This window comes from Microtus oregoni, unplaced genomic scaffold, assembly GCF_018167655.1.
Source record: "Microtus oregoni isolate MIOR12 unplaced genomic scaffold, Mior012 000060F_002, whole genome shotgun sequence".
Taxonomy (NCBI): domain Eukaryota; kingdom Metazoa; phylum Chordata; class Mammalia; order Rodentia; family Cricetidae; genus Microtus; species Microtus oregoni.
The window spans coordinates 1-60,000 of NW_024543837.1; the positions used below are offsets into that span (position 1 = coordinate 1).

At 50.8% G+C, this 60,000-nt stretch overlaps 6 protein-coding genes and 1 pseudogene across 7 annotated transcripts; 1 reads left to right on the forward strand and 6 right to left on the reverse strand.

The window, feature by feature from the left end:
- Window positions 1–6,646: 6,646 nt before the first annotated feature.
- LOC121439094 lies at window positions 6,647–7,886 on the reverse strand (annotated as a pseudogene).
- A 5,328-nt stretch (window positions 7,887–13,214) lies between these two features.
- On the reverse strand, window positions 13,215–15,790 carry LOC121439099 (homeobox protein Hox-D9). 2 transcript variants are annotated; one of them, XM_041639601.1, is made up of 3 exons: window positions 15,751–15,790; window positions 14,536–15,477; window positions 13,215–14,191 (listed from the first exon to the last, which is right to left on the reverse strand). In XM_041639601.1, exons 2-3 carry the CDS (start codon window positions 15,299–15,301, stop codon window positions 13,950–13,952), a joined length of 1,008 nt encoding a protein of 335 aa, XP_041495535.1. In that variant the 5' UTR covers window positions 15,302–15,477; window positions 15,751–15,790; the 3' UTR covers window positions 13,215–13,949. The 2 variants fall into 2 exon arrangements, with proteins under 2 accessions (XP_041495535.1, XP_041495536.1); XM_041639602.1 differs by lacking the exon at window positions 15,751–15,790 and having other exon boundaries at window positions 14,536–15,717.
- Window positions 15,791–18,232: 2,442 nt separating this feature from the next.
- Window positions 18,233–21,344, reverse strand: LOC121439097 (homeobox protein Hox-D10). The gene is made up of 2 exons (XM_041639599.1): window positions 20,584–21,344; window positions 18,233–19,208 (listed from the first exon to the last, which is right to left on the reverse strand). The coding sequence occupies exons 1-2, from the start codon at window positions 21,326–21,328 to the stop codon at window positions 18,931–18,933; spliced, it is 1,023 nt and encodes a 340-aa protein (XP_041495533.1). The 5' UTR covers window positions 21,329–21,344; the 3' UTR covers window positions 18,233–18,930.
- LOC121439098 (homeobox protein Hox-D11) lies at window positions 19,101–30,976 on the reverse strand. The gene is made up of 3 exons (XM_041639600.1): window positions 30,085–30,976; window positions 28,810–29,264; window positions 19,101–19,208 (listed from the first exon to the last, which is right to left on the reverse strand). The coding sequence occupies exons 1-2, from the start codon at window positions 30,857–30,859 to the stop codon at window positions 29,029–29,031; spliced, it is 1,011 nt and encodes a 336-aa protein (XP_041495534.1). The 5' UTR covers window positions 30,860–30,976; the 3' UTR covers window positions 19,101–19,208; window positions 28,810–29,028.
- A 6,242-nt stretch (window positions 30,977–37,218) lies between these two features.
- LOC121439091 (homeobox protein Hox-D12) lies at window positions 37,219–38,183 on the reverse strand. The gene is made up of 2 exons (XM_041639590.1): window positions 37,616–38,183; window positions 37,219–37,457 (listed from the first exon to the last, which is right to left on the reverse strand). Exons 1-2 carry the CDS (start codon window positions 38,181–38,183, stop codon window positions 37,219–37,221), a joined length of 807 nt encoding a protein of 268 aa, XP_041495524.1.
- Window positions 38,184–43,324: 5,141 nt separating this feature from the next.
- LOC121439089 (homeobox protein Hox-D13) lies at window positions 43,325–45,188 on the reverse strand. Its single transcript, XM_041639588.1, has 2 exons — window positions 44,420–45,188; window positions 43,325–43,575 (listed from the first exon to the last, which is right to left on the reverse strand). Exons 1-2 carry the CDS (start codon window positions 45,186–45,188, stop codon window positions 43,325–43,327), a joined length of 1,020 nt encoding a protein of 339 aa, XP_041495522.1.
- Window positions 45,189–53,737: 8,549 nt separating this feature from the next.
- LOC121439090 (homeobox even-skipped homolog protein 2) lies at window positions 53,738–57,372 on the forward strand. Its single transcript, XM_041639589.1, has 3 exons — window positions 53,738–54,164; window positions 55,061–55,338; window positions 56,653–57,372. Exons 1-3 carry the CDS (start codon window positions 53,738–53,740, stop codon window positions 57,370–57,372), a joined length of 1,425 nt encoding a protein of 474 aa, XP_041495523.1.
- Window positions 57,373–60,000: the final 2,628 nt, after the last annotated feature.

Here is a 60,000-nt window from a genome sequence, read left to right on the forward strand (position 1 = left end):
CCATTTTGAAAGGGTGATTCCATTTCTAAACTATTAAAAACATGTTCCTATAGGTATACCACCTATTGTTCACAAATACTTGCACAGCCAACACTGTTATACTGGAATATCTGGGGCAAACGATAAGGATTTATTCATAGGCACTTTGGGGACTGGAGCCCACGACCACGTGCGGTCTCATGCGCAATGCGGCAATGCGGCAGATCTAATCGCCTGAGCTCTCCCTAAGTGTTCATGAGGGAATAGGAAAACAGGAGACGCAAAATGCATGGTCAAACACCAACCAAATTTGTTGGGGGAAAGCAGCATTAGGTTCTGCAAAGATTGTGTGTGTGTGTGTGTGTGTGTGTGTGTGTGTGTGTTGGTTCAGTCGTGTTTCAAAGTAAGAAATGTTGCTGTGTAGCATTCATTGGTAAGTGAAAAAAATACCATAATGCATTTAGAAAGCAAGAAAACAAATCTACTCTTTCACGACTCTGATAAATGAGAAACATACGCGGTGTTTGAACTGAGAAATACCTCGCATTGCTCTAATATCTACTGGAATATCCTAAAACCTGCACCAGATTTTCTGATCTTACATCCCAAAACAAACATCCATTTTGTGACATAAAATAGTTCAAATTCACCGGATACATTATCGGATACAGGAGAAACCTTGCTTGAGTTATTACCAGTCACCCCCCGCCCCGCCCTGAGGATTAGAGAATGTTTTAAAATGACTAAAACGTCATTTCATACACAAGGCCCAATAAACTATAAACCCTAAAATTGGCCTCACTCAAGAAACACATCCTGAGTACACAGAATCCACCCCCACCCCCACTCCACCCAGCCCCAACCCTCGAAAAACACCTGTTAACCTATCGTAGTATTCTGTACTATAGGAAACCTTTATTGACCCCCACCCCCAGCCAAGCTGAGGTTTCCTGAAGCCATCTGCACACTCTTCTTCCCAGGGTGGATTCCGGGGTGGGGGTGGGGGCCTCCGGATCTGAGGGTTTTCAAGCCAAGGGATGGGGGGGGGGTGATATGAACGCGTCCCCTATGCACTTTTGAGCACAGCAGGGCCCCACCTTGAGCCCCAAGGGACATGCATTAGGGAGAGAGACGCAAAGTGCGACCCCCGGGTTCTTGGGTACTATCGGGCGCCAGCAAGAGTGGCACCCCACTGCCCGAGGAGGTGGCGCGGGCAGCTAGGGCGCCTGGAGGGCGGCTCTTACCCGGAGGCTGCCGAGGCTGTAGGCGGTCGGCCCCGGCGGCGACTGGAATCCATCGGGCGCTGCCGGGCTGCGCGCACCCTCGGCGGCAGGTTCGGGCTCATGTTGCTAGAGGGACCGGGTGGGAAGCACGCGGCCGAGAGCGCCCGGGTAGGCAGGCAAGCGACTCCCCGCAGGAGTGTGAGCCGCGACGGGGGGCTCGGCGCCCTGGGCTCCTTCTGGGCTCCCCGCCGGCTCCGTAGGCAGCCACGATCTGCACCCGGGGCGAGCTGCGGTGGAATCGCGGCGGGAGCCCAGGCCGCTGCGGACCCCGCGATCCCGCAGTCGGCGACTGGAGCCCACCTCTGCAGAGACAAAGGTTAGAAAAAAGAGGGGGTGAGGCTCTGGGAAAGCAGAATGCGGGGGCAAATTCGCCTGGGGAAATCAGGAAAAAGGCCGTGAAGGCGAGCGGCGCCTGCACATGACCAGCCGCAGCCAATGACGACCGCAAATAGGTCATAAAAAGGTCTATTACCAAGTTGTAAATTTTCTTCAAACAAAAAGGAATTTACTGCAATTCCTTGCGGATTTTGCACATACAGCTCGCGAGCGCCATGTTTTTCCTCTCCTTTCTCCTCTCTTTCTCTCTCTCTCTCTCTCTCTCTCCTTACTACCCCCTCCTCTTTCCTCTTTATCTTTCTTTCCTTTCTCTTCGAATCCCTCTTCTGTTTCTTTCTCTCCTTGTGTGTCTTTCTCTTTCTTGCTTTCTGTCTCTCTCCCCCTCTCTCTCTATTCTCTCCTCTCTCTCTCTCTCTCTCTCTCTCTCTCTCTCTCTCACACACACACACACACACACACACACACACCTTTTCTAGGAATTATTGGGCATTTTTGTTTTTGTTTGGCTCAAAACCTCCGTGCAATTGGCCGCCATGTGGGAGGAAAATGAGTGTTGGCAGCGCTCAGGCTCAGGGGATATCATCCCCACAGCGCCTCCCCCCAGTATCACGTCTCCCCTACGTTGGTCACTTGGCTTCTCTCCTCCACTCCCTCACAAAAACACTTGTCCAGAAGGAATGCCAGGCGCTCTCCGTTTTTACCCGCTCATCTCAGGCAAGCCACATCCCAAATCTTGCCCAGAAAATTGGGCTGCATAGGCCAAGAAAGCACAAGCTCTTGTCGCACTTGACTCCAACCTAAACTGGGACCCCTCGGGCCTCCTGGGGGTTTCTGCAGTGAGAGAGCGGTCACCATCCCAAAGGCTGGTAATTATTTCGAGATACTGTCTGCCTCTCCGAAATACCATTTTGAGCACCCATGACTGAGTCTTTATCTGTCGCCACGGAAGGAAGACCCCCCCCCCCCAATATCCTCACTTTAGGTCCTAAGATGTAAGGACTTTTGGGAATTTAATTCCAGTCCTCTGTGCTCTTACTTCCGCCACCGCCCCCCCCCCCCCCCGTGTTTGACCATTGAAAACTTAATGCCTTCCTGAAGAGGAGAGGGGCTTTATCTTGTTCGTGATAAAAAACAATCTAGAAAAAAAAACTTCTCCTCAAAGGTTGGAACCATATCTCCCTTTGCCTTGTCAGTGGCCACCTCTCTGGTGAACTCCACCTGAAAGTCAGTGTCCTTGACTGACCTCCAACATTGCCCTCATGGCACTGCCAGCCAGCTGTCAAAGCCTGCCTGAAAGGGGTCACTACCCTGTTTGGTCTTTCCAGAATATTCTAACAAGACGTTTCTAACTATAAGCTCTTTGCCAGAAATATCTTCACACCCAGTAAGTAACTATTGGGTAATGAACTCATTTAAGAAGGAAATGCACAGCATCCTTTTGTGCAGGCCATTTGTATCCCAAGAGAAAGTTCTGATGACCTTGAATAATTTTAGTTAAAGGGCTTCTGCCACCATCTGTCAGCAAAAGTCTTATTTCTGGAAAAGGCCAATGGACCCCTAATTTCCTGGCCCATTAAAATGTTTTCTCTCTTTCCCTTTCCACCCCTAGCCATCCGAGGATTCAGCAAGCACCAAAGTCCATGGAGGGCAAATGCCGGATGTGAAATCTTGTGCACTGTATTAAACACCACATTATTACACACGTGAATGGGCAAGCTGGTGTTCCTTCCCTGGTCAGGAACAGTTTACATCGCCCTGTATGCAGAGATTGGTCAGTTCTAAAACATTCTAGAAAACTAATCTCAATTTGTCTCTGCATCATCTCCCCTCCACCCGAATAAAAGCAGACTTTATCACCTGCCTTTGTGGTTTGGAGAAGGAGGGAAGGGACTGGATAGAAAGGCAGCCTTGCGCACTGTTTGTCCGCTCTGCGGAGGCAAGCAGTGTTTCGTGGGACTTCCAACAGGGTACCCTTGAACTGACTTTCCTCTAGAAAGAAGTAAGAACCACACCCTCGTTTTATGTTTCTGGCTCTTACACAGCCTAGTCACTCAGACGGCTTTTCTCTTTGAGTCAATGTTAACATGGAGGGGGGGGGTCTTAATTTTTCCCTAATCACTTTATAGACTTCTCTTAAGTCTCCTTTCTGGGCAGAAAAGCTCCCCGGTTTGCAAAGGGGTCTCCAAAGGTTTCTGTAAATTTATGCCGCAAAAAGACGTTTATTTCTTGCTGCAGTGCTTCACTGTTTACAGATCTGAGCCAATGTCATGCTGTGCTCCCAACCACTAATCCTCTACTGAGACACCATCATGGGGTGGGGCGGTCTCTCTGCTCCTGGGGAGAGGAAGAGAGGGGGTGGGGGAGGGGATTCTCAAGGTCTTTACTTGGAGACAGACCTGTGCTCTTTTTTAGGAAGCATTCATTTCTATATTACCAACACTTCTTTGTGAAAATGTATATGAACAAATGCATAAGCTCCTCACATTGGTTACTGCAATGGTCTTAACATGAGCTGGGATTTTACCATGGTGTAGCAGGCCAAAGGTGCATTTCCAGAGCAGTGTAGATTGCCAGAATGTCAAAAGTGGCATTTTTTTACCTTACTTTCCATCCTTGACTTCCACTCCCACTCATCCACTTAGTATGTCCTTTTCCTCATTGAATCTTGTCAAATTCCAGTTTGAAGAGTGATATTTGGAGGAGCATTCTTGAGTTGGCAATTTAAAATTTTTTTATTCTATGTGTATAAACATTTTGCCAGCATGTATATATGTACACCAACCACAATGGATTCCCTGGACCTGGGGTTATAGATGGCTGTGAGCCACCACATGAATGCTGAGACTCAGACCCTATTCTTCTGCAAGAGCAAGTGCTCATCACTGCAGAGCCATCTCTCCAGCCCAGAGACAGCAACTTTTAAAGAGTTTCCTAAATCAAAACTGTTGGAATTTAGCCAGCACTGGTTTTCAGGTAGTTTATGCCTAAGGCTGTTTCCCAGCCAGGCTCTCAGCCTGAGGCACCCCTTGCTCTGTTCCAGCCAGCACTGATTCAAGCAGTATGCAAGAGCAAAAATGTCCCCAAATCCAGCTCTGGCCTTTGCAGCTGTCAGCTCTGTGCAAATGGTTAAGCCTTGGACACTCCTGACTTAAACTGTCTTTCTGGGCTTAGGTTAGCAAATGTTACAGCCACAGCCTCTTCCCTGGCTAGAGCAGGGGATTTGCCTCTAACCCAGCCAGTACCGATCCTGAGATCCACCAGCACCTGGCAGTGAACCTGGCCCAGACTAAAGAATCTTCTTTTCTTACCCATGTAATAGAAACCACTCTGAAAATTAACAATAAAACAAAAACCACATCTTTAAAAGTAAACGTGGCTAACAAAAAGCAGCCAGCTCTCAATGTCTACTTTGAGGCGGTTTCCATTTTTTCAAGAAGAAATGAGACTTTACTTGAATTTCTCCTTTCCTTCCCCTCTTCTCTCCCTCCTCCCCCCACCCTGTATAAAAAGGCAGCTGCACTAGCAGCCCTAAATGGGAAATGGATATCTTGTTAATAATAGATGCCAAACGCCAGCTTCAGCTAGGATTCTACGGAATTAAGCTGTGGTGTAACCTGGACTCTAGGTCACCAGGCCTACGACTTGACTGGAATCATTTTGAAGTTCAAAAGCTGGCACAGTATCATACCAGTATTATTTAACGCAAGAAGACACATGGATAGTCCAGCCCACTCTGCAAGGAAGCCCCAGACCACCAATTATTATTATTATTATTATTATTATTATTATTACTATTCAGCTTGGAGAGTATATAACCCACATCCGCTTATCAAATAGAAGGCTTGAGCAAATCACTGCCTTCGTGTGTGTGAGCCCTGGCCATTGTTTGTGCCGCGCACGCTCAAAGACATCAGCTCTGCTCTGTAGGGAGGTCCGTTTCTTTATTGCGGAGCTATGCTCTGAAGCGGTTGTTTACACTCGGAGTTTCCTGCGTTTACAACACCAGGGCTTGTTTCAAATAGGTAAGACCATGGCTTTTCTGAAGGACAGCAGAGGACAGACGTACCAACCGACATCAAAGATGAACGCAGCAAGCTGGCTTGGAAGGTGCATGTGAGCAGCGCAAAGAGAACACGAATAAATATGGCACCTACTTGAAAAGGCAGAGACACAGAGCACAGAGACCTAGAAATCCCGGGCGCCCACAAGCAGGGTTCAAAATGAAAGCAAGGCCACTTGCCAGGGTGAAAAGTTAATGAAAAATGTTGCAATTAGTTTTCAAGTATTAATTCTCTAGATCATTCCTTCAGTTGCCATAATTTCGCATGGACTACAGGAGCACGGCCAAACGTTACCCTCCTGTCACTGTCACTCGCCTAGGTCTCAGGAGCCGCGAGCCTGACGATAAGGTACATTGCACTCTTCCGATAATGTGCTTTTCCAATGTTTGGCCCAGACTCTTCCCTGACAGACATTTACAAAATGCTCAAAGAAACCTGGAAGTAAACCACAAGACACCTGAACCACTGTTACAAAAGCAGAGAGAAAAATATAAATAATACATTAAATCAAATAATATAAAGTAAATATTCTGCAGGCATAATTTTTAAAAAAAAATTATCAATAGACTTCTTTTAATTTACTCATTTACTCACCATAAAGATTTAAAATGTTCAAGTGCACTTGTTTGATTAATAAAGCATTTTATATTCGATCATTTAGTGCTGATCATTAGGAAGTTTACGTTGTTGAGGCAAATCACCAGCTAAACATTAAAAACTACCATTATAAAAATATAGCTACAAGGTCGGTATCAAATTACCCTTCTATGGGGCATCTCAAGGACTGCTTCTATGCAATGCTACAAACTAATTTTTAAAAAAAACGCCCAAATCCCTTTCAAAGCGCAGAAACCTCAAGAGCAGTGACATTAAGGTAGCTTGAAACACAGGTAAAGTCCTTTCCAAAGAAGAAGGGGTGGGGGGAGGTGGCGTCCACCAGCATCGGCTGATCATTAGTCTTAAGAGTCTGCGGTATAATTTTCACGTTTAGACGTTAATTTGTGGGCCTTCGGCTCCATCTTCTTCCAGCTCATGGCCTTCCTTTTTGGGCTCCCCCTCCTTTGCCTCCGGCCGGGACACAGGGAATTTGTCTTTGTTGTTCTCCTTTTTCCACTTCATCCTCCTGTTCTGGAACCAGATTTTTACCTGTCTCTCCGTGAGGGCCAGGCTATGGGAGACCTCGATTCTTCTCTTCCTGTCAGATAAGGATTAAAAAGGAATTCCTTTTCCAGCTCTAGGGTTTGGAAGCGGCTGTAGGTTTGCCTTCCTCTCCGTCTACCAGGAGCTGCTGATGAAAACAAACGACAAAAAGAGGAGGAAAATCAACGTGTTTTGTTTGGTTTTTAGTGGTTGACGTCTCTGAAAGCTGATGGAAGTTTCTGGACCGGACTTAAGAGATGAAATACACAGTGGTCCTTTAATTCTGATACAGATAAAGGCTGTGCAGCAAGAGAAGCAGAGACAAGGTCTTCGCAATTATTCTGTCCCTATCATCTTTACATACTTAAAAAAGTCCGTATTTAGTTTATGTACAAGAGTCACAGCGGCTACACAAGAAGGCAGAGGGGGAGAGGGAAAGGACAGGGGAGTTTTAAAGCTTGAACGTGAGATGAAAGCAGATTTCTCCCCTTCGCCCTCCTTTAAAAAAAAAAAAAAAGCGCATCCCAACCTTGTGGTCTCATCAGGGAAACATTTGAGAAGGAGACGAGCTCTGATTTAAGTGGTCTGGGTCCTCGCCAATATTACCACGGGACGATTTACAGTCAGGATATTGTACCAGCTCGGCCTCTTGCTGGGTCGTAAAAATCGGCTGTCTCTGTAAGTTATCGTATCCGTAAAACTTCGCGGGTTCCCCGTGACAGGCAATCCCGCCGCAGGGGGGAGGCGGAGGGTGCGGAGGAGGAAGGTGGGGGCGGCCTGGTAGGCAGCGGCCGGGCTGCCCGCGCCGGCGTGGAAGTAGTCCTGACCCGGGCCCGGGCCGCCCCCTCCGCCGCAGCCGGGCGGCGGGGGACGGGTGCGGGTGCGCGTGCGCCTGCGGGGGCGCGTGCGGGAAGCCGGCGGCGCTGTTGCCATAGAGCTGCAGGGCGGCGGCGTGGCGGCCGCTGACCTCGGGCGCGAAATGACAGTCGTAGTAAGTGGGATTGATGGCCTCGCCCGCCGCCGCGGCCGCCGCGGCCGCCGCCGCCTTGTACTTGGAGTACAGCGGGTTCACGAAGTACGAGCTCATCGGGCGGCGGCCGCGGGCGGGCCGGGCGGGAGGGCGAGCGCAGCCGGTGAGGGGCGCGCCGGGGCTCGGCCGCGCCGCCGCGGGGGCCTCTGGGGCGGCTGCTGCAGCCGCGGGGGCCGCCGGGCCTCGTCGCCGCCCGCCCGCCCGGCGCGCGCTTCCCCTCAGGCCCGACCGTCCGGCCGCCGGGCGCTCATGTCGGGCTCTCCCGCCGCCGCCGCCGCTGCCTGGGCCTCGCGCCGCCTCCCTCGCGGGCCGCGCGGCCTCTCCCGCTCGCCCCCGCGCGCCGCCGCCGCCCTGCGGGCCTCTCCCCCGGCGCGCGCCCCGCCCTCCCCGCCCGCGGGGCCGCGGTCTACTCGCCGACGCCCCCGGTGACCTGCCCCGCGGCCTCCAGGTCCCTCCCCGGGCACCGGGCGGCCCGAGCGCAGCCCCGGGACGGGGGGAAGGGGGGTGGGAAAAAGAGTGCGGCGAGCGGAGCCGCGGGGAGGACGCTTAGGCTCGGGCTCTCACGAGCCCCCGCTCTGCAGGGAAACGAAAAGAAAACACACCCTCTGCCCGGTGCCACCTCTCACCTCCACCCCCCACCCCCCGCTGCCCCCCTCCCGGCGCTGTCGCCGTCGCCGTCGCCCCCGCCGCCGCCGAGGCTGCCGCCCCGGTGCGCGCCGGCGAGGCATTTTCGCACCCGCCGCTGCCAGGAGAGGGAGCGAGATGGGGGGCGAGATAACCGCGCGGAGGGATCCGGCCGGCGGCGAAGCGGCCCCTGCGCCGGCCGGGACGCCTCACGCCGGCCCCCGGGATGCCTCCGCCAGCCTTAAAGGGGGGCCCATAAAGCCGCACTGCCAAGGGCTCCTGCCCTCCCACCCCCCGGGCCGGCCGAGAGGGGGGGCGCGGCCGAACCTTAGCCTTGGGGCAGCCGGGGAGGTCACTCCCAGGAGGCAGCATAGGGAACGCAGTCGCCCCGCAGCTCCGGGAAGTGCCCAGCAGGGACTGGCCGGGGCCTTTTTTTTTTTTTTTCCCATTTCTGGACGTGGACTGGCGGGGTGGCCGGCCTGGTCCTCGCATTTGTTTGGGGCCTATCTCCACGGTTCTGATGAAAAGCCCCAATCCGGCCCCCAAATCCTGGTCTTATCAAAGCGAATCAAAGTTGTGCTTTTTTCAGCCCAGCAGGCCTTGTACATTTGCCCTTGACGCACGCACTGCGGGCCCGGCTCAGGCTCCCAGGTTAATTGATATTTAATGGAAATCATGCCCATGAATATAGTTTCCGTCATTTCACCCTTGATAGACGTCAGGGTTGGGCACGGGGCGGGGGTGGGGAGGCCGGAGGATGTGGGAAGGGTACATTAGCTGAGGGGGTGAAGAGAAGAGCGGCAGGAACGTTCCCAGTGGGCAGGAGGCCTCACGCCGGGGTGGGTGGCATTTCCGAGGGTCCCAACCCAGGTGCCCAGCGGACGTGGGCTGGCTGTGGCCCCGGGTGGAGCGTGGGGGGCAGGCCCGCGGGTCCCCTGGCCGGCATTCGGATGGCGCCGGTTCCAGGCAGCTGCAGGCAGGCCCTGCCCTCTGCTAACGACTTTAGCTCACACACCAAATCCGTACAATAACTGCCGAGACTGGGTGCAGGCCTGAGTTTAAACTTGATTTTTTTCCCCAGAGAGGAAATCAGGAGAAGGCTCCCGAGCGGCTACTTTGGGAGGAAGGGAAGTAGAGCCTGCTGGGGAAATCCAGGGCTCGCGTGTTTGGGGATGGGCAAAAGTCAGGATTGCGGCAGCTGTGAAAAGCTGTGCGGCTAGACACTACCAACCGCTTCCCTTCACGCCTTCATCTCTTTTCTCTTATTTGAATGTCCAATAAATATATTTATTCTCTCCCTCCCCTCCCCCCTTTCCGTCCCTCCCTCCTTTCTCCCTTCCTTCCTCCAGCTTTAGGTGCTGAACCCTTTATCCTTTGGGATAATCGGTGTCTGGCGGGCACCTATGATCTGGAGAACAGACCTTGAAGATACACCCCAGCTCGCCAAAGACTCTGGCTTACGCTAAATCACACCGCGCTGACTTTCCATGGCCAAATACAAATGCCAAAAACCCCAGGTGGACTCAGGGATGCAGCAGGCCAGAGATTCCCTTCCATTCCCTGTGGGTTTGCTCAGCGCATGTGGACGGGATCCCGTGGTCAGTCCGAATGGATTGAACGTCGTTTTTATAAATAAGGTCGACACAGAAAGGCATATTTGGTAGTTACGTCTGACTCAATTCTTTCTACCAGGAAGGCTGAAAGTGGGGAAGGTAAACAAATGAATCTGGAGAGCTAAAGGCACGCGTTATTAAAACTGGTGGTAGAGAGTATGGGCAACTTGTTATTGGGGTGGTTAAGGGCAAGGGTGTTTTATCATTTTCTTTTTGTTTTCCTTCCAAGTATCCTTCAACTGCGAAGTGTAACAGCTAATTCTGACTATTAAGGATTTGAACTTCAATCCTGCAATACCCAATTAAAAGATCTTTTTCAATAAAACCTTGGAGCTAAACTTGGTAATTGTGCCCTTTTATTCCACCGTTTGGCATGGACTTCATGGGAAATGGGTATATTTGAACACTGAATAAATTCACGGATTTGGGAATGGAATGGGGAAAAAAGCCAAAATTGAGGACCTACATCTCAGTAATACCGGCACTTTAAAAACTCTATATATTTGGGAGCTTGTCCATGAACACAGGATTATTTCTACATATTCTGGCCTAATTAAAACAACAACAACACTGCAGCACATTTCCTCTGATGACGAAATAATGTGGGTTTTTTCAATTTTATTTAAGCATTCCGTTTGTTATTCGAAAGGAGGAAGAGCGCAGTTAACTTCGTAAATATCTGTGCTTTTCCTCATTTCTGTTTTGATGGAATGCATTAACTTAACGTTTTATAGTTTCTACACAGCCGTCCAGATTTTCTGAAATGCTGAGTGAGCCAAAATTTTATGTATGACAAGCAGGCCTTGAGAATTTAATAGTTCACGTTGTTTATTTTTGTTAAATTTATTCTAATTTAAGATTAAAAGTAAGATTGTAAATATTTTTAATCAAAACCTTCCGCCACCGCAACGCTAGCTTTACGAGATCAGAAAGTGGAGCAATAGCGCCCTCTAGTGGCCAAATGCCGTCGCGAGCTAACCGAGTTTGATTTCCCTTTCCTGCCCCTCAAACCAATTCTAATCTTAATTCTTCAGTTTGACTTGGGCTTGGACCGCTGACACTAATAATGCTTCATCTCCTCGACTGTCAACAAGTCAATTGCAGCAAAACGGGGCTCCTGAATGTAGAGGAAGTTCTCATTTGGGCTCACAAGAGCTTGCAAGTAGTGTGTTTGCCAAAGCTTCCAGTAGGTCGGTTGCCAGACACCGCAAGTGCCCTATTCTGTAATCTCCCAGCTGTGCTTTTTAGACACAATTGTACAACAGGCGAGGTTTAACACAAATCAACTTTAAAAATATTAATTGATGAGACTTTTGTTTTTCAAGAAACTGGCCACTTTGACAGCTAAAAAATTTTCTAGAAGTCAAATATTGTTGGTTTTTTTTCTTAAAGTTGTTAGTCTCAACATTAAATGATGTATATTTGCTAATTAAACTTCTAATCTTAACGTTTTGGGCCCATTAAGCTGGATAATTTGGGGCGGATTAAAGTCAAAAGCTTTTTCTGCATCCCACGTTCCTGTCTGGAAAGTCCCTATTGGGCTTATGTTTATTCAAATTTCTCCAGATAATAAATGAGATTTTTTAAGTTGTGTAAATGACTGAACCGAATTGGATAAGTGGTGTATGTGTCCTTTTTTTTAAAAGCAAGTATTACCAAATTGGTGTGTGTGTGTGTGTTTGCTAAATTAGTCTCTCTCTCATTTTCAGAAATATTTTCTGCTAATCTAGCTGTAATGACTGTATCTATGAAAAGTGAACAAGTCTCCATATTTTTGCTGGGAATTTGGAGTGGCGGGCCAGTAAAGAGCCGTGTAATGTTCCCTTTCCCCATAAGACATCATTCCAGGAGATACTTGCTTGAGTTAATGGCTCAAGATCACTGGCTTCCCCAGCTCAAGTAATGGAGGGGTATCATTGTCTTATTTTTCTTTTTAAAAGGACCAGATAGATCATGGCCACAGTCAAAATATTGAAGACCCACCGGCTATAGGCTGTCTCTAACGTTCGCCCCGTTTAAAAAGAAATTCAGAAATATATCACCTCTCACTTTTCTTTTCTGGGTGCTCACACCTCACTGGGGGGCTTCCTGGCCCCTGCCTTCTTGGTCCAAGTCTTGTTTATATTTTATTGTCCAGATTTTAAGACCCAGTTTTGTCTGCATTTTTCCTTTCCTCCCACAAACATCAAAATGAGATGGTTTCAAAGCGAAGCGCCTGGCCTGTCGTAAACTCATTACCTCCAGACGTCTCGCCGACTCGATGGCTTTATGACACCTTGGCTCTTCCTGTTTTCAAAGAGCTGTAGGTATCCGCATGGTCTAAGGGGTGGGCGATGCAGCACCTTCAGCCGGATCTGAGCCTTGGCTTTCCTTCCCAGCCCCCATCTGCTTTTTCTTGGAGTCCCCCTCTTTCATCAGGATCCCCAAGATCTCTGCCATCGCCCCCGCCTTCCGCCCATCCCAGGCTACCCGGCGCCGTGGCCTCCTCTAGGGCCTGCAACTCCAGTGATCCGACTGAACCCTCACAATGACCTTCATTTTAGCCTCTCAATGAGTCCTCAGAGGGCCAAGCTGGGGGCTAAACATACACAGAAGCAGGGTGGAGGGAGGGGGCGGCAGGAGGAGGGTATGGGGGGGGAGTGTCTTGACCATTTGGATCCTCTAAGGTCACTTTGGGGCTGTGGTGGGGAGGGGCTGATGCTCACTGCCTAAGGGACCCGACGTCAGCCAGCTTCACGGGCCTGGGGGAGTTACTCCACAGCGTAGAGTTGCCCATTCCCTTGTTTGGAGATGGGGACTGGCGGCTGGGTCTCGAGAATAGAAGTAGGCCTGGGGCGTTGTGTCAAAGCCTTAGCTTAAGGTTCCCGGTTCCTGGCTCTCTGCAGAAAGGCTCACTCAGGGCCTAGGGTTTGGAATTTACTGTGGCCCTGGCAGCACTGAGGGGGAAGCACCCAGACTCCTTCCAAAATTGTTCTCTTCGGCCAGGTATGCGCACACAAAAGGAAGTTCCAAAACACCTTAGAGACCCTCCAGGTGCTAGGGCCTCCAACTTTTAGCAATGTGTCCCTTCCTAGGGATGGGGCAGTCTGATGGTTATGTTATCTTCCAAAGACACAGAGAGCAGTCACACAACGTTCAGGGCCAGCGGCTGGGCTCCGTTTGCTCAGATCAGCATTTATTTGTTGGAAGCGGTAACATTTTACAACTGGTCCTCAAGCAAAAACATGGAGTGCCAGCACCCGGGGCCTTTCAAGGGAGTACAGCCCTCCTGGGGAAAGAGTAGCTCCTCCTGGGCTCAGGGGACTAAGCCTTCCCCGCACCCCAGCGATGCCCCAGGGCCCAGGACTTCTCGGTAGGCCTCACTGGAAGTCAGCCCATGGGCCCTCTGAGGAAAGGGGCTTTCCTGCGGTGAGCAGCTGGGTTGCGTTTAGGCTGGGATCTCAGCGGGGGTGTTCATAATCTCCCTCTGCCTTCAGATTCTGGGAATTGGATAGTTGGCCCTGTTTGGGAGGCTGGATGGGGTGAGTCTAAACTACAGAGCTTTTCAGAAACATGAGGGACAGTTACACAGAAGGGGGCTTCATCAAGCTTGCGTGCACCCACAAAATAGAGCATTTCCTAAGGAACCAATGGAGCAGGAAAGGGAAGGAGGGGGATAGGACAAAACCCCAAAGCCACTTGGTTTCTCCAACACATATGCGAGCAAATACAGTATCCCCAAATAACTCACAGAGACCAACCACACAGTCACTTCTACCTAAAAAAGAAGAAAACAGTCCGAGTTGCTGAAGAGTTTCTGAATCAAGCACCCACAAAGGAAAAAAACAAAAACCAAAACCAAAATCCGCTGCCTTTGACCGCTGCGGGCCAGGACCGCACTAGGTCAGTCTCCTTTGGGGCATTTCTCCTTGCTCATCTTCTTCATTTTCATCCTACGGTTCTGGAACCAGATTTTGACCTGTCTCTCTGTAAGGTTCAGAATCCTGGCCACCTCGTAGCGCCGGTCCCGGGTGAGGTACATGTTGAAGAGGAATTCCTTCTCCAGCTCCAGCGTCTGGTATTTGGTGTAAGGACAGCGCTTTTTCCGGGTGGAGCGAGCGTGGATCCAGTTCGCTGCGGGGTTGTCTAGGAAGAGGGGGATTTGTAGACAGGGAGCGAGGGGCGGAGGGGAGGCAGGGAGAGACACAGGGTGGGGAAGAGAGGTCGTTAAATTAATTTCACCAAGGATGGACGCTTTTCACAACTGGGGGAATTATCATAAAAAGCCCTAATGCCCGCGCTCTGTTTACCGTACAAACCGCGCGCCCAAGGTAGGTGGTTATGGGAAGCTTTTTTATGGATGCATGTTGCTCGCCTAGGCTTGGGTAGGCGTCTAGACGTTTTTATAGGTTAGTAAAACTATCAGTTTTGCACATTCGAGCCTTACAGGTTTCAGCAATAAATCAGGGGGCAATTTCTTTTGCACTTACTTGGGTCAAGTTGCTGCTGCGGCGGCTGCTGCTTCTCCTCCTCCTTCAGCGGGCAGCCCGGGCTCGGGTGATCGCTGCAAGCTGAGGGCTCAGACGAGCCTCCCGCCCCAGGCCCGGCCCCGATTCCCACCCCGGGCCCGTTCCCTCCCGCCGCCGCAGCCGCCTTGTCCCGCAGGAACGAGTTGCACGGGAATTCTGGGCCGCCGCTCCCCTGGGACTCGCGGACCGCGGAGCACTCAGTCCGTTTGGAGGAGGAGGACGAGGAGGTGGAGGAGGAGGTGGAGGCTACGGCGGGGGCCGGGGCCGCTCCGGTTTCAGGCTTAATCCCGTAGTGGCGCCCGTTGGCTGGGCCGCCAGGACTGGGAACGGAACCCGGGCCTCCGCCACCGCCGCCACCACTGCCACCGCCACCACCCGCGCCTCCAGGGAAGCTGGGCAGAGGCTCCATCCAGGAGCGCACGTAGCGACCCGGCTCGGCGGTGGCCAGGGGTGGCGGGGACACGTACGGGTGGTACAGGCCGCTCATCGTCGCCGCCGCCGGGGGCTGGGCGGCCACCGCGGACCACGAGGCGGAGAACACGGTCGATTTGGGGGCAAAACTACACGAGGCGAACTCGGCGGCGGCGGTCGGGCCATCGGCCACACCTGAGGGCCGGCCCTGTGTCCCCGGCCCTGGTGGCCCGAAGCGCGTGGCGAACACCTCGTCGCCCTCATGGCCTATGAGCGAGTCCACGTAGTAGTTGCTGAGGGTGCCACTGGACGACATTGTTGAGGCGCCGCGCGCTCCCACCCAAGGTTACACTGCCCGCCGCCGAGCCGCTCTTCGCCGGCGCCCGAGCCGCCGACTAGTTCGCAGGCTGCAGCCACCACCATTGGTCGCGCGGCCCACGTGATCATATTTACCAATACCCGGAGTAAATCAGTCCGCTAAACTGGGGGCTGCTGTGATTTAAAAAAAAAAATCATCAACAACAGGAGCTCTGCAATTAGAGCCGCCGGGCCCAGGTCCACGCGCCAGCCCGGCCTGGCCCGGCTCAGCCCGCCCGGGTGGCGGCGGCGACCACAGGCCTCACTGCGGCCGCAGGAGGCGCTGGGGACTATTTGTTCGTCTCTTCTTGCTGCTCTGGGTCTTGCAGTCTCCACCCCGGCTCTGGCTCCCTGACTCCTGGGCTCTGAGCCCTGGGTCAGACTTCCATGGCACACCTAGGCACTTACCCAAAGGCTGGAGCAGCCGGAGACTCTCGGCCGGGTGCTGCCCCAGACAGGCAGGCCTTTGAGGGCGGCCCCCTGGCGCCCAAGGGAAGTTGTTCTCCCTTCGCCTCTTTTCTTACCTAAACCCACCCCTCCCCACCCGTACCCACACACGCTCTCACAGCTTGTCGTGTTGTTTAAAACAGGTGGAAGACCTCTGTAATGATATTATGCCTTTCAATAAAAATTTTATGAGGTGTATTTGATTATAGATTAATGTGTCCCTAATAAAACGGACGGATGGAGCAGCTCGAAGGGCCCCTCCCTCTACCACACTCACACACTCCCTGTGCAGCCTCACAGACATCCTCGACGTGAGGCTAGGCACACGCCTAAGGCCCAAGGAGGGAGCTGGGGGCAACCGGACTCCCTGGCCTGGTCCAGCTCAGTGCGGTCTCTGTAGGAGCAGCCTCCGAGAGGCTTCTCTCTGCCCTCGGATGGGCGGTGAGCACTGGTGTCCCAAGGAGTCCCAATGATGGTCGTGGTGTCACATCTTTTTCTGGCCTTCTGGAATGGCCTGGAAGAAAAACATGCCACAGAGGGAAAATCCCGAACCCCAGCAAGGCCAGCTCTCACTGGCCAAATAAGCCTTGCCTCAGTGAGGCCGGCGGGAATCGTATCTCCGTGGGCAGGGCCGCTGAGAGTCTTTCACACGGAGGGGCCTGCAAACGGATTCTGAAGATGTCTTCAAAATCCAGAGGAAAGGACAGGTCTTTGAGCCACTCCCTTCTCAATTTTCCCTCCTTGCCTTCAGAGGTAAGGCCGGGCAGCCTTGAATCTGAGAGAAATGCCCATTGTCACTCCCAAATCCATGGTACAAAGCCCGGCTGGGAGCCGAGACAAAAGCCGCACGCCAGCGATTGGGAAGGGCATATTCCTCGCTCTACAAGTTGCCCAGTGCACCCTTGGAGGGCTCCCAGCCCACCTCCAGCCCCGGAAAGAAAGGGGTAAATGGCTACTTAGGGCCTGATTGATTGCCTTTACGAATGGCTCTCTGATTTTGTTTCAGGAGGCCTGCCCTTTTTCTGTAGCACAGGTTTCTCCCTATCAGAAACTAATGGCACTCCCCACATCGCTGGGAGAAACACAGATGTTAATATTGCTCTTCTTCTTCTTTGCCTATCCAAGGTAAATCAGGGGCAAATTTATCCCAGTCTTCTCAAGCTAGTATTGAGTCAGACACCTCTCTCTACCAGCCCCAGGAAATAAGCCCCAAAGGGGATCTGTCTTGGAACTTAGGAGGATTGGGGGTTTGGGGAAGAAAGTTTAAAACAGTAGGTACTGAGACTGTTTGAATGGGGGCTCCGAAGTTCCGAGAGACTACAGAGATTGTTTTTGGGGAGGAATGGGCCTGTGTTTAAAAAACGAAAAAGAAAAAAAGAAAGGAAGGAAAGAAATAGAAAGAAAAAACAAACCTGTTTTATGATGGGTCTTTGAGGATGGGATGAAACCACAGGCCGGACCTAGGGCAACGAATTCGGTCACCTCTTCCCACAAGGACCTCGTCCCCTTTCCCTGGCAGGACCAGATGAATCTGGCTCAATGGTGCGCATTCCACAGAAGCTGGCTTGAATTTTCCAATCTATGTGTAAAAGGACCATTGGACTTGTTGGGAAGTCACATTTACCTGCAAATTCTCTTTCAGTCGCCTCCCTGCTCAGCTACAGTGAGCACTTTGTTATAATAGTGGGAGATTTGACTGGGGAGAATTATTTCCATTTTCTCCTTAAAAAAAATCCATGTGGGCCCCTGAAAGGTAATGGCGGAACATAAATCCCTTTCAGAAATGAACCAAGGTAAAGTAAGATGAGAGAACTCACCCAACCTTGGTGTCACTGGGCCTGGTTGTCTTGAGCTTGGGATGGGTAGGAATGAGAAAAGGGGGAAGGGATTGGATCCGGTGCCATGCTAGGCTGTTGTTTGTTCTTGTTATGGAGGCAGGTTCCAGGTGGGCATTACTAGTTCCAACCCAGCCCTTGATGGCGGATTCCCCAGCCAGAAGTCATCAAGAGCTCACTGGAAGCATTAAAAATAACATAACCAAAAACCAAAGAGAAGAAAACACAGAGATGGGGAACTGAAAGTAAAAACCAGCACAGGGCACAGGCTTACTTACCAGGCTCAGGTTAGGGGGAAGCTCGTCCCATTGAGAACGCCAATATATGAACAGAATTGGAGGGTGGGAGAAGATGGGACACTCTTCCCAGTTAGGAAGAGTCTCAGGACGAATTCTCACCGCCATTGCCCAGTCTAGCACCCTTAGGTCCCCTCCAGCTTTCCCCCTCCTATCTCCTTTCTCCTGCCCATCCCCACTTCCCTACCCCAACTGCCCCAAGCTGGCAGCTTAGTCAGAAAAGACCCTTCCCAAAGGCTTTCATCTCCACCATGACCATGACGTATGTATTTCCATTTCAGAAAGCAGAGGGAACAAACTCATTTCCAGAGTTTATTGCATTATACATGCGACCAGAACATGCACAGAAAGCACAGGTTGCTCTTGTACTGCTACCAAACCACAGATGCACCACAAGGGAAAGGCTACAAGGCATAAGTCATCAATACTCCATTTCACCAAGGACAATTGCTAAGTTCATTTGTGAAAAGATACATTGTAATGTGCTTTTTAAAGTCCCCCTCCCCCCAAAGCTTGTGGGTTTTCTTATTCGTTTGAAATATATATAATATGTATTTTTTTTAAAGTACTAGATGTTTTCAAAATGACATGGATTCATGGGCTAACCACACACAGAGAAGTTTTATGTGAGGGAAAACGTGGAAAAGTCACATTTGCTGGCTGGCTAGATGGGAGGATGAGTGGATGATTGGATGGTGTCCTATAGTTCCAATAAGTTAAGACCCAAATGAAAATGCGCAGTAATAGGTACCCTGCATTACGATGAAAAAAAATAAATTACACGTGCTAAGTTTTTAATATATATATATATATACTCATAGGGATTACAGATCACTTGCAGCACGCACAGAATGACCCCAAAGTCACATTCTAGCAGGAAAACAGAACAGAACAGAACAAAACAAAACAAAGAGCAATGAAGGTTTTGTTTCCGCCTTCCTAGTCCTCCAGCACTCGGGCCTGGAACACGGTGCCCCCTCTCGGATCCTGGCCTCACATGGGCCTCAGACCTAAGAAAAGGTGAGGTTGGCGGTCAGTTCTCGGATTCGATTCTCTCGGCTCATCTTCTTGAGTTTCATTCGGCGGTTTTGAAACCAAATCTTGACCTGCCTGTCGGTGAGGTTAACGCTCTTACTGATCTCTAGGCGGCGCTCGCGGGTGAGGTACATATTGAACAAGAACTCTTTTTCTAATTCCAGCGTTTGGTGCTTAGTGTAAGGGCACCTCTTCTTTCTGCCACTCTTTGCAGTGAGCCAATTGCTGGTTGGAGTATCAGACTTGATTTCCTCTAACAAAATTAAAGGGAGAAGAAAAAAAATCAAGAATTTTTTTTTTCTCTCAGTCCATTCAGATATATACCCTTGGCCATGACCCTGCTGGCAGACAGGCCGCTTTGGACAATGCTGGTATTAAACATTACCCACAAAGGTGGGGCACGAAGGGGATTTTAAATTGATACCAAATTAGAACTAAAGACTTAAATTAATACAATTAATGCAGAAGGATATTCTGTACCAGGGGTTTGTTCTGTCTCTCTCTCTCTCTCTCTCTCTCTCTCTCTCTCTCTCTCTCTGCTACACAACTTTCTGACTTGCACAAAACGTTACTATAATAGTAAAGTTTACGAATTTCCCCAGCAACATTCTAAGTGGTCAGTCCATGACAGGACAGGAATAGAAGTCCCAGTTTGAGCTTACCAGTCTCCCTGCTGCTTCAGGGCCCCAAATTGGCCGCTTCTTACCCACCTCTCCTGGGCAGAGAGGGAGTCCCACAGCAAGGCGTATTGAGAGCCACATTCTTTCAAGAGATAAACAAACAAGAATACCTTCTCCACCCTGCCTGGGCATTGTTGCAGTCCCCCAAGAAATCGCTCAATTTTAAAATGTTTCTTTGCTTTCACACAAAAGCACGCCACCAGAAACGTAACTCTGTGGCCCACCGGTAGACACTCAAGGACAGACTGCGGGGATTGGGGTGGGTAAGATTCCATCTTAGAAACCCATAGCCCTGGTTCTTTGCCTTATCCCAGCCCTAAGTAGGCGATGCAGGTCCCTTCTCCCCCTCTTCCGCCTTTGCCCTCTTTGTATAAGGTTGCAAAGCCTGCAGCACTTTCCCCAGACAAAGCCAAGGTTACCTAGCCCAGCAAAGGCAAGACGCCCTCTGCTTCCTCACCCAAGCACCAAGCGGCCAAACCATTTCCTTCCACTCTTAGATCGCAGGATGCGGGGTGCAAACCCTTGAACACAAACACGATGTCTTGGGCCACCTTAAAATGATCCCTGGATGCAAGGCAAAACTAGGGTTTCAAATCTGAGCCAAAGAAAAGGGGCCACTGGAACCCTGTTTACAAGCCGTTGGTCTCCTTTTAGCTCTTTGTTGCTTTTCGGGTCTGGCTCAGGACAGATAAACCCGCCAAGCCTTTCCTCTACCCAGGCGCCATCAGCGTGGGGGCAGGACCGGCCGGGAGGGCCAGAGCAGCGGGAGAGAATCAGGGACCTTTTCAAGGCTGAGATCTCCCCTCTAAAAGTCGGGTGGAGCAGCACCTGCCCAGTCGGGCGCTGGGTTCCGCTGCCTGGACTCCGCTTTGGGTACCCGAGCGCTCCCTTTCCGAGGGTTTACCGGACTGCGCGCCCCGTTGGGGTGGCAACTCTGTTCATACCGACCTTTGCTTTCCTTCTCCTGCACTTCGGGACTGGACACCGAGACCTCAGCCAGGCAACTCCTCTCTTCTGGAAGGCCGCCTTTGGCCTCGGGGCTCTCCACTTGGGAGACTTTGGTGGGCTCCTGGCCGCTCGCGGTTTCGTTCATCTTCTTTTCCATCTGCAGCTGGGCAGCCGAGAGCTGCGGCTTGGCCGCGCCACGGGAGTTGAGCTGGAGCATGACAGTGGAGCTGCCTTCGGGGCTGTTATTGTACTCTTGGGTTTTCCCGGTGGCGTAGGTCTGACTCAGTCTAAAATATCCAGGGACAGGAACCTCGGGGTTCTCAACGGGACAGGACTCAGGGACCAGCCTCTGGTACGAAGGGACCTCGGCAGAAATGAGTTTGTTGCGCTTATCAGAATACATGCAGCAATTGGATTCTTCTTTAATGTTGGCGGTGAATGAGCAAGTGGGGACTTGCTGTGTAACAGGTTGCTCTATTCGACAAGATCTGTTCGGGTCTGTCCAACTGTCAACTTGAGGTATATAAGGATGCACATTCATACCCATATTTTGGTGGTTCACTTCTCTTTTGGCCAGAGACGGGAGCAGTCCACAGGTTTGCATTCCATAGGTCCCCATGTCTGCGCTAGGTGGTGGCATGTACATGCTGGCGCTGCTCGAATAAAAACTGTCACTCCTGCAGGCACTGATCAAGGAATCTACTAAAAAAGTATTAGCAGCAGGAGAGCTGTTGGGAAAGGACATTTTGGGGAGGAATTTGAAGAAGAGAGATTGTGTCCTTTGTAGGCTGACATCTCTAGGAAAACATTCCCGGTGTAATTGTGGATGCCTCTGCCGACCACATGACAACCAAGCCAATGAGATTTGAAAATGGCCTTGAGCCGCAGCCTCCTTGCAGGTCACGTGTTCCAGAGCCCGGCCGGCCGGCCGCGTAAGCACGGACAACAGCGACATCTACTAAGCGCCGGTGATAGTGCGCGCTGAAAACAACCGGCCCAGGGCTCTGCTGCTGGCCGGCCAGCCGGTCTCCCGGGGCTTGTTTGGCCGGCCGGCCTGCCCCACTCGAGTTCCCCACCCGGCCACTGGGCCACGCCGGCGGAAGGAAAGGCTTGATCCGAGGGCCCTCCGGGAGGACACGCGCACTGAGGGAAGTCAGAGCGCGGTGGAGCCTGCTCTTAGAAGCGTTTTTCCCTGCACACACCCAGGCAGAACGCACCCAAGAGGGCCGGTTCCGAGCAAGGGGTAGGGGCGCGGGCTGGTTAATGTAGCACTGGGCAGTTGGGAAGGTGAGTCCGATTCCTCTGGTTCTGAAACATCCCCCCTAGGGGTCCAAAGGAAAAAACTCTCTGCTGCAAAGATGATACGACCAAGGTGTCGCGGTAAGCACTAGCGAAAAGGGCCGCGAAAGGTCGAGAGGCCACGCAGCTGGGCAAATTCAGAGCACGGAGAAAAATTCCAGCCCGTAGTTACCCTCTCCTTCGACCATTCGACCCGGACTCGGGGCGCCTCGGCACCCAGGACCTGCTCCTGGAGCCTAGACTGTCAGAGTAACCACACCCTGACCTTTGAGGGACCGGCTGCTGGGAGCTTCTAGCTTGGATGGAGATAATCCTCGCCAGCCATTCCCTATCCGCGAAAGTGTTCCTCGGGCTCCCAGAGACAGCTAAACCGAGATTTCCTTTCCCTGATAACACAGGGCAGAGAGGAAGGAAGGATAAAAGAAAATATTTTTTTTTCAAAAGAAAGGGGAAAACTCGGACCCTCGGACTCCACAAGTTTTAGAAAGCGGGGCCAGAGCAAAGAGAGAGTAAAGCAAAGGTGTCATTTGAGGCTTCTGCAAGGAAAAATATGTTTTCCTTTTATGGATTTTGTAAAAGCATTGGTTTCTGACAAGTGCAAGGTACAAAAGGTTGTGGAATTTATTAATACATATTAAGAAGAATCAGGGCGATCAATAAAATTCTCATCTACATTCTTGGGCTCCTTGGTAATTTTCTTGCTTCTGAGGGTTTTTAAAGAGTTATACCCACTGTTGCCACAAACGGGAAGATATTTTATTAACAAATCAATCGAGACTTTGTAAAGGATAAGATTAATAGTTAAGATTTAGCATAATGGCGTTCGCTTTATGAATTATTGAAAATTATACTATTGATTTTTCCCCTTCTCTACTAACCAAGAAGGTCAATTTTTGTTTTAACACAAATCGTCAAATATTAAAAGCTATACTTTTGTCACAAGTTAAATTTTATAGTTTTGGGCAATCCCTAAAATTCTTTGACAAGGTTTTGCTTGGATGAGAGGGAGAATGAGATGGGAGAATCTTAGTCTTCCGTTTCCTCTGGCGAGGGAAAGTTTTATAAAGAGGATATGGTCTGGGGTTGTGGTCCAGCTCATTAAAGAGCAACCACCGCCACCACCACCATGGAAACTCAGAGTTTTATGAGAAACTTGAACAACTTCCTCCCTCTTTCTCTGGTTGCAGGCGGCGAGCCGCCCTGCGGAAGCCGGGGCCTAAGGACAGCAGCGGGGAACTTTAACCTTGATTTCCAAAGACTTGCCCTGGACCAGGGGCCCTGCCTGTGTGTAGGAGCTGTCCTTCGGCCTTCCGGGGCCCCTTCAAGAAAGTAAAACGGACCCTGAAACTGTGACCGTGAACCAGTTCTCAGTCCGAGGAGACAACTGTGTTCTCTTCTTTCCCACTAACCCAGGAATGGACTGGCCTTGGATTTCAGGCCCAGAGACTGAACTTGTGGATAAATCTGGTTTCCACCTCAACAGGGGTTCGATGCTCCTTAAGGCGCCTAAGCCAGTTCTGGGGAAACCTAGTTGCTCCTTCACAAAAACATTTCACTCCCCCCCCCCAAAAGTCCTTTGTCCCCTCCCTCCCCTAAAGGAATTTCTCCTGGCCTGATGAAAACAGGCGTTGAACGTTATTTTCGGCCTTGGGACCGATTGGCTAGCCCCCTCTCAGTGCCCTCGCCCAAACAATAACCCCTTTTAAAAAACTCCACGGTGGCAATGAGACAGACCTTTTAAACCTTTACGCAGCTGTTCAAATACAACATCATTGTCAGGTTAAAAGCCTGGCGCCTCCAACTGCTCTGGCTGCTGCACCCCGGTGGTGAAGCCGGAGACTTAAACCTTACCTTTCCACGGGGGTGGCTATATTTAAGCTGGGGAGGGGTGTGAGGTGTTAAGTAAGGCATAGCAGAGGGGAAAAAAAATTGAAACGTTTGCCTCTAGGTTGCTAAGATCCTGATCAAACCTAACAGCCACTGATTAGAGCCTCAAAATTTCCCTTTTTATTTACATTGTGGCGATCAAATCCTGAGCTACAGCTAAACGTGCCCAGGGCTGGACAAAGTGCCCGCTGCCCTCCCTGACGCCCTGACGCCAGCTTGGCGCTTTAGCATTGTGTTGCCTTGTATCTCGGCCAGGAGAGCTGCCCAGAATTGGACTGCCCAATTTTTCTAATCCCAAGCAAGGAAGGGCTGTTCGATCTAATCAGGAATTTTATGCCCATCAAATGCCCTTTCATAATCTTTATTTATACACGAAGAAAACACCCAGTCTAAAAACAAGCAATTCCTTCCTGAACTGTTAAGTCTTCAGCGAAGTTGTAGGGGCAGCTCTGCCTGCTCTGTGTGGGGGTCTTTCTGTTCCAGTGCCCCTAATGCTTTAAGCTCAAAGTCACCTCGTATTGGATTAGGGTTTAAATAGATCTCCACTCAAAGACAGAAAAAAAAATGTGTATGTTAATTTAAAAATGCAATTTATTCTCTCAAAATTCTATTTTTTTCTCTTTTGAATTTCTGCCTTCAGACTGAGTCCTCAGAGGCAAATTTGTCAATATGTTAGATTTATAGAATTTAAATACTTGAGCAAAATGAAAATACTATAAGTGAGGACAGAAACTGTGCCTTAAGACCTTAGAACCGACACAAAGCAAACGGAAGGAAAAGGCAGTAGCTTTAAGGGCAACTTTTATTTTGCTCAGTGTTTAATGTAGTGGCTGGTATTTAAAAAAAATCATCTTTAGATCATCCAGAGCAGTTAGCATTAATAATAAGTCAATATTGCATCGTAAAGGAGATGTAGACCCATATTTGTAACAAGATGCTTGTCGCCCTGGCACAGTTCTTTCCAGAGAAAATTGAAAAGGTCGCCTTAGCAAGAAATTAGCATTTGCAATAATTAATAATCATCATAATAAACTGGTTTGCATTTGCACTTTCTTGTCTTCTTCAGGAGCGTGGGGTGGAGGCTCTGGGCCTAGGAGGACCTAAGGGCTCTTAGAGTCTCCCTAAATTAGACCTATGAGCCGCCTCTGTCACTCTTTAGAGATAGGATGGATAGGGACAAATTAAAAGCTGCCTCCCCAGGACGCCCTCTGGGTTGCACTGTGTACCATCGCACCAAGGGGAATAGTAATCGAAGGGGCAACCCGGAGACTACCACCGACTCAGTAAAGGGGTCTACAGAGATGACCGAAAGGGATCGAGAAGGGCCGAGCCTCTTTCTATTTACAGACACAAAAGACTCCTACTTGGCGCATTTTCTTTCTACTTCTGAACCTGAGAACTCGGCGCCTCCGGATCGGTGGCCGCCGGCAAGGAGTCCCACGCACCCTAGCTCAAGAAGGGGAGGTTTTCAGCCCCCAAAGTTCCTGGTCCCATCCCCTGGCCTGTATTAGGCCCACGTTAGGCGGGCGCTGCCGGGAGAAATGACACTGCAGACCGCTCAGCAACCGTGGTCTGCCGGCGGCGGCCGCCAGCCAAGGCCAAGGGGCCACCGCACAGCCAGATGCGCGCGCGGTGGATGGGGCCTCCTACAAAGGAACACAACGACATTTGGGGAGGGAGGTTTCACCCCACATAGACTAAAACCCGGGTTAGGCCCTAAGAAAGGACGCTTTAAAAGAGCTAACCCGGACCGGCAGCAGGACAGGAGGAGCCGGGTATCCGCGCGGGGAACACCCACGCCTCTCGCTGGCGCCTAGCCGGGAGTCACGGCGCCCTAGTCTCCCTCTAACCAAAGCCAACTCCTGGAGGCCTGGAGAACTAGCGGACAGGAGGACCCTAAAGCCTGAGGTCTGGCGAATGGGGGGGCGGGGGGGAGACAGAGGTCAGTGCAAATTCCAGGGCCTACAGGCTCTTCTCAAGGAACTTAGGGGGTGAAAGGGATCCGCCATCCTCCCTTTGAGCCGCCCACTCCCGGGAGCCCCATCTTCACACTTTTGGACCGCGGAAAAGGATGCAAGCGGAGGGGACACAAACATTTCCCAATGCCCAGGGCTTTGGAAGGACAGTGAATCTCAGGAGCGACTTTAACCGTTTATGAGAGCTTGAGCCCAAAGCAAACTGCGCACCTCAAGGTCGGCGGGCAACCAGGAAAGGTGGCCCGGATTCCGTCAAATACAACGCCAGGTTACTTCAAATGCATCCCCATTCACAACACTTTGAAATCCAAACGTCCTCGCAAAGAGTCTACTATCTCTAGAAACCGCATCAGTCCAGTCTGGCACCCGCACCCCAGCTTCTAGCCCTCTCTGTCCCTTGGGTAGTCAGGGGTAGCACCAAGCCATGCATAGACTGGAATCTTCAGCCCAGAACGACGCCCGCGGTCCTCATGGAGTTTCAATTTTTTTTTCTAAGAACACATTCAGCTAAGTTGCCAACGCCCTAATCTGTTTTAAACAAAAGCCTTTTAATCATCCCAGCCGTTTGAAAGCTCACAAGACACGTGCGGTTTTGGGGAGATGGGAGGGACCTTACGTTTGTCACCATTCGCCACACTTAAACCAATATGAAAATAGATATTCCCCGATTTAATTAACTCTCAGTGGCTATGACGTATTTCAAACCACAGATATTTGTCTTTTAAAAATATCTTCTCAACACCATACGGTTATATACCAAGGTATTTTTTTTTTTTTTGCAGCGGCTTTATCTTTGAGGAGACAACGGATTAGGGGATCCCCTATTTCAGAAGACTGATGGCTTCTTTTTCTCTGTCTCTCTACCACTTCTCGCAATCATGGCTGCTTAGAACAAGGAGACAGAAACACCTTAACTGCTGGCTGTTTCTAGCGGGTGGGCCAAGATCCCTTATGAGAGTCTAGTATTGGAAAATAGGGTACCACAGGCTCTTGGCAAATAAGGTTTCTGGAACGTGAGCGCGCCCTCGTGTGGCTGTAGAGGTTCTTGCAAACGGAAAATAGTATTTCTCGCTTTCGCCTGGTTTATGCTGGCTGGCACACAGCTTGCTCATTTAACCGCAGTTAAAAGAAAAAAGATGAAGAAAAAAAACCAACCAGTTTTAATCTCCCAGGAATATCTTACTATTAGGGCATTTACATGTAAACCACTGCTCAGATTGTAAACAAAATAATCCTTTTCTGAGCGAAATAATTTGATTATCTGCTTTTTTTCTATTGCATCCTTTATCAAAAATTGAGAAATGTGTTAAAAACAGTACAAATATATTTTATCTTATTCTATATCTTAGAAAGTGCCAGAGTTTATTTAACACGGTGGCAAATTGCTTTCAAATGCTAAGGGTTGGTGTAAGTCTGATGAAAACTTACTCTCTCAACCACCTTTCAAAAAACTGCGGTTCTTCATGACAGTAAAGAGAAACTCTTCCTAAGAGCACCCCAAATTCTCAGTACATCCTAACTCTACTAATAGTTCATAGGCATTTTGATCTAACAAGTGTTTTTATTTTTTTTCCCTAAGAAGTCAATTGTTATTGAATTATTCTAGTGTTTGGGGGGAAATTAAGGTTATTGATCCTGAAATTAGGAATTTTCTTAGATTTATGGTGAACTCCCAGTATGATGCTATATAGTCATAAATATGGGCAAGGGTCTGGATATGTGAGCATGTATTATGAGAGTGGGTGGTGGTTGGAAATCACAGAAGAACTTTAAGGCGCCTAATTATTCAGAGAGGTTAAAGGTGATGACCTTGACATTTGGAAGTTCAAAGGCATACACTTATGCACTTATGTTTTTCTTTACCCCCCCCAAAAGCTTCAGCAATTAAAAAATTTATAATTCAAAAAGCACACTTCCTCAGGTGAGGCGTGTGGTGCTGTGCACCTTAGGGATTTATATTTTGCCTTTGGGTTTCTGAGAGGTTGAGAGTCATAAGACCCACTGCACTCTTTTGAGAGAAGGAGAAGCTTTTCTCACTTCTCCAGTTTATTGCACAGTGCGGAAATCTCTTTTGGGCCCACCAGAAGGTGTATAATAGAACCCAATTAAGCTGTTTAGAACTTTGGCTTTTATGGTGTTGTCTAGACAGTTCAAGGTTTTGTAAACAGCCTGGCTTGGTCCTGTGACATAAAGTACTGTGCAACCCTCACCACATTCTTTAACTTAAAGCGATAAATGTGGTGAGCTGCAGTTGAGCAGCCCTGGCCTTAGCTGGGGGGCGGGGGGTTACATTCTCTGCTTCAAGCTCACTGTGACAGCAGAAGGACCCCATGCTCCCTGTACCTCTTAGCTCCCTTTTAACAAAACTTCCCGCCTCACACAGAGGGTTTTTCTTCTTTTAAGGAACTCTGGCTCTTTGACCTTCTTAAGAGATAATTTGGATCTTCAAATTAATTCAACATTTTGGGATTTTTTTTTTGTCTTTCCAAAAATTCCAAGTTCATTAGACTAGGGGTGGGGGTGGGGTGAGAATTTGCTCCTTAGACTCCTACTGCTTAAACCTGTAGCCTGGGGGGAAAAAGGCAACCAGCATTGCTGGATCTCATTGCCAATTCAGAAAGGTAACACTACCATGGTTTTTAAAGCCAGTGTAGCCTACAGGGGGTGTGAAGGAACAACTCCTATCACAGAGAGATTAAAAAGTGCTCCAGCGGGTATTCAGTTGCATGGGGAACAGGGTTCTGGTCACTAAGATAACCTGGGAAGCTACTAAACTTTGTCAAACAGTAAAAATCCATGCAGTGTATTGAAGCTGTAACCTCCATTTTGCTAGAAACCATTTATTCACACACAAAAAGACAGTGACTCATGCCCAAAGGTACATTTCCCAGAGTTTAAATAATCTGTGTTCACTGAGGAGGGAAAAAGGGATTTCTTAGACTCAACACAAACACCACTCCTTCCAGCCCCATGGCCTAACTCCCTACAGATCCCGCCGCATCCACTAGGAGAGGAGGGACAAGAGCACATGGCGGTAAAATTGTAAAGGGACGATTGCATTTACCATTTTCCCCTTATTAGGATCCGCTCGGCCAAGTCCCCGGCCTCGTCCTCAGGCTGCAGTGGTCGCTGGGAGGTCCCGAGTTGACCGCGAGAAGGAATCGTGAAGTTCCACAGAGAAGAGGCGTCATTGAACCCAAGGACATTGGGCCTGCGGAGGGCAGGCTGGTGGGGAGGAGGGTGGGTGAGTGGGGCTCTGGGGAGGGGGCGCTTCTTGGAGCTCTCAAAATAAGGGGTTTCCAGTGAAATACTGCAGACGGTCTCTGTTAAGTTTCTTTTCTTTCATCCTGCGATTCTGGAACCAGATTTTGACTTGCCGGTCAGTGAGGTTGAGCATCCGAGAGAGTTGGAGTCTTTTCTCTTTGTTTATGTATACATTAAAGAAAAACTCGCGTTCCAGTTCGCGAATCTGGTACTTGGTGTAGGGACAGCGCTTTTTCCGGGACCTCTGGGGAGCCACTGCAAGGCAAAGAGACCAAGGGGTAAGAAAGTCTGCTGCTTGCCCCCACCCGCTCTGGCCACTGAGCTAGGGCCAGGCCTTGGCCGGGTTAGGGACGTCCCTTGCTGCCCGTTGAAAGGCCCTGCCTGCTTCGTGGGGGATGATATATGGGCGGGCACAGGAGAGTGCGGGCGTGGACACACACACACACCACATACGCACACCACACACATACACCACACACACACACACATACACCACACACACACACACACACACACACACACACACACACAACTTCAACCTGGTATTGAGATAGGAAAAAGAGGGCAAGGCAGACTCTGAATTGGAACCCGAGGGAAGAGAGACAGGAGCGCGCCCACCGGGGGCATCTGCTCAACTCCAAGCTGAGCGTCAGCCAGACACTTGGATTAAGTCCACTTTGAATATCACCTACCCCCTCCCTGAAAGGCAGGAGACTCCCCTGTTCCCACTCACCAATTGGATCCAAACGTCCTTCTCCTCTCTAAGGTCCTCAACACCCCCTCCCCCCCCCCCCCGCGCTCACGCGCGCACACACACACACACATACACACAAATAGAGGGAAAGCTCTCCACAGCGATTAATGTCCTCTTCGAAGTCTACCTTAAGCCCACCTAAATTGGTTTCCTATCATAAACACGCTTTACAACGACCCGGGAAATCTTATAGGATGTATAAACCCCCTCAAATGCTTATAAAGTAGCACATAAAACGGCGCAAGCAGAGGGAGGTCCCCGCCGCACCCCCTCCCCCGCCACCGCCCCGGGCCAGCCCCTCGGCCGGCGCCCGGCGCCTACCTGTGCCGCCGCTCTTCTCGGCCCCCGCCTCCCCCGGGGGACCCTCGACTTCGCCACCGCCGCCTTCAGCGGCCCCCTTAGGCTCCGGACCGGGAGTCGCCTTGGCGCAGGGACTGCCCCCGCCACCACCAGCCCCGGCCTTGGGGTCGCCCTTGTCAGCAGCGCCCTCGGGCTGTGGCGGCGCGGGCGCAGGCTGGGGCTGCGGGCCGGCGAAGGGGGGACCTGGCGCCGCCTCGTAGAACTGATCAAAGCCCTGGGGCAGGATGCCGTTGCGACCCACGGCGCTGTAGAAGTTGGAGGCGGCTGTCGCTGGACCGTGCGGCGGCCCGGGAGCGCCACACACCGGCTCGGGAGCCTTGAAAAGCACGTCTGGCCGGCGGCCGCCTGGCGGGAGCAGATCCCGCTGCATGGCCGCTTCCTCGGCCGCTGCTGCCGCCGCCGCTGCCGCCGCCGCCGCGGCGTAGTAGGGAGCGTATCCCCCGGAGCCACCGCCACCCCCGCCGGGGCCGCCCCCGCCGCCGCCCCCCGCGCTGCCACCGCCGCCGCCTCGGTATGGCCACTTGGCGCGCTCCAGGCCGTAGTCGCGAAAGGCCACCTCCCGCACGGGCTGGACGTGAGGCGCCAGGTTGGACGAGTAAGGGAAAGTCATCTGGCAGGAGGACGGCTGCGAAAGGAACGACGGCTTGCTGGCGAAGTCCGACGGGGCCACGTAGTAGGCGCAGCCCGGCAGGTACATGCTGGCTGCGCTCGGGCCGCACTCGTCAAAGTCGTTCATGGCTGCGCGGCGTGCACGCCGGCAAGCCTCGGGCCGCTCCCCGCGCCTCCAACCTGAGCCATCGATTGCACAAGAGGCTTGGGCCAGGATCAACTAAGCAAAAATCCCCACCGGGCGCTGACGTGCAATTCATCTTGATTGATTCTGGTGGTAATTATGTCACGTGACGCCATGGAGAGAAATGTCCTTATATCTATATCAGCACTCGCCAACACGCCCCAGGACGGCTCCTGGCGCCGAGATGCGCGCACGCTGGGGGCGGATCGGCCTCCAGCTCCTGCCAACTCTCCCAGGGCACTCCCTGACCAGGCTGCGCTGCAGGCCGGTCACCTGCGCGCCGCCGGCGGCTGCCACCGCTGGGCGCATCTGCTGCCACCGGACTGGGCCGCCCGCCCGCCTTAGCCCGCCCGCGCTGCTTTAAGTACCCGGACCTAGGCCGGAGGGGAGGAGGAGGGAGGGAAAAAGGAGGGGGGGAGGAAGGGGGAAGGGAGAGCAGCGGAGAGAGGTGGGGGGGGGGAGCCCCGGCCCTGGCACTGGGGACTAGGTGTGAGGGTGTGAGGTTCCCACCCCCCACCTTTCCTGCAACCGCTCCCTCCCCCGCGACGCAGCCACCCTCTGTAGCTCACCGGCTGGGAGCTTGTTGCTTCTTGTTCAAGGGGCGTAATTGTGACACTCTCCAGGGCGCTGAGAGCCCTGATTTACATATTCTCTGAGGAGTGCGTTCCGGCTGGTAGAGATTTGACTCTCTTGGGTTCTTACACCAGGGACAAGTGTTCAGAACCTGGAAAAACGACTCCCGAGCGCTAGCCTTGGCCTGGGCCTCGGTGCCTACTCGACCTTTCTCTTCCAGATTTTTCGCTCCGTTCTCGTCCCTCCTTTCTTTCTCAATCTTCACTTGTCTCCTTTCTCTCTCCTGTCTTCCTCTTTTTTTTCCTTTCGTCTCCGTCTCGACCCGCTTTCTGCTTTCTCTCTTTTCCCCAGTCTTTTTCAGTACCCTCATCCTCTTTAGACCCTTCCTCCTCCTCCTCCTCCTTCTTTCTCTCTCTCTCTCTCTCTCTCTCTCTCTCTCTCTCTTCTCTCTCTTCCCCTACAACTTAGACACCCGGAGGTCCCAGCTTTCTCGCTTTCCTTAAAGCTCGGGGGCCTGATGAACAAAAGGAATTGAAGCCCTACCCTCACGGCACAAGGGCCCTTCCTACTCACCGCCCAGACAAACCCTTGGTGCTCCAGCCCTTACCCCCTTCAATGTTCAGGTCCCTCAGACCTTTCACTGTATTAGAGCCCCACTAAGGCCTGAGCACCCCTCAAGACTCCTCTGGAGCCTTTGGGTTTAATGGTCAAATTCCCTGAGAGGTCGATAGCCTCTCCGGGGACTCTCGGTAGCGTCTGCCTCTCCCTCCATCCCCGCCGGAGTCTATCACTTCACCTGGCTCCGACTTAGACTTTTCAGGCCCCCATCCACTTGCTCCAAGGCCTCGCTCTCTTTGGGCTGCAGCAACCCTCCAAGTCCTGGAGTCCAGAAGAGGCCTGGGCTCCCACTTCCAGCTTACCAGGCCCTTAGCCTTTCCCCAAAATCCAAATCCCAGCACCAAAGGCTGCAGCCCAACTGGTTCCTCAGTAATCCTCTCCCCAGGAACCCCCCCCCCCCCCCCCCCCGTAGAGGCCGGGCTTCAGCCCTGTCCCCTGGCTAGGCAGCTCTGGCTGTGTGCTGGTTCCCTCCCTTCCCCAGGCCGCTGCAGTTCGGGTCCAGTGCTTTCTGCGCACCAAGCCGACTGACAGAGAAAAGGCGGGTGATCTGAGTTAATATCTATTTTCTAGTCGATGCTGCCCCTTCCTCTTTTTCTCCTCCCTCCTTTCGCCATTCCTCTCTTTCCTCCGCCCCCTCCCAGGGCAGCTTCCCTCCCCTCCACAATTGCGCAAACAGGTCTGTGGCAGTGAGGGCTGAAGCTCACCAAGCTTTCTCTCACCTAGCTGTGCGTCCTATGTGACCCCTCCCTTCATCTTCCACCCCTGCCTAGATTCCTGCTGGCACCATTCTCCCAGCCCAGAGCCCCCCCCCCTTTTTATCTGCCTCCCTATCTCCATCTTAGTCCCAAGTCTCTCCCTTTCTGACTCTTGGTCGACGCCCCTGGATTTGTCTCTTAAAATGGCTCCCCAGACACAGCACACTGTTCCTGGGGTCGCCTAGGACGGAAGGCAGCGGCGGGGCCCCTGATCTTCGCATATCTTGGGATGCAAAAAAAAAAAAAAAAATTTCAGCATCTTCCCTCTGCTCACCCCACGGACTGGCTTGCAAGGCACGTCGTTACCCCCAAAGTGAAGTCGGCTGGCCGCCAAAAAGGGAAATGGAAAGGACGAACCATTCAAGTTCAACGACATGGCGACGGCAGCTCCGGCGGGAGCGGCGGGAGCCGTTCTTAGGCAGGGGAGGGTGCACCATCTGCAGCGGCGCGCTGGCGCATTGGGGAAGGGGCAACGCCCCCCCCCCACGCCTTAACGTTCAAGTCGCCCCCACACAGCACCCAGTGCATACATTCCTGGCGGTCGCTTTACTGTTTAGCCCCAGCTCTCTACCTTGGTCCACACCCCTGAAAAACCAGGAAAATCCACCGCCTTTGGACCCTCGCGTTCCGCCAAAGAACCTACCGTGAAGACCCGGGCGTTGTGTCCTTGTCCTTGCTTACGCAGTCCTACCCGAAACACAGGGAGCACACAGGGCCTTCGGGGCTCGGCCAGCAGCTCCGAGAACGACAGCTTTCTGCGCAGCGCGTAGACGCGCTGCGGTAATTTTGAGCCACCCAAGATAAGACACTAACTTGACCTTAACTTTGTCAGGGCGCCCCTGGTATCTGGAGAACGTGAACAGACACTGTCTGGCAGCTCTCGTAAAAGCTGACTGGGGAAGGGATTCTGAGTCATTTCGTTTATTACCACTACAGTTCTGCAAGAAAGCTTTTCCTCCCTGCCAAACTTTAATTATTTATGCTCTTTTAGGAAACGAAAGAAGAGAAAAGCAGGGGAGGAGGGGGGAACACCCAGAGCCAGTCCCTTCCCTGCAGAGCCTAGGAAAAGATTTCTTGAGTGGAGGCTGGAAAGCAAAATAATGTGGGGAGATCACCTTTGTCCAAGAACGGTCGGACGGGCGGGCGCTGTGCCCCCCACCACCACTGAGGGGAGTGGAGGCAGCTGGGAGAGGCCAGGGATGGGGCACACCTCCCTCCCCAACCACCAGACATGAATATTTACAATGATTCTGGATTTCTCCTCCACTAACTCGCATCCTGGAAGCCTCCCTAGCCTGCCTCCCAACGGGAGAACCCTGGGGCCTTAAAAGCTTCCCCCCTTCGGCCTTCAAGCTCTCAACGGATTGAACAGCAGGACAAACCGTTCATTTTAAAACCTCGGTCTTAGTCAAGAGGCCGCACGGACTGCCGCGTTTCAGAAGAAGCGTTTATCTTTCTACGAGGGAATATTGAGTAATCAGATTTCAGTATCATTTCTTCTTTGGCATTTATTTCTCATCTTCGTTCCAAATTTCTGCCAGTACTTCAACTAGGGAAGGAGACACCGTGGTCTTTGATTTTGTGTGGATCAGTAAAGGGGATGCATTTGGAAAACACCGCTGAACCAACAGATAAATTTTATATTTAGGCTAATTTTCTTCTGGGACTGGCTTCTAGGAATATTCTCCTCCATCCCAGGCTACAGAGAAGAATCGTGATGCTTTAGTGTCTCTTCATCTAGAAAATAAGCCTGCACGCTTTGTTTTAAGGCCTGGGTATGAGTAAGTCTGGTTTCTTCTTCCTCTCTCAGCCCTCTGGACCCAAGGTCTCAGTACGGGGGTCTGCCTTTGTTCAGTTGTTTTCGAAGAGAAAACCTCTCAATACAGACTCGGACTTCAGAAATCTGGCTCAATACCACTCCCTCCCTGACCAGCCAGATGGGGAAATAGTCTCCAGGACCTTCATAACGTTTTCTTTCTTACCTTTCAATTGTTGTGTGTAAAATTTTTAATTGAAAAATATTTTATGTATAAATCAAATCTGTTTCCCAGAAGGGGATTGGAACATTGACTCTTCGGTGTCAGCAGGGCACTGGTGCTGATTGTTCTTTCTCTAGTTAGAAGCTAGTTTCTACCTCCGTGAGTTAGGAGCCGGATTCAAAGGGATTAGTATCGCGCAGGCCCTGGCTTTAGTTGACTGAGGCTCTAGGCTCCAAAGGCATAGGGTGGAATTCCCAAGGGAGCATGCAGAACTCCTGGTGCAATCGCCTAGGGGATCTTCTTAAGTCTTAGCTTGGTCCTGAGAAGACTGACCAAAACTTGGCAGAGGGAGGTTTTTGTTTTGAAATCTGAGGAGTCTCAGATCATGACTCTACCCCCTTCCCCCACCAAATAACAGCAAGCTTTCAAGTTTGAGAATTTAGGCAAAATGGAGAATCCTCAATCTACAAATTCAGAGTTTTCTTTGTGTTTGAGATACACTCACATCTGCCCAAGGACTTTCCTCCTTTGGGTAGTTCACACATATTCTTCCATAGTTGCTTTTTCATATATATATATATATATATATATATATATATAACTGTTTTCTGACTGTCTTGGAAGCCTTTTTCTCATTTAATGATCAGCAAACACCAGAGGTGAAGCAACAAGCAGAGAAAAAGCAAAAATGAATTTGGAGGCCTGAAAAACATTTCAAAAGAATCTAAAGCATCCTTTAAAATGAACAACAGCCCTCTAACAATGTGGCTGGGACCTGGGTATTTATTTTCACTATGCAGCTAGTATATACAATGAAATGTTATTTTACAAAATCAAAACAAAATATCCACGACAACGGTTAGCATAGAAAATAATATTATTTAAAATACCAACTGAGGTCAGTTGGGATGAGGCTCAAGGCTCCTTGTGAGGTGGCCTGCAAGGCCCTGGTCCTGGACCTCTAAAGAAAAGCCTTGGACTTAGGGGAGGAAGCGTGGGCCTTTAGGGTGTTGTGGATCTTGCTAGCGGTTGGGGGTGGGGCTTAAAGCGCAGAAAAAGAGGCAAAATCTCTCTCTCTCTCTCTCTCTCTCTCTCTCTCTGTGTGTGTGTGTGTGTGTGTGTGTGTAGGGCATGGGATGTATTCACTGAGAATAAAGCTAGGTGGATTCTGTAACAAATGTAGAACAATTCCATCAGAATTTCCATTCAGAAAACCTAGGCTCCTCAAGGTAAACCTGGCAGGACTCAGGGCCTTAAAAGCTTCACCAGAGCTGGACACAAGTGTCTCAGAGAAAGGGTGCAATGGTTGAGCTTTGATGGAGTTGTTGGGTGGTGGAGAGGGTGGTGGGAGAAGTTCTGATTCTTTCTGCCTTTCAAGAGCAGCAGCCGCAGGCTGAGGATCTGAGGTCTCTTCTCCCAAGGAGGAATTTTGTTTGCTTGTCTGTTCTTGTGGTGACCCATTAAGGTAACTCAAGAAAGACATGTGGACACTTCCATCCATTCAAGAAGAAAGCCATAGTTACAGCATAAGGACAGAATCTCCTCCGCACCCCTTGCTCCTCTTCCTTCCCTGTGCAGCCAAGCCTCAAAACAGGCCAGCACCTCCCACAGTTCAGTTCTAGGGGTCCAGTTACAGAGTTCATGGCCTTGGCTCAGGAATAGGTGAGCTTGGGGTAGGTGAATTCTGGCAGTCTTATCTGGAGATTGTAATTTGTTCTGGAATCCCAGTTTCTCTCTCCTGTCTCTGAGAAGGAAACCTAGTATATTCTACTCAGCCGGAGAGCCTTTGTAGAGCTGAGATTCCAAAGGTATCCCCTCCCCTCCCATCCTTCATGGCAAATGCGGGTTGTAGTGGAATCAGGCCCTTTCCTCCCTCCTGGCTCGGTCACAAAAGGCCTTGTGCAAAGAGGCTGGAGTTCTCTGCAGCCCTAGCCTCTACAATGGGATCCCAGGCCTCTCTGTGTTCTCTTCTAGTCAGGGCTCTAGCTAGCTCCTGTTAGATGCAGAAAGAGCTGGATAAAGAAAGAAAAAGAAAACTGACAAAATCCCAAATACAAGGATTCAATAGTAAGCCCTGGATATAAACACCACAGACAAGGGCAGGTGACAGCCCCACGCTGAACGCTTAAAGCCAGTGTTAGATTACAATTCCCAAACACCTCTTAGGAGCATCTCAAAGAGAGCTGAAGGCGAAGGGGCCCCACTGGCCTCATCTCCAAATCTCCTCCAGCCTCTAGGGCTTCAGACTGAGCCAGAGGAGGGCAAGGACCAGCGGAAGAGCGGTAGGAAAATCCTCAACCCCAGCCCCAGCACCTCCTCCACGGCCAGGCCTAGATCCAAAAGGGCAGACTTGGCATGGCCGCCGCCCCGTGAGCGACTAGTAGAGCGCCAGAGCCTGCTCGCGCTGCACCACGCGTTTCTTCTTCATGCGCCGGTTCTGGAACCAGATTTTGACCTGCTGGTCGCTGAGGTTCAGCCTGTTGGACAATTCCTTACGCTTCTGCCGATTGATGAATTCATTGACCAGGAATTCGTTCTCCAGCTCCGCAATCTGCTGCTTTGTATAAGGTTTCCTCTTCTTGCGGGCCCTCCCCGGGGCCGCCCCCCACGGCAGGCCTGAAACAGAGCCCCGACCCGTGTCAGTCCGCTCAAATCAACTTCCCGCCCCACAGAGGTTTGCCACTGCTGGCGATTCTCCTCCCGGTACAACTGTCCCTGGCACCCCACCTCCCGTCCCTGCCCAAACTGGCTTGGGGAGCCTGGGCACCGTTTACCGTCGGGCAGCGAAGATCGCAGGCAAGAGGCCACCCCGGCCACTTGCACTGCCATGTTCAAGTTGAGCGGGCCCTTGGTGTCTTCCTTGAAGCTTGAGGCGCAGGGGGCCCCCTGGAGCAGGGTTGCAGAGCCTGGACCAACCCGGCCCACGCTCGCGTAGTCATACTTGGTGCCTTTGAGAGCCGAGTGAGCCAGACTAGACTCAGGGGCGAAGGGAGGCCTAGTTCGGCTGCGTTCCTCTGATCCGGTGGCGGCATCAGGCGTGTAGAACTTGACTTGTTCTTCGGGTCCATCCTTGGTGCCTGGAGACTGCAGGCCAAGAGGCCCAGAGCCGGTCAAGTAGGGTTGAGAGAAACCTCCAAAGGCAGAGGCGGTGGCAGGCTGCGCAGGGGTGCACGAGGCAGGCGTAGCGGCCCAGGGCAGCGCACCGCGAGGGTACGAAATGGGGGGAAGTGCGGCCAACTGACTGCCATTAGGCCGCAGGTTGGAAAAGTAGAACGAGTCCGGGGACTGTAAATTCAGAAGCGAGCCCACATAGCCAGCTCTGTAGAGACTGCGCTCACACATCTCCGACAAAGGGCCTGGACTGTGCTCGCAACAGTATTTAGTTACAACCCGGAATAAGAGGCCCGGCTCAGAGGATTGGACGAAACTTTGCCTGCAGGTTCTTCAAAGCCGGTCATTTCAGCACCGCCTACATCCCCCGACCCGTCCCCACCCCCCACCCCCCTTCAGGGTATTATGATAACACCCGCAAAGTTGGACTGCGAAGGACTAGGCTGCTAGCAGAACCAAAGCATGCTGAGGGAAGGCGAAGCCCTTGAGAATTTCCAGGCTTGTTTAGGAAAGCCGATGACATGGGGATGGGGGTACCTTTGCCCGAGTGTCTCTTGGGAGTTTTTCTGTCCTGGATTGGGTTTGCCATCATTTCCCACCAGCTGCCTGGCCAGGACTTGCTTCTTTCAACTTTAAGTTGTAATTCATACATTTTCCAGTATGAATACATTTTCCTCTGGACTTGATTGGAGAAGGTCTGGCAGGGCCACCAACTGTCCCTGGATTTGAGCAATGCCACTCCAAAGACCAACAATCCCTTTCGTAGAAAGAACCTCTCAGGAGGCCTCTGCCCAAGGCCTTTGGCAGCAAGGACCCATTCAGTGCGTGTGAGCCTGGAGTCCCAGGTCGCAGACAATACAGGAGGGTGAGGAAACCATGGGGGAAGGCGACACAAACCATTCCTGGCATTTGTCCTCAGGCATTATGCCTTTAGTGGTGTTATCCAGGACCCTCAGGTAATTCAATACTTCGAGGAGCCAAACCTGTGCATAAGGTACATTCCTGTCATCTCCCGGATTCACCTTGGTGACAGCTCATAAGCCAGAACTCCTAGATGTCCAGACAACCAGCTAGCTGCGTTCCTTGTGTCGGTGCGGTGCCTCCAGGCACGCGGGAGGCTGCGGGTACATTGGCTGGGCAAACAGGGAAGCCGAAAGAGTAGTTACTCCTTGGGGGCAGCAGTGTGTTTAACTCCCTGAGGCAGGCCCTTCTGGGACTAAGCCTTTTCCTCCCCCCTCCCTCCGCCCCTAGACTGTGGGATGGACGCCCGCGTTAGCCTGCAGCAGGACCCTCGGTCCCTGAGCCAAGCTGGAATTGGTTAGGCCCTCAGCTCTGGCAAGGAGACCACACAGGCGCCGCTGGAGGGCAAGGCTGACCACCTCGCTGAGACTTTATTGTGTGAGTTATGGCGACCAATTGGGTGGCTCTCTGGACGCAATCGACTTCTTCCTCCGGCTCTGGGGCGCGAGCGGGGGTGGGGTGAGTGTGTGGGTGTGTGGGGGCGATAGGGTGGGGGTGGGGGAAGTCTAGGGCTCTTCAGGGCACTATTAATTCCCTCCGTCTCAAGCATTGGGACAAGCTCGCCACTCTGTTCTTTCCTGGGAGGTGGGAGAAGGCACAAGTTTCAACTCCGATTTTAGAGGCCCAGGGGAACCCAAGCCCTAGGTATCCGATAGTTCTCATTTTGTAAGAATTCTCCTTTCTTTACTGGAGAGTCCTTGGCCTGAAATTTCGGTTTTAAGAATCCCATCCCTCTCAGCGCCTCTGCCTTATGCGAGAGAGATTCCTAGGTCTTAGAGTGCAGCTTTAGACTCTGGCTGCCCTAGAGTTCTGAGTTCTGGGTGAGCCAGGAGAGATAAGAAAGCTCGATATTCTCTCTCTCTCTCTCTCTCTCTCTCTCTCTCTCTCTTCCTCTCCTCCTCCTCCTCCTCCTCCTCCTCCTCCTCCTCCATCTCCTCCTCCTCCATCTCCTCCTCCTCCTCCTCCTCCTCTATCTTCTCCTCTCCCTCCTCCATCTCCTCCTCTCCCTTCTCCTTCTCCGTCTCTTCTCCATCTCCTCCTTCTTCCCCACTTCATCCCCCGAGTTTATAACTTTCGAGGTCTTGCAGGGAAAGGGCTTTTCGAGAAGCTGGTGACAGAGCTGAAAACTGGAGACCCGGAGGGAAGGTGCACGGTGGGAAAAGAGGCTTGACTGAGAATGTGGGGAAAAAAGGCATCTGGCTGAGGACCCGAATGGCAAACTCTGCCAATGTCGCCGAACGCCCAGGAGATGGCGAGCGTGCTCCACGCCTGGAGAGGCGCCGCCGCACGGTCAAGATCAACAGTGAAGGGCGGTAGGGCCGGCTTGGGGTCGCCAGCGCTGGCGGTCATGGCCCGCTGCCAAGGCGCTACGGACAGTCTTGGAAAGCCCGAATTGTAGCAGCAGCTGACCCAGACAGCCGAGTCAAGGGACCTGACGCGAGGAAGCCTTGTGGCAGCGTTTTTTGTTTGACCTTCAGCCTCTGTACCAACGCCCTTTTCACCCCTTGAATCACGAATCATCTGCCGATCTTGGTCTCAACCCCAATCGCTAATAACACGCCAAGTTTCTGAGCAGCTCTCTGACTCTAACCGAAGAAAAAGCCTTTCTCCAAACTCCCTTGGCCTTCCGGGCTCCCCACGGGCCTCGCTTCCAGGGCCTCAGCCACTTATCCCTTGCTCTCCTCCTCCCGCAATCCCTAATATAAAAGGCACACATATAAATAACAAAGCCTTCATCTGTTCCTCATTTAGCCATCAATCCAAATACCACCAGAGAGCATTTGAGCGCAGTTTTAATCTTCAGCAAACCCCATTTCTCTGAGGCTCAGGGAAACTGACGTGTAACTGCAGATGAAAGGGAAACCTCGAGGCAATTCCCTCGACCCGATACAGGAAACCTGAGAAACGGACCTGTGAGATGAAGTGTGGCCTGGGAGACTAGAACCTACAAAAAAGAAATGAGGGGGCCAGGAGAACGGTGGTTGGAAGAAAGCTAAAGTGTCCCCCCCTCCCCCCCGCTTATTTTCTTGATGAAACACATCTTGTGAACAAAATAGCGAAGATATTGAGTGATGTTTCCCTAAGTGTGACCTCCGGGATGATGTGATCCTCCCTTTTCAGGGGTTTGTCCTCCACAGATTGAACTACACTTTGTATTTATACTTGTCTATCTCTGCCAGTATCTCCTCCTCTATAAAAGAAGCTGGCCCCTGTAGTTCGTAGTAAAATGTGGAACAAGCCAAGTTGGATCTGAGAAAACGAAAGTACTTCCCAACCTTAAGCCCCTGTGTTTTCTCCCCACAGCCCGGAGAGAGCCCTCCTACCACAAAAATTTACATATTGTGTGAGCTTTCAGAAATCTGTTTAACTAACTTTAGTCTCTGAAAGTTAGCTCCTGCTAGACTGTAGTGATAAAAAGAAGGAACCCCGTCTTTTTGTGACCATTGTCCTGGGTGGCAGTGAGAACTTGAAAGTTCTCAATACCTAAAACTGTTAAAATGTACAATAGTGATTTCAGGTGTCAATTGCTGCCTGCAGGATGGGGTGTCAGAAATGTTTCTGTTTTGATTGCCAAAAATGGATATGGCTTTCTCAAATTTCTGGATCTTCCTAATGAAGATATTTATAATGGACCCTCTTTCAGGTCCCAAATGTCCTAGTGAGTTTGCCTCTATCCAAGCTCCCACATTCACATTGATTAAAAAATAAATAAAGTTGGTAAGTGAACTGATAATATTGAAAGAAATAAAATTTATTGATTTCAATGAGTTGGTCTGATTTAAAAAATGATCATTTTAGACAGATGATATCCTCATTTTAAAACATCACTGTTTGTGTTAGAGGGAGGCGGGCAGAAATAGAACATGGAAGTTTCAGAGACCAGAACTGGTGGTGTTTCCTTCATCTACAGATGCCGAAGAGAGCACGGTTTTATAATAAATAAGAACAGTTTCGAGAGACTTCACAGCCTTGAAAATCACAAATGTATGAAGACTCAGTGGAAACAGAGGGTTCTTTTTATTTATATCTCCCTAGGAGTAAAAAGTGATTTTTTTAAATGCTCAAAGCACGGCTCACACACATTGCATCTACGAAAATAATTTCTCAGTCGCATAAACATGCAACATTTGAAAGTAGTTCAGCGTCACTTTCAGAAGTGCCCTTTTTCTTGCTGGTCCTTAGAGCTCCATATTTTAAGAATGTGTTAGGTGTTTTAAAGCTCTGGGAGACCCATGCGTTCAGACAATTAACTTCTTCACTAGGATCTGGGTAGAAGTTCCCACCCATGGCCTCACTGGCTCAGTCTCTTTCCGAGGATTGAGGAGATGGCCTCAGTTCCGTTCCCACAGGCCCGAGGAGAGCAGTGGATTTATACCATCTAGGAGACAAGCTGCTGCCAACTGTAGGTGTTTAAAATAGCTGCTTCTAGAGTTGGAGAAATGAAGGCATTCAAGAGGGCGTACTGTTTCCAGATTAAAAGATTACAGCTACAAGGCGCGCTAACAAACACAAAAAACATTAAATGAGATTGCCAAAGATGGGGAAGACTGTCTTCATTTCAATATTAATAAGGTAGCTGCTTTTAAAGCCACTAGGTGCCTTCAATCTCCAAGCTTCAGACTCTACCGGCGACCCTACTTCACTGAGTGCCTGGAGCTGTTCCCACTTGCCTGGGGGCAACTTGTGAGAGCTAATGATTCAATTACACAATCACAGGGTACGAAAGGCTGAAAACAATTCAGGCCTAATGGAGTATGAGCATAGGCAGTTCTGAAAACGCATATAAAGTCCTATTAAAAAAATAAACCCCTAAATCCAATGGGCACTTCTCAAATTCATTTTGGGGGATTATTGAAAAAATACTTCAAGCCGGGCGGTGGTGGCGCACGCCTTTAATCCCAGCACTCGGGAGGCAGAGGCAGGCGGATCTCTGTGAGTTCGAGACCAGCCTGGTCTACAAGAGCTAGTTCCAGGACAGGCTCCAAAACCACAGAGAAACCCTGTCTCGAAAAACCAAAAAAAAAAAAAAAAATACTTCAAGTTTTCTTTTTATACTGGCCTGGAGGGAGAAACAATGTTTTTTTTTTTTTTTAAAATCCTAAAAACAAGCCTAGACAAGAACAAAACCAATAAGCAAGAAAGAAGCAGAATTACAAAGTCAGATTGCATCAAAAAGTTTTAGAGCCAGATGAAGGGGGGGGGGAGAGAGAGAGAGAGAGAGAGAACCGATTCACAATGTTTGCCATCCTAGGCAGGGAAAGGGGAAATTAAATACATTTTCAAGTCTTTTCAAAGGTATTTTTGGAGACAACGGAAAGCCTTTAAACTGTCTGTGGCCAGCCTGGCCCACATCAGGAGACAGTGTCTTTGAGCTTGGAGACGATCTTCTTGTCTTTCACTCTTCGATTCTGAAACCAAATGGTTACTTGTCTCTCCGAGAGGTTGGTGGCAGCCGAGATCCGCCGCCTCTTGTCCTTGTTAATGAACTTGTTAATGGCGTACTCGTTCTCCAGTTCTTTGAGCTGCAGTTTGGTGTAAGGTACCCTTTTCTTCCTTCCCCGTCTGTAGACACACATGTCGGGCTGATTTAAAGCCACATCCCCTGGCACAAACAACAGCATGGGAAAAATTAGACTGCGGTACTTGGAGCGCCTAAAGCTTCGAATTGTGTTAGGTGACTGTATCTGTCTGTATCTGTGGTGTATGCATTAGTACTGGGCAGGGGCAGAGAATAAAGAAAATGAGATTGTTTATACTTTATTATTATTTACATAGACATATTATTTACACATTATTAAAGGAAGACTATTTGCACTTCAAGACAAAGGCTAATTTGATGGATCATGATGGTTTTTCAAACCGGCATTTTAACAAGCCTGGGATTTTATGGTCTGGTTATTGGGGAAAGCTCATAAGGGCAGTTTCTGCAATTGCCAGTTGCACACACACACACACACACACACACACACTTCAGATCTTTTACTCAAGCTTTAATTTCTGTTCCTGTGTTTGGGGATTTATGGGCTCTAAGCTTTAGTGGTCATTGGAACCTCACTTGAAAAACTGGGTGCTCAACTTTGACACCTTTTAGGAAAAAAAGCCTCTTAAGTAAGGAGGTTGAGAAAGGGAGGAGAGGGGGAGGGAGGGAGAGAGAGGAGGAAGGGAGGGAGGGAGAGAGGAGAGGAAGGAAGGGAGGGAGAAAGGAGCAAGAGAAGCAAAGGTAACTAAAGATATTGAACTGTAGGGCAAAAGCACCTTGCTGTACAGGGAAGGGAAAATTTGCAGAGGCGGTTTTAATTGGGAAAGTTACAGATTACAGAAACGACACCAACTTTTCTAGTGTGTTAAACCCGGTCGGGTCTGTACGGGCTTTTCTTTTCTTCCTTCTCTCCCATCACCCGCCCCCCCCCCCCCCAGTGTTGTTCTCTTTTCTACGTTGCTCCTACCTGGAAAGGACGATTTCCAAAAATGGGACCCCTGAGGCTGGTCCTTGGCACAGTACACCTGGCTGTTCCACCCGTTGGCTAGCGTCCAGGACTGGTAGCCCTCCATGGAGATGTATGCCTCGTGCCGAGGTTCCCCGGATCCAAAAGTGGACACCATGTCGATGTACCCAGGCACGTGCTGATAGGGACTTGTGTAGCCCTGGTAGAAGGACACTTCCTTGGCTCGCGCGGGCACCTCGTTGGTCGGTACGCTGCTGCTCGCCAGGCCCGACACGTCCATGTACTTCTCCACCGGGAAACCTCCGAGAGAGGCGTGCGGCGACGACTTGAGAGCGTTCTGTTGTAAGCCCACACCGTGCGACATGCGGCAGCTGTAGTAGCCGTTGCCGAAGTGGTAGCCGTAGCCCAGCGCCGGAGCGCCCGGGGGTGCTGCAGCGGTCGCGGCGGCCGCTGGCGCAGGACACTCTTTAGCCACCGGAGCCTCGGGGCGAGTGGCGATCACAGCCGAGGATGACGACGACGAGGAGGAGCCTGTGCGCTCTGAGGTCCCCGGGTACGCGAAGCTGGAGGCCGCCGCCGCCGCTGCAGCTGCTGCAGCCGCTGCCGCAGCCGCGCGTCCGGAATGTGTCCCCGCGAACACCGGCGCCGACAGGAAGCCGCGACACTGGCCCGGCGCCGCCACAGAGGACGAGGAGGAGGCCGGCGCCGCCCCAGCGGCTCCGCCGTCCGCCCGCAGCCCGTCCATGTCCCAAGTCCCCGAGCGGCTCATGGCCCGGCCTGGCCCGGCCCAGGCCCCGGCCTCGGCCCCGCGCAGGACACCATGGCGCACCGCGCCTCCTCCCTCCTTCCTGTGCTCCGCGCCGCGCTCGCACCCGCCCTCTCCCTCCCGTCCTCTCTCCCTCCGCGAGCCTCCCGCCTCCTGTCCGCCCGCCCGCCGGCCCTCCAACAGGTTAGCTCATCGCGGGACGTTTATAAAAACGAAGTTCAGGTTGGGAGGGGGCCTGGGCCAGTCGGGGGGCCGCCTCCCGCCCCGAGGGCGCCGGCCCAGGACCGTGCCATTGGCTGCTCCCGGCCACGTGGGGGTGGGGGCGCGGGCGAGCCAGGCTCCCAGCCGGGATCTGGCTGGACCCACCCACAGGGCCCCCACCCCTCCTCAGGCCTTTGGGAGGCCCACCTCCCATTTCTCCCCCCCCCCCCGACCCAGGAGTTTACTCTGCAGCCACCCCCTCGAGTTGATTGCGCGACGGCCCATCTCAGGCCTGTCTGCAAGGCGGGCGCCGAGGCCTGCGCCTCATATCCACCACCGTTGTTTTTGCCACCTCTCTTCTGCTCCTCGAGCTGCACACCAAAATGAGGGTGGAGGACAGAGGTGGTCAGATGATGTGAAGACAGAGCAATCCTGTTTTTTGTTATTGTTGGTTTTTTTTTTAAAACCTGTTGCTTACTTAATCTTTCGTTAGTCTACCTCTACACCCTAAATTCGAGACAGCCCAGTTTTCTTACCTTGAACTTACCTAAAGGGTAAAAGCAATTCACACAAAGATCAGTCCGAGCAGAGTCTTGCTATACAGACACCATCAGGCCACAAACCACTCTCAAAACGCCCTTGAGGTACACCAGAGACTTACAACTCACCTCAGAGTCGCAAGCGGGACAGTCTGCGCAGCTAGGAAGTTTACGGATGCCAGCTCCAAATCTCTTACCTCCCGGCAGCAGGGAGTCACTAAGAAGGCTGGCCTCTCCCCGGGCCCGCAGAAGACTTCGTGACCAGAGCGGGAGGAGAAAGCCACACTCAGACTGCCACGAATCCTCTGCGCCTTGCCCACAGCCTACCGGCCCCCAAGCATCTTGCAGTCACCACCCACCCCCGCCCGTTACTCATACCAATTAATTGAAAACTTCACTTTCCCAGGGACCTTTGTTTCGCTTCCTTTTCCAGGCTGCCAACTGCAGAGAATTGAGTGTGCCAAGTTAAAAGGATTTTTTTTTCCCCAAGTAAAGTCGGGGCTGGCGATAGAAGCCGCCCAGAACGCCTAGGTCCGACTTCACGGGGATAGCGCGTTCGCTCTCACCGGAGCTGCTAACCCAACTTTGGGGGTGTATCTGCTACAGCTCTAATCCTTCTATATTCCCACCCCATCCCAGTTCCAGTCATTCTTCTGCCCCAGAATCCCAGCATAATTATTCTGGGATCTTAACCACTTAAGGGTCGCCCTTGTGAGTCCTGGGTTGAATCTAGGTCTCCTGAGAGCAATACTAGACGTGGTGAGTCAAAAGTGCTGGCTGGGTGGGTGTAAGAGCCTCAAAGTGAGCCACTGGGTGCTGTTCTATCGACCTTTCAGACCAGTTTACCTGTTAAGAAAATCATTCCTTTAAACGTGTGGTACTGGGGCCAGTTTGTCACCCAGCACTACTGCCCTCTGATTGAAAATAGGCTCTGAGAAAGAAGAAGAGAAAGAGTGAGCAGGTCTTCCTGGGCCTGGTCTGGTCTGACCTTGCAGGGTGGGCTGATGGCTTTGGGACTGTTGACACGAAAAACACAGTAACCATAAAAGGCTCAAATAAAGGGGGAAAGTTATGAGAGAGGTACTAGAAGAGAGAAGTAAGAGAATTTGTTTGACTTTTAAAAGTCCTAGACTCATGGTCAAATTCAAATCTGGAGAGTCTCTCCAGGGCTTTGTGGATCTGTGATGAGCAGCCATTTGTTGATCAGGATAGTTCTGATTACTTGAGAGAAGGGAAAAGTTAGTAACGGAAGCTAGATTGCATCTAAAGGGTCAGGTAGTGGAGTTGCTGAGTTTTAAAAAGAGATTAGCAATTAAATGTTTTACATTCCCTTGTTTTCCTTTCTGTTATTCAGAGAGAAAACAGCATGGGAGAGCTTGGTATTTCTCCCCATGGCTTCAAACATTTGCTGAAATATTTTGAAAATACAACGGAATAAGCAGAAATAACTGGAAGCAACAATCTTTTGGTCTCCTAAAACTCAATATTTTAGTGATTTTGTGCTCTTTAAGCTTCAGTACTATCTGCATATACTCTGGCTAATACATTTAATAAACATTTTATCTTTAAAACAAAGATAAAAAGATAGAGAGAAGAGTTTGTCACGTTCTGTGATTCCAGTTCACACATCAGCCTTGGCTTCTTTTTTCTTCCTTATTTTTTTTTTCCTTGGCAAGAAATTAAGTTGTACTCAACTGGGGTAAAATTGGGATTAATACTCAGGTTGAAACCTCTCAATAAGGGCTCATTCCCAATAATGCTTTGTGGTGTTATTATAGGACTTGGAGTTTTCTGCCGATTTCAAAGGTTATTTAGAAATAGAGGAAGTTTTGATTAATGAACTTTGCCCTTTGCTATCCCGGGGTTTTCTGTGACTTCAACAAAGTTAAGTGTTAGGTATGCAGGAGGAGCAGGTTACACCCAGAGAAAGGTTCTGAGAAGTCGCATAGGTAGAGCCCCAAATCCTCAGCACCCCAGGGAAGTTTCTGCTATTGGGCCATGTGGAGGTTTTCTGCTAGGCAATGCTGGGATTGCTTTGTAGATGAACTAGTAAGGTTGTTAGTTTATAAGATGATAGACAGGTATGGAGAGGATTCTGAGGTTAAATGGGGAGAAATATTTTCAATTTAGCTTGTGTATCTTGTGTCCAAATTCTATTCAAGTTAAAATTTAATTGCAATCCTTTATTTTCTTTCATCTTTGAGGCACAGATCCACTCTTTAGCATAGACTGGCTCAAAATTCCAAAAGGGGTGGGATTACAGGTATGAGCCACTATGCCGGCTTTATAACCATTTTCGTTAGATGTCCCAGAGCACAGGGCGAGCCCTATATTTGTGTGTGGGTGTATCACAGTGAAAATTTAACACAAGAAGCAGGTTATGTTAAGCAAAAGAGTTTTGCAATGACAAGTGTCTCCAAATACTTACCGATTGCTCTGTGAAAAGTTTTTGATATGTTTCCTGATTTTGGTGAAAAACTCGTGCTGTCTTTTGTTGCTCCAAGTGCTCCATTACTCTTCTTTCTCCTTCACTTGCTCCTAACCCTTCTTTCCCTCCCGAAGAGGGAATTTCAACAATTTCTTTAGAGAATTTTAATCTGTTCTGGAGTCATAGCCTCTATTCTTTCTTGAAGATTTCACAAATTTGTATGTCTATTTAGGGATGGAAAGTGGATGGATAGAGACTAGCATTTAGACGTATTGAAGTGTCCTGCTTACCAAGGTAGCAATGAGCTCAATTAACCACATAATTTCTGCCTATTTCAGCCAGGATGGCAGGGTCTTGTCAGAATGGGGTTGTGGGAGAGTCCTTTGAAAGCATTTACCTTGATGGTCACAACCAGGAAATACAGGATATCTGTAAGTTAACTTTTGAGAAAACAAAGATTTAGTAGAAAAAGTCTCAATTCAGAAACAAAGTCTTTTTTTCTTTTTTTCTTTTAAATTTTTTAAAATTTATTTATTTATTAAAGATTTCTGTCTCTTCCCCGCCACCGCCTCCCATTTCCCTCCCCCTCCCCCAACTAAGTCCTCCCCCCCCCCCAGCCCGAAAAGCAATCAGGGTTCCCTGTCCTGTGGGAAGTCCAAGGAACCCCCACCTCAGAAACAAAGTCTTAAGTTGATTAGAATTGGTTGCTTAGTGTTCTTAACCATGCCTGTCTGCTTGCGCTGTAACTTATTTCCCCTCTCCAGCTAATAACCCACTTCACTCAGGCTGGGGGGAAAACAAAAGAGCAAACAAAGTACAAAGTAAAACTCAAACAAAAAACCTCTGATGTAGAAAAGGGGTTTTAGCAACAATCAGAAAATGCAATCCTGTGTTTGGGGCATTAGCTGTATCTCGAGGTGGAATCTTTTTGGGTTTAGAAACAGAATTAGTCTATATTAAAGGAAAATCTCATGCAACAACAAAGACCTTCTCCATATACCTCGTGATTCTTTAAAACTTCCAACGTTGCCTCCCATAGTACAGCAGGCCCTTATTTGAGATGGAGAGAACTCCTCTAGCCTTGGACAGTAGGAAACAGGGGGGAGCATCTTCCCTGCCAAAGAAACACTGAGTTTTACTGCAGTGGAGGCTCTGGGAAAATAGGGCCAGAGCTGGAGGACCGAATAACTTCCTGCTTTCTTTCTAAATAGAAGCAGATTGTAATTCGCTGTTTTGTCTCACGTTTGAAAGTGTGAGTTTCTAGCAACACACTTTCCTAACTGTCAGCAGTGAGGTCAAATAGAAGCCTATCACCACTTCAAATCCTTCACGTTCTCTATGGGCAACCCACGAGGTTATGGGTAGCAGCAAGGCAAATTTGGAAACCGCCAAACATGTAGGAGGAGCTTGAGAGGCTGTTGAAGGATGCCGGTGGAGGGACTTGGGATTCCTGAAAGGCGCCCGCAATTCCCCGCGCCTGGCGCTAGATGTCTCTGCAAGTTCTTGGGTCTCATGTGATGGTACACAAACTCCAGGCAGGAGGCAAGTCTGAGCTGCCTTAGAGTCTAGAAAGAGAGTACCCACCCAAATCCTCACCTGCAACCGTCCTAGGGTAGCCTGAAATTGCAGGGGGTGGGGGAGAGAAGGAAAAGGGATGCAACTGGGCTGACCAGATGAGGCAGAGGCTTGACTGCGAAGCAATGGGAACATGAAGTCGCTCTAGGGAAGGGCAGGCTTGGTTACTCCAACCCTCACTCTCTCCTATAAATCGAAACCTGCTTTTGAGGACCGCACTCAGCTTAAAGAAAACACCCCAGGCCCACAGCTCAGACTCTGGAGGCGCTTGCAGTCGGTTCACCACCGTCTGCAGTCCCAACTCTCCAGCGGGCTTGAGACTCACATCAACCTGAGAACCGGAGGCTCCTACTGATTGGAGCCCTCCATCAGGAAGCCTAGAGCTGGCTCAGACCACCCCACTGTGCCGGCCTATTGCAACTCCTGCTTTATTTTCGACCCACCCTTCTGCAAATCAGGAGCAAAATTTTACCTGAAGTCACAGACCAAATGTTTAACAGTTCACTTGGGGGACCCGCTGCTTACAAGAAACAAATACTTAGTTTGGAGGCCTAACCCCACCCCAGGAGAAAAAGAAAGACAGGAAGGAAGGAAGGAAGGAAGGGAGAAGAGGGAAGGATATATATATATATATATATATATATATATATACACACACATATACATATATAGAGAGAGGGGGGAGCAATCACAAGAAAAATAGGTTTTATCCTTCCTTTTTGTCGTTCTTTCCACCAAAGCTGTGCTTTTGGATAATATGGAGTAAGATTTTCCTGCATGTCACCTCACTCCTCCATCTTCAAGATTCCTTTGAAGTCGTGGGCATGTGTTTGATTCTTGTGTAACTTGGTGGTCCTGTACTTTGGTGGTGGTAATTTGAAGACACCAAAGGCTGAAAACCGGGACAGTTTCTAGTCGCTGTGAAATGTTACTCTCCTAAAGGAAAAGTTAAGGATGCCTTTCACTGTGAAAGTTCCCAAGTGTTCTTGCTTCAACAAAACAATCTAGAAATTCATTATTAGTATTACTTAAAAGGAACAAAATAGCTTGAAATCACTAGCGATTGAAGACGTCTAGGAGAAATGGTATTTTCCAGTTTCTGAGGTCGAGTTCGGCCAACTTTTGGAGCCAGGGGCGGCGAGTCCAAGAAGGGATCAGGCAAAGGAGGAAGGGGGATCATCTTTTTAGGCCGCTGAGGCTTCTGTGACTGAAAAACAGCTCACAGCCGCTGAAACCGCGAGGAAAACAGATGGGGGCGCCAAATGACAGCCATAAAGGCTCCAGGAGGATTTCCGCCCAAGCTGAGCGACCACTTGCTGCCAGGGGCCTGGCCCCCCACGGAGCCTAGCCTAGACCAAAGAGTCTCTTATAATCCCCTGGGTAAGCAAGGATTGGGTAGCAGGACCCCTCCTCCCCGGGACACTGGAGCAGCGACGGCCAGGACCGGTGAAACTGGGCATCCTGGCTGAAAAGCCGGTGGGGTTGACTGCAGGACTGGGCTCCTATCCTGCAAATTGCCTATAGAGTAGCCTGCTCGAGGAGAATAGAGCCGCCAGGGGCCGGATGACTACTAGGGTAGGATAGACTACCCTAGGGAAAGGGCCAAAGGGGGATGCTGGATCAAGTTCTCAAATGGAGGCCATAGCCCACCAGACAATTCTTAGTCTGCGAGCCTATCCAGCTTTCCACTTAGGATTTTAAATAGGTGGGGTTGACTTTCTCAGCAAAGCTTGCTTGTAGAAATAAGTTGGCGCCAAGGGGAAGAGGAGAGAAACTTTTGGCATTGACTATATATGTGTACACGTGTATATAAATATACTTCACACCTCAACTCTCCTTACATTCCTGACGCGCCCCCAACGGGTCCAAGGTTAAAAAGAAAGCGCCAATGGACAGATGGGCAATTAGATTAGGGGTTTGCCCCTTAACACACCCCAACGTGCTGGGTGTGTTCCAAAGAGGGAAGGAGGGGGTCCAGGTTAGGGCTTGAGTTGGTGTTGCAACCAGGATGCAAAGCCCGAGACCAGCGCCCAGCTTGCCAGGCTCTCCAGGTTGCTTCGGAAGCTCACACGCTGTACCACCGAGCACTGTCTTCGTCCTTCGTGAACCTCGCCAGTGCCGGGCGAATCTCTGCCTCAGGGGCAGCCAGAGAGAGCGAACCGGCACGCCGCACCCAAGTCGGGCAGGGTGGGGCGCAAGCGCAGGAGATGAGCGTATTTGAGTGAAGATTGATCTTCCTTAAAATGGTTGCCACCGGCGTCATTATGACTATCAAAGTTATCGCCAAAAGGCTCAGCCTCCAGGCTCGGGCGGACCGGAGAAGAGGCAAGGCTGGTCGGAGACTCTCTGCGCCCCCACCCAGCACCAGGAACACAAGGGACCACAGGTAAGAAGCTAGTGTGTAGTGGGGGAGCCCGGAGATGTGGAAGAACAGCAAAGTGGGGAAGAGGGCAGCAGGAGACTCCCCCCCCCCCACACACACACTTTGACTTCCTCCCAACCCAGTTGCTTTACCACGAATACCTCTATTTAGGAAGGGTGTGGGGTGTGGGATGGCAATTTTAAAAAGTGGATTCGGAGCGGCCCTTATGGTACGGTAAATCACGACTGTGTTTAAAGTTAGCTGTCGCATTCTACTATCAAACCGTCCAGTCTAGTTCATTTCCTCTAGGGGAAAAGCCGAGGGTGAGAAGCTTATCTATCAGCCCGATTATAAAACTAAAAACTAGGGTCTCCGAGTTCAGAAGTCAGTCTGAACACAGTGGTAGAAAATCAGAGAGGGTGTAACGATTTCCATTTGGAGGTACGGGCCCTATGTACCTCCCCAGCCACGTAGCAAGAAAGCATTTTCAAAAGTCCATAAGATATTCTCTATTTCTCTCTCTCTCTCTCTCTCTCTCTCTCTCTCTCTCTCTCTCTCTCTCTCTCTCTGGAGCATTCAGACTGAGAGAAGAAGTAAGGAGAGAAAGAACTCAGGGTCTTATTTGTTAAATAAAATACTTATTATTAATATTTGGTTCTTAAAACAGAAAGATAAGTAATCCTGACAGGAGCAGGCACCAAGGTCTTCTTACGCAGCTCTTCCTGTATCCTCCCCCTTGCCCGCCCCCTTACGCCCCCAGCTTGTAAATGTTAAAACAAAACAAAACAAAACAAAAAAAACTTCCCAAGGATCCACTCTGGAAAATCAAAGCATTATCTATTATTTAACACGTTATCTGTGTCCGTGGAAAAAATGAGGAAGGCACTGCGTGATTAGGACCTAAGGGGCAACCCAGCAAACTGAGAGCGTAATGATGCCCCTAAATGAAGGGGGAAATGTGCCTCGGCGTGCTCTATTAATCAGACTGTCAATTTCACCCCCGAGGCCAAACCCCCCGGGCGAGCAGAGCTGGCTGGGAGCGGGCAAAGGACCGGAGCCTTCTTCCTCACTTGTCGTGTCTTCTCGTCTCCTACCTGGATCTATTTGTCTGCTCTGAAGTCGCCTTCATTACCCACTGACAGGAGCGTGTATTTATTTGCTTATAAACCTGTTACAATAAATGATTATTCGGACGGCGTCATTCGTACCTTAATGACGAGCGGGCACTACTTTTTGATGAATGACATCTCCGACTCGGAAGGATGTATGGGTCATTTTGACCAGTCATTCCCTCGCTCTGGCATCCCACAATTTTTCCACCTCCCTCCAAAAGAGATAATAATATTTAGAGCCGCTTGCTGGGGCTGAATGAGAATCAGCCCTAGGCGCAGCCCATCATTAAGACGGGACAGCCAGGCCACTGTGACATTTTTTTTAGAAAGCTGAGATGATGGAAAGAATAAGAAAAGAGATGATTCTGATGGAGAGAGGGCTCCATAGCCCTACTGCTACCAAGAGGTTCTCCAATTTGTCCGATTCGGCTGGCAGTGCTGTGCTGGAGGCCTTGGAAAATTCGCAGCACCCGGCTCGCCTCAGTCCGCGCCTGCCGTCCGCTCCCCTGCACGGCGCTCTGGGAGACCTCCCCGCCAAGGGCAAATTCGAAATAGACACTTTGTTCAACCTGCAGCACCCGAGCAGCGAAAGCACCGTCTCCTCCGAAATCGCCTCCGCCACCGAGAGCCGCAAGAAGCCTGGTCATTACTCAGAAGCGGCCGCCGAGGCCGACATGAGCAGCGACGTGGAGGTGGGGTGCTCGGCACTGCGCTCCCCCGGCGGCCTGGGCGCTGCGCCGCTCAAGGAAAACAATGCCAAAGGTAACCGGGCAGCCTGCGGGTTCTAGCCCCATCCTCCGAGCTCCCTCGCGGGGCCCTCCAGTTCTTTCCATACCTTGGCGGGTCTGTGACTTGCAACTAGAGTGATGCACCAAGCGGGCAGGGGCAGGGGAGGGACGCATGCTGGGGACCGTACCCTCTGGTTCTGCTCTTTGAGCCTCCCAAAGCAGCCCGCCCGGGCCTGTGGAGCCTAAGGAATCAGGCCCTCTCGCTCAGGCTCCTGCCCCAGTCGGAACAAATGCTTCCGCTTACGGGGATCTAAGAGCCGAGGCGAGGCGACACGGTTGCTCACTTGCTCTAGGGGAAGGATGCACTGAACTCTGCTGCCTCTGGAGCCCCCAGGGCCGGCTTGAGGGGGAACGCCTCTGGATAAATCTGAGACAGCCTGGCCCGCACTTCGGCACAACCGCTTATAACAGCGGCAGAAAAGAGTTGAAAAGTAGACATCCCCTCTCCCTTTACAGACTCGGGTTTGAGCGGCAGATGCTTTGAAAAGCTTAAGATATTTTAAACCTAAAGGCTGTCAAAGAAAGGCTGGAGGCCGGTCTGTGGTTTCCAGACCATGTCGAAGCCACAGCTTCTCAAACTGCGTCCGAGGTAGGCATTTTTCCCTCGGCCAATTTTCCTACCGAGTGGAAATTTTCTAATTATCCAGAAAAGAACAACCCTCTTAAATTCCGTTCCTATTATTTGGTTAGGAAGGGCTCCCCAAACTTCATTGATTCCATTAACGGCGGCAATTTGTAAGCCTGACAGACCCCATCAATTCTGACAGCGACTTTCCTTCCCAAAAGCACTTTTGCCACCAGTTAGCAACCCCAGCTCAGGGTTCTCTGCCCCTGCAGCTACTCATGCTTTGTGGATTGTTTGCTTGCTAGGGTACGCGGAGAGCGGCTCAGTGGCGGGTACCACGACGTCGGCCTCCGGCTCGGGCCTCGGCAGTCTGCATGGAGGTGGCGGCGGCAACAGCGGGGGTGCGGCATTGGGTGGCTCCGGCTCCAGCTCTGGCGCAGATCAGGTGCGGCGATACCGTACGGCGTTTACCCGTGAACAGATCGCGCGCCTGGAGAAGGAGTTCTACCGGGAGAACTACGTGTCTCGGCCTCGCCGATGCGAGCTGGCCGCTGCTCTCAACCTGCCCGAAACCACTATCAAGGTATCGATTCTGGCGCCTGCCAGCTCAGGCCTCCCTCGGGGCACCTGGCTGATGTATTTCTTTCTTCCTCTTTTCTGCTTTTCTGGGTGGCGAGAGTTAGCTGTGGAAGTCCACCAGGGTTTGTCACCGAAGGAGTAGGCTTATTTATTTCTCCCATGCGAATCCCAATCGGCTGGCGGGTCTGGCTGACCTGAGATGGCGTCCTGAATCGCCAGGCCCATACTTCAGACCTCCCTCTGCTCAATTCTGCAATTATGTCCAGGTGACTCCTAACCTGTGTCCAAGGTCCTACTTTGCCCTAAGCGACAAGGCGGGCTTGTTTTTGTTCCTCTGGTACAAACCCGAGGTGAAACTTTTCATTTGCTCCTGATCTTGAAGATTTATTTCTAACATTAATTGTTAACATTTGAAGAAAAGGTTACAGTATTTAAAAAATCGATTGAGAATGTAGTTTCCTAAAGAACTTTTCTCTTGGATAACGAGAAACAACGAAATTGTCCTTGTTTATATATAGATATATGCAGGTTATCAATTTTTATTATGCACCCAGAAGAGATGGCTGGAACCTAGGTAGACTTGGGGGGCAGTTGGCGGAGCGTTGGACTCTCTAGCAAAAGGAGCCACCCCTTTTGCTAAGAGATAAGAGATAAGGATAAGAGATAGGTACAGAAGTCCTTCAGTTTGATCGGGGCTTTCTTTCATTTAGAATTGTGACGAATGACGTCTTTATTAGATACTAGGCTAGAAGGGGTAGAAAAGTTCCCTTTCCAGGTTCTGGGTACCTAGCTTTTTGCCACTCATTTAAAGCAAACGATTCCAACAAAATCATCCTTCCAATACCCTAATCGGACCCATACCCTAGGGAACGGTCCTTGCAACTCCGAGGGCTCAAGACCTGGAGCCGCTGCCTCTCAGAAAAACTGGAGACAGCCTCTCTTCAAAGGCTGCTCGGAATCCCCGTGCAAATCCTGGGATTGACAGACCGGTGTTCAGTGAGGCTGGGCACCGGTGGGTGGGTAGACAGAGGGAGATAAAAGGTTGGTTTGGGAGGAGGAAAAAATAAAAGCAAGTATAGAGTCAGAATCTGAGGAGTCGCATAAAACACAGAAGAGGAGATTCTTTTGGCAGTGGAGGGTGTGTTCTAGGAGGCCCGCAAGTTTCTGCGTACCTTGTCCCATCCCGGAGAGCAAGGGGATTGAGCCAGGGAAGTAGGCCAGGCTCCCCTGGGATCGGGAAAGGGTTTGGAGACTCTGGGCGGGGACTGGAAATACCCAGCGCTCCCTAACCCGGGCGGTGGCGTGGCTGTCCCCGCAGGTGTGGTTCCAGAACCGGCGTATGAAGGACAAACGACAGCGCCTGGCCATGTCGTGGCCGCATCCAGCGGACCCCAGCTTCTACACCTACATGATGACGCACGCGGCGGCCACCGGAAGCCTACCCTACCCTTTCCACTCGCACGTGCCGCTGCACTACTACCCGCACGTGGGCGTCACCGCGGCTGCAGCGGCGGCCGCAGCCTCGGGAGCTGCAGCGGCGGCGTCGTCGCCATTCGCCACTTCCATCCGTCCTCTGGACACCTTCCGTGCGCTCTCGCATCCCTACTCGCGGCCCGAGCTGCTCTGCAGCTTCCGCCACCCCGGGCTCTACCAGGCTCCCGCCGCCGCCGCCGGGCTCAACAGCGCGGCGTCGGCGGCTGCTGCAGCGGCGGCTGCAGCTGCAGCGGCCTCCTCGGCGGCGGCGGCCGGGGCGCCCCCCAGCGGCAGCTCGGCGCCCTGCTCGTGCCTCAGTTGCCACAGCAGCCAGTCCGCAGCCGCCGCCGCCGCAGCAGCAGCCGCAGCGCTGGGCTCCCGGGGCGCCGGTGGCGGCGGTGGCGGCGGCGGCGGGGCAGCCGGGACGGCGGGCGCCTCGGACTTTGGCTGCAGCGCCGCCGCGCCGCGCTCCGAGAGCGGCTTCTTGCCCTACTCGGCCGCGGTGCTTAGCAAGACCGCCGTCAGCCCGCCCGACCAGAGGGACGAGGCGCCGCTCACCAGATAACTAACTACGCCGCCGCTAGGGGCCGCGCCGGCCGCTCGGTGTGCGTCCCCTCGGGGCACCCCCCGCATGGCCATCGGCTAGTACTGCCGCTAGGGGGCGCCCCGGGGTACCGGAGGGCGAAAGAAATCTGCCCGAGTTGGGGGGCGGGGAGGAACCGGCGCGAAGACCTGGAGGGGTACCCCCCAAATGATCTCTATTTTTGTATCTCCAACCTAGCTGTTTCCCCACCCCCACCCCTACGCCTTCTAAACGTGGTTCCCGCTTTGTAGGTCCGGCTTTCCGCCGGTCTGGGGGCCTTGGTCTCCGGGAAGACAGCTCCCCAGGGCCAGTCAGACTCCAGGGTGTCCGGTCCCGGCTGATCACCCCCCGGGGCCGAGTCACCCGGGGGAGTGGCTAGAAGCTATGGGACACCGTGACAAAAAGAGAGAGAGCTCTGTGGGAGCGTCACCCCCGAGATTCATGCTGCTGCTCTTTCTTGTCTTTAAACGAGGGGGAGAAGGAAAAGGCAGATTTTCTCAGCCTCAGCTTGTTAGGGGCCTTTGTCCGAGGGGGAGCAGGAGGATGAAGTGTGAAAAGCCAACGAGGCAGGCGAAGGCGAGATGTCTTTCTCAGCGCGCAGGGCTGCTGCGGTCTTCTCCAAAACGACAAAGCCGAGGTGGGAAAGGGTGGCGGTCACGGCGCTTTCTTCTTTCCAGTCCACTACAGTTCTCTTTAGTTTTTGGTTTCAGTGCTTAGGAAATGAAACGGTTTTTCGTGTGCATAGTTTATGCAAAATGTAATGGGTAACGAGGTTGGCACAGCAAGGCCAAGCGAGGACAGGGAAACCGAGAGAAGGTGAGAGCAAGGCCGACAGATCATTGTAGTTTGTGGAGAGGCGTTTGCATCTCAGTTTTCCAACTGTCGAGTTCCACTCGATCCGGGAAATACTTGAATCTCTAGATATATGATATTATCCTAAGACTTTCCTTAGACACCTTTATGAGTTCGAACTCTGTATTCCTCTCGACCCCTTCTCTCCTTGTTTTCCTTTTCCTCGGGTAAAATGGTTCTTGGCTTATTTCTCACGCATGTCTATTGCCTTCTCTGCAAAAGTCACCGCTGGGTTGCTGAGACCTGCTCTGCCATCCCTGGCTACGGGGGCGGGGGTGGTGTTCCTTGAACTTGAAGAAAAGGTACATCAAAACCCACCAGTGTTAACTGCCATGTCAATTTTGATGCTAATAATGTGCAGATTATGACGAAAATTGCCAATCATGCTCTCTGATGGACCTCCTTTGAATGTGGAATTGGAGAAAAGTTCCCCGCACGGAGACCTGCTGTCAAGTACTAACAACCCGCTAAGGGAAGTCATTAGGAGAGACGGATAAGAGACTCGGTACATAAAACATTGTTCTCGGTGCATAGAATGTATGTTATTTAATGTTATCTCTGTTACCTGAAGTGATTTCGCAGAAGAAAGCCACGTTCTTATCATCTCAATTGCCAATTTTCATTTTGGTAACTTGGACGCCCTGGGTAGACTTTTCTCTGTTAAGTTGATATTCCACCAATGTGAACAGCCTCATTAAATCAAGCCCAGATATTTCCATAATGCTCCCCGCAGAGCCACTTCGCTCCTCATATAATGAGATTTTCTGAAGAGTTGAAGCCCTAAAATAACTTGCATGTTTAGGCCCAGCAAAGTGGGTATATGTGTGTATGCAACCTGCGTGTGTATGTGTATATATATGTATATGTATGTATATGCATATATATATTCGTGCTCTTAAATACATATATAAGAGATACACACATCCATATATACACATTGGCACATTTTATGTGATTTATTTCAAATTTCGTTTTCTGGCAGATTTTTGTTATTTTTAAAGACACTGGATTTTAAATTTTCAATTTCTGAGGATAGATTTTTTTCATTATATGTTGAAATAATTAATTTTTCCAGGAGAAATTATTTTTATCTAGTGGAAAAGATTCCAAGGGGAAGCAGTATTTCAAAACTTCTGTTATCTATTATAATATTTCCATAAAGTATTAGAGAACTTCCCAAGGAAATAACAATGACCTAAAACTCAGTTTCTTTTTTTCTAAAGAGATGAGACTACTTATGTAAAATAATGATTATACCAGCTCGCATTCACTAAGTTTACATTTAAAATATTAATATATAATTTAAAACTAAATAAAATAAACCAAAATATGGTACCCTTTTATCAGCTTTACCTTCCTAGATTGTTAAAGCTCTTTGTTATGGTCAGCTATCAGATGTATATAAGGTACTTTAGGCAATAATGTTTACATCCCCCCTCCCAAATATATATGATTGATGAGAACGCTGGTTGGTAAAATGAACATAAATTCATCTTATGTTAGGTCCATTGGATCTGGCTAGTATAATAAGATAAAACTGTAAATAAAGTCTTTGTGCTTTAAATATTGCTGGCTGTATGAATTCACTGTAAGATATTTTACAAATGTGCAATAATTATAAAGCTTTGTATATTACGTTATTTATTGTGTTTGGTCATGTAAAATAAATGTTATTTAAATCAGAGCAATTTTATTTGTTTAAGAGATTGCAAAACGGTGCATGTTGATGTTTGTTTTTAACTGTGGCATCCAGGGTTA

Excerpts from the sequence above, each read along its gene's own strand:
- LOC121439099 (XM_041639601.1), bottom strand. The coding sequence starts at position 15,301 with ATGTCGTCCAGTGGCACCCTCAGCAACTACTACGTGGACTCGCTCATA. Across the intron at positions 14,192-14,535 it reads GCAGCAGCAACTTGACCCAA|ACAACCCCGCAGCGAACTGG; the intron begins GTAAGTGCAAAA and ends CCCTCTTCCTAG.
- LOC121439097 (XM_041639599.1), bottom strand. The coding sequence starts at position 21,328 with ATGTCCTTTCCCAACAGCTCTCCTGCTGCTAATACTTTTTTAGTAGAT. Across the intron at positions 19,209-20,583 it reads GCAGGAGAAGGAAAGCAAAG|AGGAAATCAAGTCTGATACT; the intron begins GTCGGTATGAAC and ends TAATTTTGTTAG.
- LOC121439089 (XM_041639588.1), bottom strand. The coding sequence starts at position 45,188 with ATGAGCCGCTCGGGGACTTGGGACATGGACGGGCTGCGGGCGGACGGC. Across the intron at positions 43,576-44,419 it reads TTGGAAATCGTCCTTTCCAG|GGGATGTGGCTTTAAATCAG; the intron begins GTAGGAGCAACG and ends TGTTTGTGCCAG.
- LOC121439090 (XM_041639589.1), top strand. The coding sequence starts at position 53,738 with ATGATGGAAAGAATAAGAAAAGAGATGATTCTGATGGAGAGAGGGCTC. Across the intron at positions 54,165-55,060 it reads CAAGGAAAACAATGCCAAAG|GGTACGCGGAGAGCGGCTCA; the intron begins GTAACCGGGCAG and ends TTTGCTTGCTAG. Across the intron at positions 55,339-56,652 it reads TGCCCGAAACCACTATCAAG|GTGTGGTTCCAGAACCGGCG; the intron begins GTATCGATTCTG and ends CTGTCCCCGCAG.
- LOC121439098 (XM_041639600.1), bottom strand. The coding sequence starts at position 30,859 with ATGAACGACTTTGACGAGTGCGGCCCGAGCGCAGCCAGCATGTACCTG. Across the intron at positions 29,265-30,084 it reads CGAGAAGAGCGGCGGCACAG|TGGCTCCCCAGAGGTCCCGG; the intron begins GTAGGCGCCGGG and ends TTTGCCTTGCAG.
- LOC121439091 (XM_041639590.1), bottom strand. The coding sequence starts at position 38,183 with ATGTGTGAGCGCAGTCTCTACAGAGCTGGCTATGTGGGCTCGCTTCTG. Across the intron at positions 37,458-37,615 it reads GCGATCTTCGCTGCCCGACG|GCCTGCCGTGGGGGGCGGCC; the intron begins GTAAACGGTGCC and ends GCTCTGTTTCAG.